General features: G+C 35.2%; 6 protein-coding genes across 9 annotated transcripts in view; 5 read left to right on the top strand and 1 right to left on the bottom strand.

The window, feature by feature from the left end:
- Window positions 1-17,366, top strand: part of LOC144445557 (jouberin-like) — a 46,847-nt gene extending 29,481 nt beyond the window's left edge. Inside the window, exons 20-29 of the mRNA XM_078135157.1 lie at window positions 137-277; window positions 886-1,079; window positions 1,839-1,889; window positions 4,199-4,339; window positions 11,224-11,308; window positions 11,770-11,843; window positions 12,439-12,673; window positions 12,872-13,026; window positions 13,538-13,626; window positions 14,483-17,366. Coding sequence (XP_077991283.1) covers window positions 137-277; window positions 886-1,079; window positions 1,839-1,889; window positions 4,199-4,339; window positions 11,224-11,308; window positions 11,770-11,843; window positions 12,439-12,673; window positions 12,872-13,026; window positions 13,538-13,626; window positions 14,483-14,717 — 1,400 coding nt within the window. The 3' untranslated portion in view covers window positions 14,718-17,366. The remainder of the gene's footprint in view (window positions 1-136; window positions 278-885; window positions 1,080-1,838; window positions 1,890-4,198; window positions 4,340-11,223; window positions 11,309-11,769; window positions 11,844-12,438; window positions 12,674-12,871; window positions 13,027-13,537; window positions 13,627-14,482) is intronic.
- A 2,078-nt stretch (window positions 17,367-19,444) lies between these two features.
- On the bottom strand, window positions 19,445-24,944 carry LOC144445192 (proteasome subunit beta type-2-like). 2 transcript variants are annotated; one of them, XM_078134738.1, is made up of 7 exons: window positions 24,888-24,944; window positions 24,069-24,280; window positions 23,172-23,294; window positions 22,475-22,545; window positions 21,729-21,891; window positions 21,006-21,055; window positions 19,445-20,162 (listed from the first exon to the last, which is right to left on the bottom strand). In XM_078134738.1, the coding sequence occupies exons 2-7, from the start codon at window positions 24,157-24,159 to the stop codon at window positions 20,049-20,051; spliced, it is 612 nt and encodes a 203-aa protein (XP_077990864.1). In that variant the 5' UTR covers window positions 24,160-24,280; window positions 24,888-24,944; the 3' UTR covers window positions 19,445-20,048. The 2 variants fall into 2 exon arrangements, with proteins under 2 accessions (XP_077990864.1, XP_077990863.1); XM_078134737.1 differs by lacking the exon at window positions 24,888-24,944 and having other exon boundaries at window positions 24,069-24,328.
- LOC144445191 (syntenin-1-like) lies at window positions 24,350-31,381 on the top strand. Of its 3 annotated transcripts, none has more exons than XM_078134734.1 (8): window positions 24,350-24,529; window positions 26,035-26,128; window positions 26,550-26,759; window positions 27,230-27,394; window positions 28,604-28,779; window positions 29,621-29,792; window positions 30,432-30,523; window positions 30,894-31,381. In XM_078134734.1, the coding sequence occupies exons 2-8, from the start codon at window positions 26,078-26,080 to the stop codon at window positions 30,946-30,948; spliced, it is 921 nt and encodes a 306-aa protein (XP_077990860.1). In that variant the 5' UTR covers window positions 24,350-24,529; window positions 26,035-26,077; the 3' UTR covers window positions 30,949-31,381. The 3 variants fall into 3 exon arrangements, with proteins under 3 accessions (XP_077990860.1, XP_077990861.1, XP_077990862.1); XM_078134735.1 differs by lacking the exon at window positions 24,350-24,529 and adding an exon at window positions 25,265-25,487; XM_078134736.1 differs by lacking the exons at window positions 24,350-24,529; window positions 26,035-26,128 and adding an exon at window positions 26,186-26,195.
- A 9,577-nt stretch (window positions 31,382-40,958) lies between these two features.
- Window positions 40,959-42,916, top strand: LOC144445782 (galactosylceramide sulfotransferase-like). Its single transcript, XM_078135421.1, has 2 exons — window positions 40,959-41,095; window positions 41,864-42,916. The coding sequence occupies exons 1-2, from the start codon at window positions 40,959-40,961 to the stop codon at window positions 42,900-42,902; spliced, it is 1,176 nt and encodes a 391-aa protein (XP_077991547.1). The 3' UTR covers window positions 42,903-42,916.
- Window positions 42,917-45,090: 2,174 nt separating this feature from the next.
- On the top strand, window positions 45,091-49,637 carry LOC144445781 (galactosylceramide sulfotransferase-like). Its single transcript, XM_078135420.1, has 3 exons — window positions 45,091-45,102; window positions 46,242-46,303; window positions 48,195-49,637. The coding sequence occupies exons 1-3, from the start codon at window positions 45,091-45,093 to the stop codon at window positions 49,207-49,209; spliced, it is 1,089 nt and encodes a 362-aa protein (XP_077991546.1). The 3' UTR covers window positions 49,210-49,637.
- A 3,280-nt stretch (window positions 49,638-52,917) lies between these two features.
- Window positions 52,918-57,113, top strand: LOC144445780 (galactosylceramide sulfotransferase-like). Its single transcript, XM_078135419.1, has 2 exons — window positions 52,918-52,949; window positions 56,078-57,113. The coding sequence occupies exons 1-2, from the start codon at window positions 52,918-52,920 to the stop codon at window positions 57,111-57,113; spliced, it is 1,068 nt and encodes a 355-aa protein (XP_077991545.1).
- Window positions 57,114-72,089: the final 14,976 nt, after the last annotated feature.

Raw genomic sequence — 72,089 nt, 5'->3', positions numbered from 1 at the left:
TTTTGATTGGTAGCCAACCAGGTTTCTGTGTCCTCAGACCTGGTTGCAGACATGCTATATCCAATGAGAAGTGTTGTTTCTATGATCACATATATATTTAGTGACCTATACTACTAAGTGATGTTTTGATTGGTAGGTGATCAGCTGGCTGTGTATTCAGACCTGGGGTACAGACATGCCGTGTCAGATGTTGAATATCATCCATACGACCATTTGATTGCATTCTGTTCATTTGGTGAAAATCACCTAGTACATATCTATACCTATGATGCCAAGGGTAAGATACAGTTACATTAAATCGTAATGTTTTGTTTTAACTCCATAATGCTCAAGTGGCAGTTTGGCCTACTCTTGGTCTATTTTCACAAGCACATGCAGCGTTCTCTGTAGCTATACTTTCATGAGTGTAGTGAGTTACAAGGATAGTGCAGCTGAAAACACTGTAAGCATGAATGCAAATACTAGGAGTACCCACACTGGTGTTCACATGTCATCATGTGATATGTTGTGTTATCATTACGTAATATGCTTATCCAAAACATCAAAAGTCCATAAAAATCATATGTTCATTGCTTTCATGCAATTTTCAAGTCATGTACAAGGTACAACTGTTCTCATTTGCATATCATTTGCATACAGGTGTACAATAATGTTTTCTAGTAGTGTACTGCAGTGCAAATACCAGTGTTACTAGTATGCACACACACCAATGCAAGTCCTCACTTGTACATAATGTAATCATGCAAGTCCTCACTTGTATATAATGCAATCATGCAAGTCCTCACTTGTATATAATGTAATCATGCAAGTCCTCACTTGTATATAATGCAATCACACAAGTCCTCGCTTGTACATAATGTAATCATTTTCTCTGTACATCATCAGTTGCCCAGCTTGATCTCGGCATTATGCAGGTACAAGAAGTGACAAAGGAAGATGAGGTAGAATCCACTTTAAAAAGTACAAGGAGATCTGATTTACAGTCAGTGTTAGCAACCAAAGAATTAGCAACAGAAACATTACAAGCACAGCAAACAAGAAGGTTGGACTCAGTGTCTAAGAAATTAGCATCTGTCAGTGTAAGTACAGTCATGATAATATTTTGTTGTATAATTCATTATTATAAAATTATGCAATGAGAACTAGCAATTTTATGAATTAGTATAGTGGTGATAAATAATTTAGTGAAATATGAAGGTAACTTTTTTTGTTTTTTTTGCATTACCCCCACATTGTACACATAGTACAGTCTGGTTTTGGTTTGAAGGAAAACTTTCACAATCAACACTATGGTTGAAATACAAGTAGATCTATTGTGTGCTATATTAACTTAGATAAGAAAATTTCAATGCCAAATTTTATTACTACCCTTAAAAACCACTGTTTTTCTGAAACATCCACGACTTAGCCACCATTTAAATTAAGACTACAGACATACCTATTTGAGAGAGCCTATTTATGACAATATCTATTGTAAAGCACCAGTGAGCGTCACTTGATGGATACTAGGTACTATCTAAATCACTTTATTCATTTATTCATTTATTTTAGCCAGACAACTGTTTTTTTCACACTCTAATGTTTGATTTTAATCCTCATCTGACCTGTGTCTTTAGGCTAAGATAGAAGAAGTTTGTTGTTGTGAAATGTCATGTAACATGCTGACAATGTCCTGATAAAGTAAATTTAAAAAATCACATTATGTATGGCAAAATACATTGCTAAATGCCACAATTTATACTTCCTAATGTCTCAACATAGCATAATTGTTATGCATGTGTGCAGTGGTAACAAATGCCTTCATTTCAGATGTTTTGTGCATTGCTTTTAATTTACAGGCATTTAGTGGAATCCTTTCAGACGTGAGGGCCAGAAAACAAACAGAGGTTGCTTACTATTTGTTATTTGATATTAAAGTCATAGTTGTCATCGATAAGCTGTAAACTGCATGGACTCTGCTATATGCCATCATATAATCTAACTAACTCATTACTAATGTACAGTCAAAATGATGTTGGCTGCAATAGTGTTTCACCCATGGGACATGATGTATATGACACAAAGATAGCCACATACATGTATCATATCCAACCTAACAATGCAATACACACACCACACACAGCAGGATCCTTTGCCCAATCACATTAAAAAATGATGAAATGATCAGTTTTCTTTAACAGTGCAGTAGAAACAGGTTTCTGTTGAAAAAATTATACATGGACTTAATGATTTGAATGGCTAAAATTGTTTACTTTCCAACTGATAATCAACATGGAAATTTCTCTGCCTCTATTTCCTTACTGTATGTGGCACCTCTCTAATTAATTCTTTTTGCATTTGAAGTTATCTGTGTGTGCAAAAACATCACGTCACATTGAGTGAAACACCACAGCACCATCATTTATACTACTGTAATGTAAGCTGTCATTTGTAGTGATTGATTTCATGCCATGTTCATTTCAATCTAAAGAATATAGAACAGTTAGTCGTCTCTCATATTCATAACAAACACAACTAATCAAGATCATGTTAGGGGGTCTAACACTTCAGTTGCCTAGCATAATCTTGACTCTAACTCCCTAGCTTGAAAACAAAATGTATATAAATGTATACCAGTCCACTGTTCTACATTCTTGCCATGTCATCTCATTTTACTGACCAATTATTTCTTAATACAACCAGTAACAGACCAACACCCAAGTAAAGTGATTTCAGTAAAATGACTCAAAGTCTACTGTGTGCCACACTTGTTGATAGTTTCCATATTGTGTGTACAATAACAGTATCAAAAGTCTTGTATTTGGCCATAGACCCTATATTTGTACATGTACATATGTAGGGTCCGTGACCATGGCCCTTCCAATGTCATCTACTTGCACACAATGTTGCCAGCTGACAAAAAAACAACTGATTATGATTATTGATAACAGGACAACTGTGATTATATTTAGTTCTCAATGAGATCCAGTCTATTACAATGTTTATCTTAGTTCATTTTGCTTGCCTTCCAATGGTAACATTGTTTACATATTGAACAGATTCTTACTATTCTTGGTTATTAAATTTACCCCGGCACTTTGCCATATCTTGGTGTGAGATACAACCATGAATGAATCTATGTCAGTAGACAATATCAGCCAATCACAAAGGCAAATATTTCATAATTGATGGATTATGTATCTAAGTGGGTTTAGTTATTATTACATGAAATATTAGATTTCAATACAGAACTGTTGTCAAAGTCCTAGACATGTATTGACAGGATAGCCAAGATCAACCCAGTCAAAGTTCTAAATTCTAAACAGTTATAGTACACAGTTGAATTGCATTACTTGGCTGTTACCAGTTGTATATAAACATCTTGTAAAATATAAATATAACACAACATCTACATAACAATATTAACCATTTGTTGATTTCTCAATCATTTTATCTTATTCTTGACAGACTCAACTTTTTGTTTAATAATGATTTGTTTGAATACTTGTGTGACTATGTGTGTATGTTTATTTGAATTCAAATCAAGTACAATGCACTTTCTTCTTCACATTTATAATATATTTCTTGAACCATATTAATCAATTTTATTCCATATTTCTTTGACTGGTTTATCCATTGTGTATACAACTATGTATCCAAACACTTATTTCCAAAATTATTCATCAAATATTTCACTCTTCGTTTGTTTTATTTTACAAAAGCAGGAGGTTTAGCATGGAATTTCACAATAGACACTGTGTTTTTTACATAAATTCTGACACATTTTAACCCTCAACTAACCATAAGAAAGAGTCCACAAACACAGCAGTTATCCTGTAAGAAAGAAATGGGGAAATGATAAAACACTTAACTTGTGATCATTTTGACTTGTACTTCAAATACTGTCAGACCAATGATGTAAATGTGTGCTATCAATGTCCTAACAGGGAATGACTAGGGTACGGTATAACTACCATATTTTCAGTTTGAATACGTACCACTTGATTTGCACATGGTATGAAAAAATGGGGAAATAATGACAATTCTGACCATTTTCACTTATATTTCAAGTACTGTCAAACTAGTGATGTATGATATCATATAATATAGATTGACTAGGGTATAAATACCATATTTTTGGTTTGAATGCATACTACTTGATTTGCACATGGTATGATAGAATGTATTGTAATTTGATATCTAATTATCCTACCCTCAGACTGGAAGACATCCTGGTCAACTGGGTGAAAGTTACCTTCAGCCTGGCTCAATGATGGGATCATACATGGCACCAGGGGGTACCACTCTTAACAGTACTTGGGGGTCTACTTTTGATAGGACTTGGCAAACACAATCTGTGGTAAGTCTCTTGAACTGTTCACCTAGTAATGTATATATCCAAGTAATATAAATAGCCTTGTGCATGATTTAATGTATTTAATAAGAATGGCATTATTTCTGAATTTTCTGTTTTAGAATCGCTAAATAATGCAATGAATGTGTTTAACGTTTTAGTAAAATTTCACAATTTGTAGGAGTTGCAAGCCCAACATGTTCATTGAAAAACCACTGACTGTTTTTTTTGTCACTGTATGAATGAAATTTGTGGTACACAACAAAAGTTGATTTTGAACAAGATATAAACAAGTTTTATTGAAATTGAAAAAAAAAATATAACCATTGAAATTTCCTCATGTAAATTATTAGTTTATATACATTAATATTAGCATTAAATTTGTACATAAATTGAATGCATTTTAGTTGTATATGACAAAATATTGATATATGACAAAACCCGTTCTCTGTCACCTCCAAAACTTATGCATTTACATGGCATTGTGTATTTCCAACATTCAATCAAAAAGTAGGCTTGGTGTTGAAATCCTGAGTTTATTAAAGAATTCAAATTGTTCACATTTCTAATTTTAATTGCCTAAATAATATTCATACTTGCATGTATATTTTTCTGTACCAAGAGTGCCCCTACATATGGGGAAGTACTTCCAAAATATCTTGTTTAATTTCACATCCAAGAAATCAGATTTTAAGTACTTAGATGGATAGTCCTGTGTATGTTGTGAGTTCACTTCCACAAAGTTAGAGGGCTTCTAATGTGTAAAGCAGGTTCATGAATAAGCAGACTATCATGTGCATGAAAATAAAGACATGGTGTTATCTTGCTGGTGCAAAGTGTTTAAACTTTTTTATAAATCATTTCTGAAAATTTTCTCTATGTGCTGATATTTCTAAATAAATGTTCCATCTTATAATGACTTGTATAGGCTGTATAATTATAAATAAGTTAAGTTACTGAAATAAACTAAAATTGCAGAACTAATCTAGCATTTGCTTTCATGTTGATGGTAGAGTAGTGGATGTTCGAACTTACTTTGATGATGATGACTAGTCTGAGGCTTATCACTCAATGAATAAGCTTTTGAAAAAGTCCACAGACTTAGTTATTCTGCTTAACAATGCCATTTGCCAGAACTAGAACAAACCAGCTGTTTCTGATAGCCAAGTCTGTGGGCTATTGTACTTCTGATGGATTGTATCTCTCCATACACACAAACATAAACTGACAAGCTATATTGCCAAAGAATTGTTCAAACGTCCACCACTCAAACTGCAGATCAGATGAAAGCAAATACTAGATATGTTGTGCATTGGTTGTAGTTGAGACTTTCCTATGGCTTTTATTTCATATGACCCTATTAAAGCTTTATCGTAGAAAAGTGCATCTTTAATGTTCTCCACAGTTTGATTTTCAACCAACTGTAAGTCTAAAACAAGTTTAGTATCAAAAAACTTCAAAATATTTCACCAAGATATGGAAATATAGACAGTAGTAAATAAGGGAAACCTGGTATAACTTGTATAAATTGTCATATCTTGTACTGTAATATTGATGGAGAACACCTGGAACATTCAGACAGATTTTATCTACTTACCACCATTACTGTAGTGTTTGACTCAGATAAAAGAAGACTTTTACTAAACTAAAAGTTTTAGTTTTACATTGTTCAAGAAAACTCCAACTCATCCTCAGTTAAAACCAAGATAAGAAATCAGTTATCACCATGCAGACTTTTTAAAGGAAGGTCAAAATGATAATAAAATTATTTGTTATATTTTTGAATTCAAAATAGCAATGGAATACTGTGTTAAATCTATGGAGAAAGATTGTCAATTTCCTAGCTTGAAAAGAAGAAGGGTGAACCCCACATTTCTTTCATATTTTTTTCCCCCAAAATAACCAGAAACAAGCTTACATAATGGCAGAGTTTAAGAGAAATTTGTCAATGAGTAACTTTGATTTTCAGGAAATTGGTCCCTGAGTTGCATTATACCACTTTACAAAATGTTTTAACTGTATAATACTGTGGAGAACACATAGATGCTTTGACTTTATGTGATACTGTGGAAACACTTATCTTAAATATCTTTAACTTGCTAATAGCATAAATTAATCAAATAAATTGCTTGGTGCATTGCTGGTAGTATAAGAACTGTAATGATAAAATTGCTTGGTGCGTTGCTGGTAGTATAAGAACTGTAATGATCAAAATAATATAAACTAATTATAAAAGTCCAACCGGCAAGAAAACCCTGGCTTGTTCATACTAATTATTTCTCACTACTCACAGCAGAGTCCAGAAAAACGTCATCGACCAGAGTCCAAGTTGAAGGTATATTATAAAACACAAGTCATCAAATAAATGCATGTTAATACTAAGCCTGCTGTACTACTACTTAATATTCATACAGCTTTATAGCACATTCCATTGTCTGTGGTGAATTCAGCATTGTCATGTCAAAACTACACATACACTCAATTCTGGAGTTATGCCATGGAAGTGTATCAATAACAGTAAAATGGAATTGTGGTAAAAAAAATGTGTATAGCTCCGTTTACCATAATTGCAAAGGGAAATTGTAGCAAACTTGTTGTGTGTATTAACTAATGCAATAAGGTGAATTGCAATCAGTCAAAAGTTTATACATTGCAGAAAGATAGAGAGTAAAAGTTAAATGAATTTAAAAACCATGCAAAATTTATCATTCCACAACTAAAAATCTGTGTAAAGTATAAGTAAGGTCTGTGAAAATATGTCAAAATATTGACATCAAGGCATTTTAAAGACACATACATGTGTGTATATATACAAAAGTATATTTGTTAGTCTTTAAACATCCTATAAAACCAACCAACATTTGAATTTTGAATTAGATATATTTGTGTAAACGAAGACCTTGGGTAAAAGTGTTAATTGGTGATATTCCATGTATTGTCATTCACACACATACACAGATAGTGCAAATGCAGGAATATATACATACACACACACACACACACATATGCACACACATGTACAGATATATATCACCATGTACTACTAAATACCCATTTTCTCACCCCACCCCACCCCAGCCACATCCCACACACACAGTGACACCAAGGCTTGAAGATGCAAGTATATATTACCATGCATTATACTTGAATTTCCATCCCTTATCCCAACCCCACTCCCAACACATATGCACACCTTGCACACTCCCATCACACACATACATACATACACATACATACATACATACATACATACATACATACATACATACATACATACATACACACACATACATACATACATACATACACACATGCATACATACATACATACATACATACATACATACATACATACATACATACATACATACATACACACACCACACACAGACACATACACACAACCCTCCCCACCCCCCACCTCACCCCCACCCCCCACCCCCCCCCCCCCCCCCCCCCCCCCCACACACACACACACTCTTTGCAAATGCTATCCTTATATAAATTTCTTAAATGAGTCACCTATACATGTATCAGGAATGTGTTTTATTCACCTGACCCACTTTGCAAATTGCTGCAAATGTTGTCACATAATACATGTACCTTGCATGTGTTTTATTCACATGACCCACTATCACTATGTTAATACATGATGTGTATGAACTGCATGCTAATAGCTTAGAGGTGAAAGACTGTAATTTATATAAATACTGCTGAGATGTTGCACAGTTACATATGAGTCATTATATGTGTGATAAATATGCAGTGTCGCCATCAAATATAGCCTGTCTACTCATACCTTGAATGACTTCAAAACTTATCCATTGTTTTATCATCAAGGTCTGTGTTGCCATTTTAAAAAATCATGTTATTTGTTGCGGGAAAGTGATTTGTCAAAACAAAACATTGATGTGGGGATGTGCAATTCTTTCAAGTGAGGTCATTTTGTAAATATACGACATGTACCACATAATAAAAGTACACGCATTGTGATGATTTTATTTTAATACTTAAATTTACCATTTTGGGTATTTTAAGAGCAGCCCTTAGAGGCATTTCCAGTTTAATATGATTTTTGAAATATTATTACAGATGTTGATAGAACAATGTAGTGGAGTCACTCATAATGCTGGGAGACAGGTTATAACAAGTATAACAATGATAAGCAATATTTATGATTTGGTCAAGAAATTATTAAGTCTAGTAATGAAAATTTCTACTCACAGAGTCAAAATATTTCTTGGAAGTGAATCCCAAATCTTTGCTGACATCTCGTCATCATCATCAGAGGTGTCCTACAATGGGCAATTTGTTTGTAGTACACCGCTGACAATGCTGATGAGATGTTGGTGAAAATTCGGGATTTGCTCCAAGAAATTTTTTAACACTGAGTAGAAATTTCATTACTAAGCATGAACCCAGAGTCCTTGAACATTAATTCTCAAACTATTAAATGTTTGAATTCTGCTTTAAGTTTGCAAGACTCCATTAATTAACAACCTGAATGCAGTACAAATGTAATGCTTTATTCATATAATTATTTCTTTGCTTGTTTAAAATGTTTAAAATATAATTTGTAGCAAGTCTCTGTATTGACTCTGCATTTGCAATAGTTTTCATTTGCTGCTAATGCTTGTGCCATTTCTAAATTTTTGTTTTCTTTTTTTCCCGTTTGTCAATTTTGATAATGCATTGTAATGTTAAATGCTTGTAATGATATGGCATGTAAATGAATGGCTGTAACTATATAATGGACTTGGCTATATGGTATTTGGATGCTGACTCCCACTGGAATTCTAGCATTTCATTCAGAACGTCAGAACACCAAGAAAAGTTGGAGAGGTATACAACCTGTTTTTGTCGTGTGAAATCACTCACATGATCATTGACTAATCATTGACTAATCATGCTACTCACTCCTGTCTGCTTGTGCAGTGGTTTGAACCACTCTCGGAATGTATAAGGGTTATTCTAATAAATTAGGGTGTAAGGGGTGGAAAGTTTAACTGACTGAACACCACTAAACAGTTAACAGAAAAAGAGAATTTGTTAATTTTGTGAATTAAAAACTTTGCTTGCAGGACATTTCGTGTTTCTCCTTCCTCTTTGCATACACCTTATATTTGAAGTTGCACAGTATGTTTCAGCATAGACCCTGTTCACTGCAGAATCTATGTTTTCATCCTTTGGATACCTTGTTGTGACACTTCTTTGAAAAAAATTACAACAGGATGGGGTAACAGGTTAGAGTGGCCGGCTTGGAATCTGCAGGTTGCAGGTTCAAGCTCCATCACTGTCTATTTTTTTCCTGATAGACATTGCAATGTGAATGCTTTAATCCTATGCGTTTATAAAAGGCTGCAATAGATTGTATGCTCCCCAGGGAGTTGAGGAAGTACAAAGGGCCGTTGTGCCGCTATAGATCTGAGCCAGGGGTAATAATCGTAAAGTGCTTTGAGCACAGAGTGGAAATGTGTTATATAAAAACTGACATTATTATGTGGAGTATGACAGAAATGAAACTAAGGTCTGGTCTCAGATTTAGAATAAAAGTGGATGTATTATGATTGAAATCTGATCATGACTGTTCTCTGTTGTTCAGTTTTAATATAGAAGTGCCACACAAATTCATGTTGGTTTTGATGTACACAAATAACACCTTTCATGTGCCAAAGCAAACACCCTGTGTGCACCAAAGACAATTCGTCTGTATGCTTTGTTCAAATGAAAATACTTTATGCATTTTAATGTTCCAAATGAAATACATTCGTCCTATGTTTTAACAATCACAAATAAAAATATGTACCTTGTTTCTGTTGAGACTATGACTACCACCCAAATTGATGTTGTTTGATGTAAACAAATAACACCCATCATATGCCAAAGCAAACACCCTGTGTGCACCAAAGACAATTTGTTCTGTGTGCTTCATTCAAATGACATTGTCTTCATCATGTGTAGTAATGTTCATATTAAAGTATATTCACATAGTTTCACATTCAAATGAAAATGTGTTCTTCGTGTGTTATAACATCACAACTGATTTTTGTGTGAAATGTCACTGAATTTGTATTATGACACCATATTAATGTACAATTACTGCTGCACTTGTATGCAATGGATATATTTGTAGAATAAGTACAAATTCTGTGTCTGTTAGATCTGATATTTTCAAATTATAGAGCATGATTCATCAATACTAGGCAAATTACAGGTATTGTCATATGTATTATAACAATGGCAAATTACAGTTATTGTCATTTGTATTATAATAATGGCAAATTACAGGCTTGTTATATGTATTATAATAATGGCAAATTTACAGGTATTGTCATTTGTATTATAATAATGGCAAATTACAGGCTTGTTATATGTATTATAACAATGGCAAATTAAAGTTATTGTCATATGTATTATAATAATGGAAAATTTACAGGTATTGTCATTTGTATTATGACAATGGAAAATTTACAGGTATTGTTATTTGTATTATAACAATGGAAAATTTACAGGTATTGTCATTTGTATTATGACAATGGAAAATCAACTTGTTAACAATCAAATACAGACACAAACTATGAATTGTATTGTAACATATTGCTATAAGCTGTCAACAGACGTTGATGTGTAGATTGCACTCACAGTAGAGTGACATCTCTTACAGCAAATTTCTCTCACATGGCCACACGTTGAACCACATTGAAGTGTTTACACTGTCTTAATTACAGGGTGATAACAAAGGTATTACAATCACTCACTTGTATAATCTACTACATGCAACAACTGTAGTTTTAGTTTGTGTTTGTCTCTGTCGTAATATGCTGATAGCATGTTTTCCATAGTAATACAAATTAACAAGATTGTCTCTTTCTTTCTTTGTTATTATTCAGCTTCCGGGTCCAGCTCCATCCATGTTATCACCCCATGCATCTGTTGGACCTGGTGCCTCACAATATGCACAACAATACCATGCAGGTATGTACCATCAGCTACTCTAAACCTTCTTTCCCTTCTAGAAAATTTTTCACCCAGTAACTGATTATCAGAGACTAAACTTTGCAGTGTTAAGTGTTGCATAGTGTGAAATGTGATATCACAAAACATGTTAATTTACTGGTTGATCTGAGAAGTCTCCGGGTAGATGAAAATCTGATGTGGTGAATACGGCTTAATTTCTTTATTTACCTCTTTTTCCTTCGTATGTTGTCATTTGTTTTTGATTTTGTTGTTGTGTGAGTGCTAGCCTCCTTCCACTATCACTCACTGAACAACAAAATCAAAAACAAATGATAACATACATACATACATCATCCGATTATTTTCAGTTAATGACCTCTGACTTGACCTACAACTATTAGTTAGCATTGTGACAATATCATACATAAAGCTACTTGTATCACCTGTAATGTATTTGCATATTGTAATATTCCCTGCAGCAAGTGGTCGTTCAGGAACACCAGGTGGTTACCCAGGTGGATGGAGAAAAGGACCAAATATTGCTATGAATACAGTAAGTATTATATTCACAGAAATATGTAAAAATCTACTGATGCCCTCACATATATGTATGTGTGTATGTCAAGGCGTGCAAAAGTAACAAGTCAAACAATCTTGATCAATAAGTATAATCTGATGTTTCGAATTAATATTCTTTTACAAAAAATAAAGGCAAGATATAAGTAGGTAGAAACTCTGACTTTATATCTGTGTACTGATATCGTGTGTATGCCTGTGTATGTATTTACGTACTACATACATACATACATACATACATACATACACACACACGCATACATACATACATACATACATACATACATACATACATACATACATACATACATACATACATACATACATACATACATACATACATACATACATACATACATACATACATACATACATACATACATACATACATACATACATACATACATACATACATACATACATACATACATAGACATGTACATACACACACACACACACATACATCTATACAGATACATATCTCAGTGATGTCATACATCAAGACTTTGAAAGAATGATGTTGTTCGGTTGTTTCATCTACATGTTAATCATTGTCATTTGTCTCTGTATAGACACCTGGTGGCAAGGCACAGTTTACATTCAATGCACCTATGCAGCCTCTCAAAGATATCCGATATAGAAGAGTTGTTGCTATGTATGATTACCAGGCACAGAGATCAGATGAACTCACCTTTAACAGAGGAGATCTTATTACTGTCTTGTACCAAGATAGTGAGAATTGGTGGATGGGAGAAACACTCAATGGTCAACAGGGATACTTTCCATCAAATTATGTCACTCCAGAAGGTATGTTGATGAAAGCAAATGAAATCACAGTGTAAGGGGGGGTGGGGGGGGGGGGGTTGAAATAGTGGGATACTTCTATTTTCAGGATGACAAATTTATAATTTTAATCCTTTGATACTTGTACAGATTGTGATTTTTTATATCAGGACATCGTCATCATCATAATTTTAATTTATCTTTGTGTATATTTTCTTCCAGATTACAATGATGACAGTAGAAATGATAACTTTCAGGATGAGATAGAACAAGTGATAGAGAAACCATCAATGTATGCCCCTCCCTCTGAAAGTGATGACCTAATAGATGATAAACCTAAACCAAAGAAAAGAACCAAAGCTAAAACAAAATCTCAGGTAAAAAAATAACTCTTGATAAGTCATGCAAAAATACACACCCCAAGACATAACTACTGGTCTGTATATATATACCATGATAATAACCAGACAATATGTACTATTTTACCATAGAATAGTCGAACTGTTTATACACACAATTTTTTGAGTCTGAGTTTCACTTCCCTCTTCTCCCCATCATTCACATAAAACAAAGCAGCTATTCTGACCACTACATCAGTGTGTAGGTTTACATGTTAAATCTTGTTCAATATATTCCTTGTAATGTGATTGGACAAAGGATCCTGCTGTGTATATTGTGTCTCTGTTATTGTTAGTCTACAGTTGAAATGTATCTATCTTTGTGTGAAATACATCACGTCCCATGAGTGAAACACCAAGCCAACATCATTTTAGCTGTAATGTCCCATGAGTGAAACACCAAGCCAACATCATTCTCACTGTATTCTGACTGATACATCAGTGTATAGGTTTTACATGGTAAATCTTGTTACTGTATTCTTCCTATTAGATGTCAGCTGTAGTCACAAAGAGTGGAGAATTCAAAGTTTTGTCTGGGGCTGATGAGACAGTGACTGAATCAGAGATACCAACAGCACCGTAAGTAGAACTCTAATTCTGTTTTTACAGTCTCTACCTCCTTTTATATTTATGATTACTTAGTTCAAGAAAACACCAACCAATTCTCAAATTAAAAAAAAAAAGATAAAAAAAGACACTTTCTATTTAAAAAAAAAAAATACAATAAATAGCAAAGCGTTTCTGGCCAAGACGTTTCGCTCAGGCTTTGCTGAGCTGCCTTAGTAGGCCCAATCCATCTCATGCTAATTATTGCCTACGTCCAGTCACTTTATCAATCATGTATATGATAATATGATAATGAAACTGCTTAGTGTATTAAAAAAATATAGATTTATTTTGCATCAAAGGAAGGAAGACTTAAAAGGATGACATCACCAGTAGATACTGTGTAGGAAAAGACTGATTACATTGAATTTAGTAGATGACACACTACACAATTTTTGACAATTATGTCTATGTTTCATCTCCATCTTCATCCCATTATTCCTAGTATAAAACAAACCAATGGATCTATTCATGAGAAGGAATATTTACTGGAAAAACTATGGATTTCAACTTTGTAGACCATATACAACAAGTAACACTGAAGTAAAGCAATTTCTCTATGTGCTACACTTGTATATAGCATTCATATCAAGTGTAACAGTGTACTCTTTCACTTGGTTTATTTACAAGCCTAGCATGTGGCCTTTCTAATGTGGTCAATTAGCAAATGAAACAGTATACTTTCACACTTGATATGGATGCTATAAACGATTGTGATACATTGAAAACGCTTTGCTTTCAAATTGGTGTTATGGGTTGTATTGTTGAAAAGTTAATTACTACCGTGGAGATGTTCTGACTAAAATGTGATAAATTTATTGTCAAACAGGGCAAGAAGGAAGAAAAAGAAACAACTTTCCAAGGCAGCAACGGCAGCAGCAGCTGGAGACATCACCACTGATGCTGATACACCAAGAAGACCAAGAACAAAACCTAAAAAACACGGATCAAGGGAAAGTTTACTAGAAGATGAAGATGATGGTGGCACCCAGATAACAACTGATACAGAAAAGAAAGGGGGAAAGAGAAAGACCAAAACAAAACATGTTGAAAGAACAGTATAGAAGATTAGAATATGAACAACTCTAATAATGGTTAAGATGTCTTGCCAAGAGGACACTTCCTCAAGTTTGCTTACCTTGTATATACTGTAAAACTTCAGGGTTTAAATGATACTTTCAACACATTACATACATTGACCAGTACTTACAGACTTTGTAAGATATAAAGAGATTGTACAGAGGCTGTACAAGTGTTGATATTCAAATACAGTATCACTGTTGTCAGGAGTGCATGTACAATAATACTAAGTCCCATACTGAACAGTTGGTTTCATTGTAACACTACAGGCTTGGTGTTAATATATCAACCTAACCTGTAGAAAGGATTGTACCCCGCATCATATAATCGGAGACAAGATTTCTTTCGACTCGCTCCACTCAGTCCACTGGCGTTGCTGTACTGTCAGTAGTTTACATTGACTTGGTCAAAGTAGCTTTATAGCTATGGAATCAGAAAATGTCACTGTAAATGTAATTCACTAATTTCTGTGATGTACTCTCAGTGATTAACACAATGCTGTAACTATCTATTGCTACAAACACTTACTTTATTAGGTTTTGTGACAGTGAGTATTCAGTCTTGTGAGAGTACATCATGGAAGTGAATTACATGGTTACGATTTTTTATAGAAATGTGCACAAAAATTAAAGAGAGATTTATTTGATAACCACAGGACTGTATTCTTGTAACATGCTGACATTCACCAATTCAGTCATTTTGGACGTATACAAGTATGTTGACTACTCCTGACAGTCGTGGTACTTTGAGTAGAGATGGCTGCACTCCAGACAGCCGTGGTACTTTTTAGTAGAGATGGCTGAATGTACAGATATAATAATGAAAAATATGAAAAAATATGTACCTATTAATGTACATTAAAATACTTGTTAAGTAAGTTTGCACAAAATTAATGCAAAAATCAAACAAAAATTTGACCATTCAATTTCATGACCAATCAACATTAACTCATGTATGTACATATATTTGTTACTAATGTAAATGTAGACTAAGTTAGTAGCATTGTGTTTATTGTTACAGTAGTAAAACACAGATAACCATTAGCAAAAAGGAAGTAAATATAAACTCTGAAATGCAGGTGTTATAATTACCCAATCAGTGATTTCACATGCTCCAATTGCCTTATCTTAATAATGGGTGCTAAATTTAAAATTTCAAAAATCGGAAAAAATTAAGATTGTAGTACCTGGCGAATTTTGTATATTTTTGTAAAATTTTGTGTATATCATTAATATTACATTGCACATCTTTACATTACTTAACCCTAAATAAACATGATTAAATCGTGGGATAAATGTGTTCATTTCTGGGGAAGTATTAGACAAGCTTTTTTTTAAATATAATTTCACGAGTTGATTCTTAAGTTATGAAGTCTTTTTTCTGTAATATATTCAACTCTGACCTCTGACCTTAGTCCAGAATACTGTAGATGTAGGTGTTGTGGTTTATGAAGCATGACAAGCTTAAACGGAGTGTTTGCTCTGGAGACGTCCTCGAGATGTGTATGATATCTGCAGACGACAACGATTTTGTCATATTCTTTGTAATGTGCTACGGTAATAAGAAAAATATTGACATACAAAAAATGTATCTTATTCTTGAGATTTAGCATATTATGACAGGACAAGAAGCTTGATAATGATATGACATGCTCCATACTTCTTATATTTGACAATAAGGAATATATTGCCCTTTTACAAACATTTTAGACTGTTCATGGAGCACATGAATTTGTACCACATTCCTTATTTGGACTGTATGACAGGGTGGATATAGAAAATGTATTGTATTCCATTGCATGTCACATACATACCGCATTCCATATTACGACTGTGAGACAGGGTGAACTCGAAAAATATTTGCCTTCCATAAATGCATACCATTCCATTGCACAACATACACACATCTTGACATCACATTCCATATTTGGAGTGTAGGACAGACTGAATAAGAAAAATATTGCCCCTCTATGTATTCTGTTGGTTTGCACTACACAGACATGTGACTATTCCATATTAGGACTGAGACTGGGTGCATATAGCAAATATTGCCGCTCTGTGAATACATTCTATTGCAAAGCACTACACAGACCATATTACATATTAGGACAGTGAGACAGGGTGGATATGGCAAATATTGTCCCTCTGTGAATACATTCTATTGCACTCCATGTACACTGACCTTTGACTCTACCATATTCCATATAAGGACAGTGGGACAGGGTGGATATGGCAAATATTGTCCCTCTGTGAATACATTCTATTGCACTACATGTACACTGACCTTTGACTCTACCATATTCCATATAAGGACAGTGGGACAGGGCTGATATAGAAAGTGTTGCCCCTCTCTCTCTCCCAGTGCATTCTATCGCAGTAGACAAACAGATAACTGTACAATGTATAATATTGTATATTATTCCTAAAACTCTAAATTTTAATGTGTATATTTGTACAGGTGTTGTGATCTATAGTAAGTAGCCTGTATAGATTTGGTTTGATTTAATGTAAAATAGTTTGTAATATGCTAATATATTCTGTTGTTTACTTTCTATTTAAATTATGTTTGATAATTTATTAAATATACATACTTAGAATTATATAACTTAATGTTGTCAGCTTTATATACTATTTACAAATTTTTATTTTGATTCTGTAAACCAGTTTTTCTGTTTTGTTTTGCTGCTAAAATACATGTTTAAATTCGCACACACAAATTTGAAACTTTTATGAATTAAAAATCCAAAATAAATACCCAATCCTCTTTCATATGGCCACTTTAATTGTTGTGATACAGTACAACTACTAAACTTTTGTTCTGAAAACCAAATTGAAACTTGTTACCTGAAATTTGTAATATTTAGTCCAGACTTCTGTAATATTTTATTTCTCAACATTCCAGTTTATATGTCTTACTTTCCAAACTTCGTAAAGTTTCTGTTTTAGTTTCTTTATTTCTATCTTTTTTTTTATGTTTTACAAGAATAAAAGCATAATCATTATTGGTATTTGCATGATTATTGTAGATTTGGGTTTCATAATCAATAACTAAACGTTGCATGTTAAAAAGTAGAAGAAAACTAGATATTTCTTGTGTTCCATGTATTTATATTATGATGATGATGATGATGATATGACGACGACGACGGCGATGATGATGATGATGGACAACTCTTAGAGAATAACTACAAATGGACTACTTAGGCGTTAAATGTATAACATAGACCATCTTCCAACCGCAAGGGGTGGGCTTCGATATACATTCTAGGGAGTGGTGGAACAGTCTATACCATTCATTGACAAGTCAAGGTGAACAGACTACTTAGCAGGCACTAAATGTATAACACAGACTACTTAGCAGGCACTAAATGTATAACATAGACCATCTTCCAACTGCAAGGGGTGGGCTTCAATATACATTCTAGGGAGCGATGGAACCATTCATTGACAAGTCAAGATGAACAGAGACTACTTAGCAGGCACTAAATGTATAACATAGACCATCTTCCAACCGCAAGGGGTGGGCTTCAATATACATTCTAGGGAGCGATGGAACAGTCTATACCATTCATTGACAAGTCAAGATGAACAGAGACTACTTAGCAGGCACTAAATGTATAACATAGACTATTTAGCAAGTACTAGAAATATACTAATTACTGAACTTAATGCAAAAAAATCTTTTATTTTTATATTGAGAAAAAAATAGTTAAATGCTGTAAATATTTCACTGAATAAACATAAAGATAAGAAACACAAACATTTGTTCAGAATTCTCATTTCAATGTCTGATGTTAATCAGGAAACTTGCACACACTGTCATATTACCACTTGTGGGTGCACATTACAGGGTAATTAATCACCAGTATGTATGTCATAATACCACTAGTATGTGCACACTACAGTGCAGGTAATCACCAGGAGGTATGTCATAACACAACTAGTGTGTGTGCACTATAAAGCTAATAATCACCAGTATGTATGTCATTATACCACTAGTGTGTGCACACTAAAGTGCAAGTAATCACCAGTACATCATAATATCACTAGTGTGTGCACACTAAAGTGCAAGTAATCACCAATATGGGGGTTGAAATCTGGTGAACCAAGTGTTTCCAAAGCCTTGAGAACTGGACAAATGCCTGAATTGAGTGTCTTATGCATTTGGAAAATATGAAAGGTCATAGTTGCCGGAATTCTGCATGTTGGAACGAATGAGGCTCGTACTTAGTCAGGACTGTGTATTTCTCTTGCATCTGTGCCACAAGTACTAGAGGGTTATTAGCTCTACTGTTAAACCAATTGACTGTATCTTCATCAATTTTCCATCCCACTGACGCTTCGGTATAGTTGACATAATGAAGTACACTTGACAACAGTGTTTAAAGCCGTTATTGACACAGTGTGAAGAAAGGTACTGATGTATAGGCCTAAATTTAGCCTATTTATGCTATGAGAAGTGCGCCACCTATCAGCATAGGAAGGGAAATGCCATTGTTAGAAACAACGGATGACACAGATGAATACTTTGGGATTTGCTTCCAAGAAACATTTTGATTGTGAGTAGAAATTTTCAAATAACAATAAACCCAGAGTTCATGAACATTCATTCTTACACAGAAAAAAATGTGCATTGTTAATGAAGAGAAGACATACAATATACAAGTTTTGTTGAAAGTGATGTTTTATTTATTTAAATCTATTTAGTTACTACTACACATTTTCATCACTTTAAGGTTCTGAAGTCATACATACAAAATATTTTCAACAAAAAAGAGACCATAACAATTAATATGAAATAATTAAGATGGTTTAAATGATGCATTACAAGGATGTGGTCCAACTCCAGACAGTATTTTTATCAGACACTGTTTCCATCAAGTATAATATTGAATAATGATAGATAGTTTTGTCAAACATGGCTGTCTCTGATATCAAAATCTACTTTGAAGTGGTTGAAATGTGCTTTAACGTAAGGATTTTGACATAACTTCAGAAGCAATAATGGAGCTACACCATTTAGGAGATGTTGAAATCTCACAGAATAACAAGGAATGGGCCTTGTCATCTTAAAAACAAGTAAACACAATGAGACACCAAATTCTGCATTGAGTCAGTCACAGTAGCTAACCAGGTCAACAGTTTGAGGGCGCACTAACAACTGTCAAAGTAAAGAGTTCATGGGATGAAATAAGAAACATCATAGTTAGAATCCCTTGATTATTTAAGATGTGTAATATGTAAAGGTTTACAACATGGTTTGTTTGTAACTTGAAAGATATCCCTAGTGTTATACTGTTACTAATGGTAAACACATCATGCCATCTGTTGGTCTGTTTGTGCTGGTACACTGGGCATATCATGAATACCTTCTTTGTCAACTATCCTGACTGTGAATGATGGTAGTCGGATAATAAACCTGGTCTGAATCTGAAAATGAAAAAAAAAGAAAAGAAATACATGATATAGTGATGAACGGCAAATAGCAAATATATTATACAATGTATATATAGTGATGAACTGAAAGTATGCTTCATTCAGTAAAGGGAATACTGTGAGTACCTTTTTGAACACACAACAAAGTTATGTCAAAAATGAATAAACACAGCTTGTGCCCCATTTAAGAATTAAGAAAGTGATATACACAATACAGTGAGTGATACATTGAAAGTGAAAACTGAAATACACAATAAAGTGAGGGGTACATTGAAAAGTATCCTTCCATAAGTAGAATACTGTCAAAACTGAAATACACTGTGACAGTACAGTGAGTGATACATTGAAAGTGAAAACAGATATACACAATAAAGTGAGGGATACATTGAAAAGTATGCTTTAGTAAGTAGAATACTGTCAAAACTGTAATACACTGTGACAGTACAGTGAGTGATACATTGAAAGTGAAAACAGATATACACAATAAAGTGAGGGATACATTGAAAAGTATGCTTTAGTAAGTAGAATACTGTCAAAACTGTAATACACTGTGACAGTACAGTGAGTGATACATTGAAAGTGAAAACAGATATACACAATAAAGTGAGGGATACATTGAAAAGTATGCTTTAGTAAGTAGAATACTGCGAGTACCTTTTGAATACAAAGGAAACATTATGTCAAAAAAATGCAGTTTACAAGAATCAGTCAAAACATTAGTGATTTTAGTTATTTGTAGGGACTATAATGTTATCTAAAACTGTGGCACTTTAAGCAATGGTTTGTGTAATGTAATGACATATGATTGGTTTTAGTGATTACACACAATATACATACCTCAGCAATGCATTTTTCTAATAGCTGTACTGCCTCTTCTCTTGTCAAATCTGAAAATAAAACCATTGTTCAAAAATACTCAGTACAAGTATGACTTAGTTTGTTATAAATCATTCCAGGATATTTATGTATGTTTTCTTACATTCCTATCTCAATCTTCATCTGTGTATTGGACACTCTTCAACAGAAACAATTAGACTCAAGATTAGCTGTTCATTGGTGTATACCACATGTATCATGTACATATCACTAATTCTTTTATTTCTACTAAAACTTTAAATACTCGTTAGCAGATCTCCATGTTAATTTGTCACATCTATGCAAAAACAGCACCATTAATTAAGAACAACGCACTCCCAAGATACATAACTTCCACCATGACATCACTACCTCCTCCCCCACCCCCACACAACCCCCATCCCATCCCTACTTTCAAATATGACTCCAAGATACTTAACTGAAAAGCAATCACACTGGTAATATACACAACTATGGGGTTATGTTTACATACAATGTACAGTTGCCTTCTATATGCTTTCTCTGAAATCCAGTGATTGACAAATTCAAACCGAGATATACTGAGAATAAACACACACAGGGTAGGACAGACATTGGTATATCATTACCTCCCACTTTAGATGGGAACTAAAAAATATACGCACACAGTGTAGGACAGACATTCGTATACCATTATGATGGGAATTAAAAAATGCCAATTCTTACCTTTCTTGTAGTACCTATCCATAACACTGAGTGTGAAGAAAGACCCATAACCATGTGCTCCATAAGGTATTTTATTTAGGGATGCTAGGTAGTCCATGTAGTAGAGTGATGGCCCACTCTTTTCATCATAACCTGCTTGTAGCATATTGACCATATATGGCGTCTGTAAATATAAGATATGTCATTAGCATATTGACCATATATGGCGTCTGTAAATATAAGATATGTCATTAGCATATTGACCATATATGGCGTCTGTAAATATAAGATATGTCATTAGCATATTGACCATATATGGTGTCTGTAAATAAATAAATGACAGCTGTGTCTTTAGTTCTGACAGCATTGCATTGTCACTAAGGTTTGAAAACCTTGGTAACAAAGAGAAGTCATTTTGTAAAATATTTTGCACTGATAGTGATACAACACCTTGTATGGTAAATGTAGGTTTAGTGTGTGAATGCAGAAATCTTGTAAACCATGAACAGATTTCTGAACCTTGCACCATAAGGTTGACGGATAACGCTAGTAAAAGTTTGTGTGTGTGTGTGTGTGTGTGTGTGTGTGTGTGTGTGTGTGTGTGTGTGTGTGTGTGTGTGTGTGTGTGTGTTTGTGTGCTTGCGTGCGTGCGTGTGTGCATGCATGCATGTATTTTGTCGGGTTATGGATCTCTGTCCACTTTCATCTGCATTAAAAACTTGATAAATAGTAGATTCAGTAATTAAATCATGTAACATTCTACTTACCCTACTTCTTAGGTAGTATGCTAGATTAGATCTTGTAAAGTTGGCTGCTGCATGGGGTGACAATTCATAACCTGTGTGATGACATATGAATATTACATTTTAAATTTTTCTTGATATCTTTTAAATTACGTTTTTGAGCATAAAATAATTTTCACTATCAATTTATGTGGTTATGTGTGATTTAAATGATGTTTCCATGCCACTACATGGGGCGTATGATAAAACTTTTATGGCCCATATATGGGTATTGTGGACCTCGGTAGTACAGATTATGGACCCTCCTAAAGTCAGGCCCTTCCACTGTACAACCTTGGTCTGCACAACCCATATCAAGGCCATAAAGATTATCAACACAAAAGTGTGCTGGCTAACAAATGTGATGGATTATTACTAGTGTGCCCTCTAAGCAAATTTTGCGTACTGCTGGCACTGATGCACACAATTTCTAGTGTCGCATTAAAATTTGTTTTCTCCTATCTCTTACTATGTGGTGACTAGTGTGCCCTCTAAGCCAATTTGATGCACCACTGACATACACAATTTCTAAATTTGGTGTTCACCTATCTCTTACTATGTGGTGACTCACAAGAAATGCCGGTTTTTCTCATTTTGACCCACAATAACAAAATTTTGCTATTGTTAGAGGGCACACTGATTATTGCCTTATTCCTTATCTCACTATACATCAAACACTTACCATTTCTCATTTTATAAAGTTGAATATTTTTCTGAATATATTCTGCAAACTGTACGGTATCTCCAGCATCACCAACACAACACAACAGAAGATTATCACTTAATTTGAACATTTTGTCCGAGTCTGAAAAATAATAAAATATATTAACAAATTCACATTGTGAATCATCATTCACATCTATTGCATTTCGGCTTTCAGATGAACAGTTTAATGAGCAACTGTTGTTAATTGTTGGAAAGAATGTGGAATTGACTGTTAAAAAACACTGCGATAAGGTACGATATAGTGCAAAGTAAGATATCACTGAGGTATACTATTACCGAGGTACCACTTTGACAATCTTACTGCTTCTGTTCACTGATTTGACAATCATTTGTAGTAGGGCATATGTTAGTCCTGCTTACTGACAGAGTATGCGATTAAATATAAAATGTAAACACACACACACACACACACACGTATATTATTAAACAATATCTTGAAAACGTTTTGAATACATCAAAGCTATGTTCAATGTCACTAATCGTATGGTGGTATTTATAAAATACAACGCTGTCACTTTTTTATGAATTTGGAATGACGACAACCCTGTGATTGGAACTTGGCATCTACATCACTTTTAAAAACAAACCACTTCATTTCACCACCTTCTGCTTCTGTGCGAGTAGTCGGAGTACTCACGTTTATTTTATTCGTTTGTGATAATGAGCTTAGCCAGGTTGGGTTAGCATACACATTTTATGATATAAACAATGCATTTACAGAGTTGAACATAGCTATACTACACGTGTGTACTAAAATTGCAAGTCACAAAACACCATGCCAGTAACGATATCGTGAATGCGAATCCAAGATGCAGAATTTTTTATCGATTTGCTTGAAAATAGATTCACTTACCTGTCTTGTAAACAAGTACACTGCGTGCAGACACAGTGTCTGCAGCAACTAGGACAAAATCTGGCCCTTGGATACCTATCAAACACTCCATGGTTTTAGCAGTTCTGCAGAAACTAAAGTTAGTTATCAACTTCCGCTAAAGTCTGTGTGTCTTTCCGGTAACGGATAATCACGCGAGATGTCACAGGTTTTTCATATATCTGTTTTTGAAACTAAAGTTTTCCTTGGTTGTTTCACATAAATATAATTTCATATCACACAAAAGATATATTCTGGTATTGAATTTAAATTTTGACGGAAATACACAGCTTTCTTCTATTTTTAATTCGACGACGTCATACATCTTGTGACCATATATGACGTATGGGATACCCTTAAAAAGCTAAAACCCTAGCGCCATACTGAACTCACAGCCGCAGCAATATTCACACTGTCCCGAAGTTTCGGAGTATTTTAATACGGTAAGTTTGGGAATTACAGTACTGCATATTCATTATTGTGTCATGAATTTGTTTAGCCACTTTGAAAACGTGTTCAATAAGTCAGACCGGTTGAGGCGGCCCGAAATAATTGAATAAACAACACACTGTCATGTCATGTCAAAAAGGTCATCCATCGCGAAGAAAACATATCAAGTTATTATGTCAAATTGTGTGAACTGGTGTCTTTCTTCAGTTGGATTTTGTAAACTGAAAGTGAGTTAAGAGACCGAAGTGTGGTTTTAATTAGTATAATATGTAAGCATTATTTTGTAAATGGCTCTTGGTCTTGTCTCCTGTCGTGAGGAAGTAATTTCTAGGAAATGTAAATTCCTTTTACTTTGAAGTCGACTAGTCAGGCATAGCGCGTCTGGTCTTTCCTCTGGCTGGATTTCGTCCATCGGTATGGGACTGTAGATGGTAGAAGGAGCTGCATTGTATATGAAACTAATTGAAACATAGTCTGTGATCATAACGTGCACGGTCACCATATTGAAATGTTAATAATGAACGCCTAACTTCAATATTTAGGAAGTGACTATTGGACATATCAACCCCTTGACCTCTCAATAACCTTTCCGAGTCACATGATTTGTTTGAATAGGCAGTTCATGATGATGAGTCACTGTGTAGATTTCATAGGGCAGTACCTATCTCATGCCTATGACTGTATACTGTGTATGAATAAGCTGATCAACACTCGTTTACCTTCAAAAACCCTCAATTGAAAATGATACATATGCTACAATGTGTTAAACGTTAGTTTTCTCACTAATACATCCATGGTTTTACATAGACCTGCAATTCTTGGAATCAAGTAAATAATTCGTGTGCTTGATGGAAGTTAGCCCATGTGATTGTCTTGTTTTTGCCATCAAGGGTTTGTTTAAAAATTGATGTACCTGTTTGATATACAAGTCAGTCGCCAAAGAAAAAAATGGTAGGTTTGTTTGAATAGGTTTCCCACAATCATCTGTTGTGGCCCAACTTATTCAAGTCCATCATGACATATGCCTTTCTGCAACTACACAAAATTGTGTCAGCAAGTGAACAAGGCTAGAATGTCTTTATATTGAAAGCGCGCAGTAATGCTTTTGTAATGTTATATTTTGTAATGTTTCAGTTATGGTCGTTACGGCTGTGGACTTTGAAGTGAATGAATCAGGTCGCAATTTATAGTTATCATGTTTAGTCTAACAGGCAGGGGGATCCTTGTCATATACACAGTGAAGCACCAAGCCAGGCCGTAATCACTCTTTGTGTCATGTGTATTTGATAGTTATGTGATATTGATTCAAGCACTTTATAGCAACTTTCATTTATTTATTGAGAATTGTACCATTTACTTTGTAAGTCTTGAACTATTTTAACTATCAGTGTAATTGATGGCAAGATCATTTTTTAATTGTTAACTTTCACAATTTCTGGTTTTGTTCAATTGACACAAATGCAGCATAATAATAGTCAGGTTTGTGTTTCTTTTACAGAATATTTATATTTTGTGTGTAATCACTTAAAAGGAAAATCAAGATGTCTCTCTACCCATCGTTAGAAGATATGAAAGTTGACCAGATGGCAAAGGTAAGTTGTAAAAACAGGAACAAATTAATAGAATGGTTTATCATACCAACCTGACCAGATGGCAAAGGTAAGTTGTAAAAATAGGAACAAGGTGATAGAATGGTTTATCATAGCAACCTGTGTCCACATTCAAAATATGCTTGGTTTACTATCTTCAAATGTGAAAATTCCCACAATTCAGAATGTCTTTATTCGAAATTAAGCATTTTTGGACTTGTTGTTGTTTGTTTTTGATTGGTTGACAGCAATAGTCAATCTCTCCAAACTATAGTTAGCAAATAATTCAGCTGAGATTTGGTGTCTCGGGTGAGCATAATCCAAGACATGCACATTGGACAGCCTCTGTATTTTAAACACACGCATATACTATATTTCAAAAACATAAAATCTATAATTGTTTAAATTGTTGTTGTTTCCATAGGCTCAACACCAACATCAACATGTTGCCCAAGCAGCGATTGCAGGAGGCCAGCATCCACCAGCTGCAGCACCAGCCTATGCCCCTGTAGCCCAACCACAACAACCAGCTATGCAGTCTTCACTGTATCCCTCTCTAGAAGAATACATGGGCTTGAACTTGACACCTGAATTTGTGGCCCAGAATATGCCAGTTGTTGCTCAGAATCCACAGGTATATAATAAACAACCATTTTATAGTTCACAAATTCTGAATAGCGTTGTTAGATTTTTAATTTTGAATGTGTTAGACAAGATATGGTTAAGTTAGTATATAGTTATACACAGAACCCACATGTGCTGTGCAGTGTCAGGCCTGTGGGACTCATTCATGGATACTTGGTGAACTGACATGGAAAGCCTTGGTAATTTCACATTGACGTAATGGCAAGCATTCAAGAGAGCCCAGCCACATAGTCCCAAACTTAAATAGAAATCTGTAGAATTGTGTGTGTGTGTGTGTGTGTGTGTAAACAAAATGCTGAGAGCAATTCCCAGCACAAAAACAGACTTAGACAAATATTATGTATGACATAAATTTTACTTTTTAGAAATATTATTTAAGCATATCCTCATATTTACGAGAAGAATTATGTAATACATGAAATCTAAATGTTATGTTATTTGATATTTTTACCATTTCAGTCACATGCTGTAGCAGTACGTCAGAGTGCTGGTATGGTAGCACCCATAACAGGAAGTAGTAATCTTGGCCTAATGAGAGCTGAGGTCAAAGGAGGAGTACGAGAAATCATCAGTTGTAAAGATGGTGAAGGTAAACTTGGACTCAGAGTCAGGGCAATTAGCAAGGTTAGTGTTTAGTTTTGGTGGTTTTATTAGAATGCACACATGACATAGTATAATGCAATTCAGGTCATGACCTTTCACCAAAACTGACGGAAGTGTCTTCTGACAACACAGAGTCTTTCTTCACTCATGGTCTAAGTAGGTGATGTCACTAGTAGCTTGCTGAACGAACACACCTGTAAAGGAACTGCCTGTAAAAGAAGTACAGTGTCTTCAAGTGGTGTGTGGTCCCAGGCCATGCCTCCAGTTATCCAATGCAAACTATGTTGCTGATTACTATGCATTTATGCAGTATTGCAGTGGTGTTGTAATCCCTGTTTTTCCCAACTTGTAGTTATTTGTGGACAAACAATACCCCCTGGTAGAAAGAGAATTTAATGACACTGAGTTGGGGTTCATACAGAATTGACTTTTCATCTTATATTGTACAATAGGTTGAGTAGATAGAAGGAGGACTCGGGATATGTAAACTTGAAATTGACATAGTTAGATATTATTCACCAATATTTTTCTTTGTTCAGCAAAGGAAAACGAGTGACCTAAGGGGCCTTGTCTTCACAAGTCACCAGACAAGATGTGACAAACCATTATGTTCACCAGCTGTTTTCTGTTCACATATACTTAAACAATAATGTACGCCCTCCCAGCCCATAATGGACTCAAGCAAACGTTGAACGACATAATGGGCGAGGCGACAGCCGAGCCCATTATGGAGTGCAAAGTTTGCTTGAGTCCATTATGGACTGGGAGGGCATACATTATTGTTATTATTTTATAGTTTTGCCAATTCCAGTGAATTTGTAGACCGAGAAATGCAAAACAACGTATAATATACACAGCGCTGAACATCGTCTGCCATGTTCGGCCCGGAAGCTGAATACTAATCATAGCGACACACGTACGTACACGTACACACACATATACACTTCAATGAACTGCTGTGAACACAAATTTGTTTCATGAATGCGTTGTATTTTTACACAGTGGAAATGACAATCATAAGTAACAACATACATTTCGAAAAGATACCTAGTCGTATGAAGAAACAGAACAAATAAGCTTGTATTGTTATGCTCGTTCCAGGGCCGCGATGCCCAATAACGGAGTACATTATCTGTAATAATGTACGGCGATGACGTCACAAAATTCACTGGAATTGGTAATGCTATAATATAATAGTAATTAAAGTACTGTAATCCTATTGTTTTGCAGGGAGTATTTATTCAATTTGTTCATAAGAATTCACCAGCAGCTTTGGCTGGGTTGAGGTTTGGTGATCAGATTCTACAAATCAATGGAGAGAATGTTGCTGGTTGGGATACAGACAAAACTATGAAATATCTGAAAAAATGTAACCCTCAAAGAATTGTGTTTGCTGTCAGAGACAGGTATGTTACATAGCTTTTCAAATTTCTTCCACCTGTTATCTTGCAAGACAGGTACATAGCTTTCAATTTTTACTCAGCATGTGAACCGATAGTTGAAGATGTTTGTATAGAAATACACAACTTTTTATAAAAGTGTCCATATTTTTGACATTTGATTATGTTGCCGGGGTTTTGAATTCACACTCAGAATGCAAGGTGTGTACTCACAGGGGTCAAAGGTTACATGACTTGTGACAAGTCATTGATTATTAGTCATCAAGTAGAGTGAGTGATAAAATTTATAATTTATAGTATTTTGGGCCTAAATTACTGTTATCGGGTGACACAGTGTCACAGGGGGACATATTCTTTTGTGATTTTCTAAAAACCTCTAGGAGTTGTCGGTGGCTGATTGAATTGAGCACTCAGTTCGGACCACTGTACGTTTCAGATAAATTTTCAAGTTGTGTTTGGAACAAAAGTTCAAATTGAATACTATGGTTACCAACACAGATGAATATCCATTTGAAGACCACAATACATTCATTTAGAGATAAAACAGATTAGTGAAGCAAGACAGGCTAAAAAAATGTCCTCTTATTTTTCCTTACTAGCTATTTGTATTTAATTCAGTTTATATTTTTGAGTATTTCCACTAAAGTAAGAAAGCTTATAAAGTTAGATAGTAAGATATTATAATACATACATGTAAAGATAGGCAAGTTAAAACAATGAATGAGATGAACATTTCTACTTGAAGTCAAACAATTTTCTGGAAGTGAATTCTAAATTTTCAAATGTCATCACGGTCGTCAGGGTGTACTACAATGGGAGGTTAATAAGAGTGTTGTTTTTCTTACAGGCCATTTGAGCGTACAATTACTCTTCAGAAAGACAGCACTGGTCATATTGGCTTTGTATACAAGAATGGTGAAATTACTAAGATTGCTAAAGACACTTCAGCAGCTAGGAATGGTCTTCTTATTGATCACATGTTGCTGGAAGTTAATGGTCAAAATGTTGTCGGATTGAAGGTATGGCTCTCATTAGATGCTATAGGTTTTTTATCTCTATAATAGAATAAAAAATAGGAATTGTATATTTTTCATGGGCCAGTGAAAAAAATTGGGTTACTAGTCTGGGACTAGTGGTAAAAAAATGGAAAATTTCAGGCCCTGCATTGACCATTTCAGTCAGCTGTGCCAATCATACTTGAGATGAAACAGGAGTATGTTATCATATTTTATCAATTTTCAGAGAATTGACAGTTATTATATGTCAGTCACTCTAAGTTTTCTTTCCACTCTGCCTTAAGTTAATAATTCCGTATTTTCAGACTTGGCAGTTACTCTATGTCAGTCACTGTAAGTTTTCTCTCCACTCTGCCTTAAGTTAATAATTCCGTATTTTCAGACTTTGCAGTTACTATATGTCAGTCACTTTAAGTCTTCTTTCTGTTCTGCCCTTAAAACTTACCTCTTTCAATCTTAACTCTCCCTCACTTACACACTTCTCTCTACATCCTTCCATGTTTTCAAATTGTTTCTCTGTATCCTTTCATTTTGTAAGTAGTTCTGTGTCTACACCTGGAGCTCTTCACAGAACTGGTGCATTTAATTTGAATACACTTTATTATTATTATTATTGAATTACGTCTGTATTTTTTTTTATAGGATTCAGAGATAGCTGATATCATAGCAGCAGTTGGACAAACAGTGACCCTTACTATTATTCCTAAGTTTATCTATGAACACATCATGAAGAGGTAAGTTTAAGACTTGACGTTTTCAAATAACATTACTGAATATGTTGTTATTGAATAATCAGAAAATAGAGATGGTACCAGTTTAGAAAAAGTTTATTTATGCTGTTATCTTAGTAGTGAGTGTGTTTATTTTATATATGTAGGTAAAGATTTAAAAAAACAAAAACATAGTTTGATAGCAAATCTTGTTAAAATGTAAACTTTAAAATGAAAGTTTATGAATTCACACATATTTTGAAGTTCATCTGTATTCAGTCATTTTCAATGTTTCAAAAAGTCTACACTCTCTAGGAATTAATAAATTAATTTATGTCAATATTTGTGAAAACAATCAGGCTTTAAATGAAATATTTCTTTTAATTTATTACAGCATTGGTGGATCTCTTGTAAAGAAGAATATGGATCATTCAATTCCTGATGTCTAATCTAAATGTCAGAAATCTGACAAGTTTACACACACACACACACACACATACACGTACGTACGTACGTACGTACGTACGTACGTACAGTTACTCCTGGTGTATAAATGTCAGAAATCTGGAAAGTTTACCAACCCTCACACAGAGTTATTCCTGACCAAACTGTCAAGGACTTGACATATCTTTAGATTCTGCAACCAGGGTTATAACTACAAAACCACAGACGATATCAACCCTTCTTTTTCATTTACAGTCTTCTTCTGACGTACAAGTTTACCCATTGGACAATCTTATTTTCATACACATAAAAATGATTAGGAATTTATCTCACAGTGACTGAAAGATAAATATTTACATCAGTAGGTACTTGTGCACTTCAGTGTAATAGAACTTGGGATGTATTTGTGTAAAAATAAATACTGAATTTTGAATATTATTATAATATTTGTGTCCGTCAAGATAAAAAAGGAGAAAAAAGACTGAAGAATGCTTGATCACCTCAATATATTTGTTGTGTACACTCCCTCACTGACTCTTTTAATCGGAACAGTTGAGCTACAGGGATCACTTGATTAGACTTTCTTGTTAGTCTGTCTGGCATGGCTATTTTAGCTGTAGTGAACCACTTGATTAGTCAGGCAGACTTTCTTGTTAGTCTGTCTGACATGGCTATTGTAGCTGTTGTGACTACTTGATTAACCAGGCAAACTTTCTTGTTAGTCTGTCTGACATGGCTATTGTAGCTGTAGTGACTACTTGATTAACCAGGCAATCTTTCTTGTTAGTCTGTCTGACATGGCTATTGTAGCTGTAGTGAACCACTTGATTAGTCAGCCAGGCTTTCTTGTTAGTCTGTCTGACATGGCTACAGTGGCTGTAGTGAATCACTTGATTAACCAGCCAGGCTTTCTTGTTAGTCTGTCTGACATGGCTATAGTGGCTGTAGTGAACCACTTGATTAGCCAGCCAGGCTTTCTTGTTCGTCTGTCTGACATATGGCTATTGTAGCTGTAGTGAAATACCAGCCATGCAGGCTTAATTCTTGTTAGTGTGTCTGGTTCAAATATTTTCACATTTGCATTGTATATACAAAAAGAAAAGAGAAAGAGATACAGAAGACAAGTCACGTAAGGGTGAAAGTTGTTAGAGTACATGACATGTTGATAAAATGATTGTTTGTGACTATCTGATGCAATATCACATAGAAAGTGAGTGAAGTGTTATGCATGTGTGTCAAAATAAGGGAACCAAGCTAACACAGTTTACTTCTCTCAAAATATAACCACATATAGGATTCTGCTCCTACATTAATTAGTAAAAGTTGAATGTTTTGGTAATAAACAAGAACTAAATATGAAAATTTTGATTTGTAATTGAATAGCTTTTATGATTTTTATTTCATTTTAGACCTATTTTAATATTTTGTTTATATATTTTTTGTTTTGCACCATTTAAATACTTATCAAATTAAAAATATCAGTTGATAGCCTAGCTTTTTCATTTATCGTCATTTTAAGTTGCCTATATTTTTCATCGTCAGGTTAAGATATTCAATGAAAACATCTGTTGAATAGCATTAATATGTAAATTAAACTACTAATATGTAAATTAAACTACAATGTATCTAACTATATATATATATATATATATATATATATATATATATATATATATATATATATATATATATATATATATATATATATATATATATATATATATATATATATATTACAGTGGCTAAATTATGCTGATTCTCGTGAGCTGAAACAGAATGTTAATCCCTAAGAGCATCAGTGTGGAGTTATTACAAGGTTGCCACTGATTGGACAGCATACATATACTTTATCACTCTTTATCAATACAGCCAACAGAGGTGCTTGCTTCCTTTGTTTTTTATGTGATTGTATCTGATTGTAGATACTGAGAATTAACATATCTACACCTTAGCTGCTAAAATACCTGCAATGCAGTAATCTTCAACTATTATAGCATTTACTGCAATGCTACATTTGTTTGTAAATGTATTTGAGAACTGAACATTACTCTCGCAAGAATACGTTGTGCATGCTCACCAGATCATTTGTAATCAGTTTTTGAATAATTGTATATCCAATTCCTTTATATGTACACAGTGTGTCAGATTATATCACAAATTAGTCACCCCCCAAAAAAAAACATTGGCTTCAAGGATAAGTTCTAATCATCTTGATAAAGTTGTGAAATTTGAGCTAGTGCATACAGATAAGTATTATTACTGATATAGAGTAGAATACAAAACAGTTTCAAAAATCAATCTAGTTGCAGTATTAAAACACTGAACGCTACATTTAGGACAAGTAAAATTGGTTTTAAAGTTCAAAATAGTCAACAACTGCCAGCGTTTTTTTTCTGTCTGTTATTATAGCTTTGCATGGTAATCAGAATTTGGACAGTTTTGACACCCACCCAGTATATATTATGTTATGCTAGTACATGTATCGTAGTATGTACACATTAAATGCTCACTAGTTTGGATTTTGAAAGTGACACAAACTGAGTTTATACTAGTAAGCATTTTACTAAAATAGTTTTATAAAACCTTGCGTAAACTATTCTAGTATACTGCTAATGTCAATACATACCTTCTATGACTTTACAATTGTCGTAAACTATTCTAGTATAATATTACATGTAATGTCAAGACATCCCTTCTATAACATCACTTTGCTCTTCTGACATTGTTAAAACAGTTGATGTCATAGTAGGGATTCTTGAACATTTTGTATACGTATAAAACAAATCACTGTTTATGAGTTCAGTCAATTGCAAGTGATGGTTTAGTATGCTTCAGTAAGTAAAATACTACAAGTGACTTTTAAATATGTATTAAAAATTACGTCAAAATATGTATAAACTCAGCTTGTGCCTTTTTAATTACATTACTTTCCCGTTTTCAATAATTCACATCTTCAAAGTCTAACAACACTTAGAATGTCACAATGTCAAAATGTGGATATATACACCCATTAGTATTTTGGCAAATTACAAGTGCCAAATTAAAACTATCCATAGTTAAATTATATAACCGTTATATCATGTTTATATTGTGTCTTTATCATTAATGTATCATGTACTACTATATCCAGACTTTAATAGTTTTATTATTAAAATATGGTGAAAATAAATAAATGACATCTTTTTGGTCAAGTTGTCTGTATCAGTGTGAGTGGTTATAATTGTGATAGTGCAGCAAAAGTAGCAATTGATGTTACAGGGATGATACTGTCTGTGTATACATGCACACATACATACATACATACATACATACATACATACATACATACATACATACATACATACATACACACACATACACACATACATACACACACATACATACATACATACATACATACATACACACACACACACACACACACACACATACATACATACATACATACATACATACATACATATATACATATAGTTAGGTGTTAACCTACTATATGTAGTGCCTTGATATCCTTGATAAAGAGTTTTGATTCAGAACTTCGGTTTGCATTTATTGATTCGGACTGTATCACTCGTTCCTTATGCATTTTTTCTACATAAAGACATACATACATATGTAAGCATTAAAATAAGTAATAATGCCTTTGTAAAGTGTTTGTCAATGGTTATTTGTTGAAATCACACAATTTGAATTATATATTAAGTACAACAATATAAATTTGTATCATTAATTTAACTAGTAACACATTTTATAATTCATTTCAAAATGAAGCATCATTATAATACCTTAGTTAAGGAATAAATGAGAATAACTATTACCATGGTTTCCAATCAGAGAACAACAAACACCTTCTAGAAAATGTACACATTTATGGTGCAAACTTTATTTATTTATTGTTAATTAAGAAACAATAGCTTGGACAGGGTTCGTACGGTCCTGGAAAACCCTGGAAAACCCTGGAATTTCAAACCCTCCCTGGAAAACCCTGGAAAACCCTGGAAAATGTGCCCTACCCCTGGAAAACCCTGGAAAATGATCATGACCAATCGATCAATTAATATTGACGATCGTCATGTCTGTGCTCGAGCCACCCGTACCCATTCATATGATTCTGAATCTCGTAAATGTAAAATGTCGAAAATATTTTCAAAGTCTTTCGCCACGGTGGTGAATCAAAATTCACCCACAGACCGTGCCTATGCGTAGTTGAATGGGCACCGCAGTGTTTGTTTCGATCTTGCATATTGCTACTCCATCTCCCAGTCGCCATTTCAGGGACATGATATTGTGACAGTCCCGGCCCCGGCCAGGGGTAACAGTGGGTCTGTTAACAAGATTATCGTAACATTGTAGCGAGTATCAAAGCATCATCAACCACGACTAGAAATTGTTACATGTTCGGCGCACGAGTCCGACATACTACTACTAGAAACTCAGGCATGGCAATACTACGGCCTAGGGAAGTACAGTTGAATTTCCGGGTTGTGGAAGTACGGTTTTGACTTTTATGTCGTCGATAAATGGGTATTTGTGTTACATGTTCTAAAAGAATAAACTACTGTTTTATGTTTTCGGTACAGTAACATTCGTCGGTGGTCAAGTTGAGTTGAGAAATCGCGATGTTCCGCAACTCGTGGTATCAGGACATAAACATCGAGACGCAAGCGATGAATGTATTCAGTTATTCATAGCTCGAAATTTCGTAACGTAAAAGACGTTTTCATTCAAAATTTTGAAGAAAAAAATTATGTCTGAATTAGACTGACGAATGCTGCGACTCAATCTTACACGATCAGTGTACCAGCTTGACGAAACGGCTACTTAGGGGAGAACCATTTGATTTCGGGGGGGGGGGGGTATGGAGGAAGTAGGTACGGGAGCAATTTTTTTTCCAGTCAGAGTGACAGCAATTTTTTCTTTCTACTGTCAGTCCTACATCAATTTTTTTTTCAAATGGAGTAGCAGTGCAAATTTTTTCTTAATCAGTCATCACTTTAGTGTCAACACCCCTGGAAAATGGCCAAAATCAATATGAATACCCCTGGAAAACTGACGAAAAACCCCTGGAAAGTCCTGGAATTTTGTTTTGCTTTAAGTGTACGAACCCTGCTTGGAAATATGTTATCTTTCAACTCTTGCTTTTGTGCCCCCAGACCTTCATTTCCACCATCTGATAATGTACTAAAGAGCACCCCTAGTGGCCATACATTACAATGTTATCTTTGCAATGGTTAGATATGGAGTCAGGGTTCAGAAAAATCAAATAAAAATTACAGGATTTTCCTGGAGTTTTACATCCTTTGAACAGGAGTATTCAGATCATTTTTAAGGATAGGAGTGTTAACTGGTAAAATACACTTTATTTTTTAGGCACCTGATTTTTAATACACATTTCTCGTTCTTTAATCCACATTTTTTACTGTAACATCAATCATTCAGTTGATCAGTTTTTTGAAATTCTGGGAGATTCCTACCCTGTAAACTGAGGTCGGCCGTGATGGGGCGCCCTCACACATCTCTCCTGGGAGAGAGGAGACTAATGAGGGCGGAACATCATGGCATATCTTACAGTCTAGAATTAGAAGTTTACATGAGTTATTTGACATTCTGGGAGATTCCAGTTTCAAGGAGCGTGAACAAAATATAGTAAACTGGACTTTCTCAAAAGTTGCTTTTCTTTAATGATATGATAAAAGTTCAACTGTACATTTTAACAGTGCTATGAAAGATAGCATTATTTAGTCTACTGATTGTAAATTTCAGTACATCAGAGTTTTGTTGATCTTGCCATACCTCCACATTCAATTCATCATGTAATTTGGCTTCAGCTAAGTATAAGGTTGACACTTCTTTCACTTTGTACTTGGCAAAGTCATCTCTATAATTCTTCAAAGCTCCAGACTCTACAGCCAGGTGTGCACAATCAGAACAAAATTTCAAATACGATGCATATGACATGTGATGTTGAAGATCAAGATCACTTGGCAACAACTTTCTTGTCAATGAAAAGGCATTTTCTGGTTTGTCATCATGACCCTGTACAATAGGGGGAGGTATTCCTCGCACAAATGGGGAAAACTTTTCCACAAACCATGAAGGATGAGGTACAGGTTTCCTGGTTTCCCGATCTACATAAACTATTTTGCAATTTAATCGATTTAGTAACTCGTCAGTCTCAAGGCAACGCAGCTCTTCACAAACACCAATCGACGTCTTCCCAATGGAACTTGCAAAGAGATGCAGGACAACGGGCGTCATGAGATTATCGTTAATCAGGTCGTAAAATTTGGCTGTGATTTCACCATGTGAGCACATCAGGAATCGAAAGCGCTTGGCATCGTCATCTAGAGCCTTAAATCCAGAGTAACGACCATCAATTGTAGATAGATACCTCCGCACATCATGATTTAATTTATGTAGATTCCATAGAGTTGGTTTATCTGACAAAATAATTATAACAAGTCATAATTTTCTCATCTAATGAAAAGAAAACATGAAAATATTATAAATAAATGTAATATATATAAATATTTATCAATGTTTGTAACACCAAGTTATGTGTACTAGATGAAAATAACTCCTAAGTGTTCATTAAAACCTTCAATTAAAACAACCCTACTTGTTTATGTCCAGCTATTACATATGCATATGATCTGCTGTTTCCTATGTGACACTGTATGTCCATGGTAAGGAACACAGAAAGAGGCCAAATTTTAACTCCAGCTGTTTTTCTTGCCAATCGTGTAAATGGCGTAAAATCATGAAATGATACCTAATAATTACTAAAATGTTGGCACCATAGTAACAATACAAATGACTTGTGGCATATTCAATAACAATGATATAATAGCCATATTTGCCAGAAATTGCAGAAATTAAAAATAATTAACAAACAACGCAGATATAAATTTCAATCATACACAAAGGATGCGATTGATATGCTGGTTTAGTGACCTTTGACCCCTACTACAAGATGGATTGTAGTCGGGTTAGAAAAGGAGCCAGGGCTCTGAATGCACTATACATCAATTATAAAGAGACAACCACACGTACTATACCAGTCGAATTGACTCCAAATATCAAAGGGAAGGCCGTTCTTATATACAACTCTTGCCTCTGCACCTTCTTCACCGATATGTGTATCCATTGATATAGTTCGGCAAAGTGGAACAGTTGATAGGCGTTGACACTGCCTGATTGCTGGAATCGATTGTGTAGTTTGTAAAATGTGTACAACTGACAACATTGTTAACATGTCGTGTGTTAGTCTGTAATGTACGCCGTGACGTACAGGGCGCCCTCACACTTCGGCCGGTGAGGGCGGAACTCACGACGTATCCTTCCAGTCCAGTCGTGTGTTGTACACACGTACACGTGGGTCATACATGTAGTTCACGTCGTCATCGTGAATGACCCAAGATGATCCAGCTTGAAAAAGACCCCTTAGGACTTTGATACTAAATTGACCAATGTTAGTACCATTGGCTCAGTAAATCTCCAGTTTGTTTTCTTGAATTCAGGTACTAGGTCCATTCTTATCCATTTCCCACAATAAAATTATAGCATCTAGTCGTAGCTACTTTACTTTTTGAAAGGGGTAGGTTGTTTTACCTAGGATAGGAGGGGAGAGGTTGAGTTGACCCTAGGTTTTCAGTACACGTCCCCACCCCACCGACGCGCGCGCGAACATGCACAAACCACAGTGTAAATTATTCATGGTATAATTAAAATGCTGTTTTCAGATTTTTATCAATGAATTTAACTGACTCGGTTTTGGCAAATCCACCATGTTTAGTTGATACTACCATATATCACCAAAGAACTAATAAATACATACATACATACATACATACATACATACATACATACATACATACATACATACATACATGCATACATGCATGCATGCATGCATGCATGCACGCACGCACGCACGCACGCACGCACACACACACACACACACACATACATACATACATACATACATACATACATACATACATACATACATACATACATACATACATACATACATACATACATACATACTCGGGGAGTATCTATCTGCTAAGACAATGCTCTATACCGCAGTGGCAGAGCGCAATAGTTTTGGTAGTTCTGGAACTCTTTCTTGGTTGTAACTCGGAGTTTCACGCATAGTGCGATCATCAGACAATCAGACAATATATATATGAATATATATATGAAGTTTGTTTTGTTTAGTTGACTAGAAACGACTATAACACCACCTCTATCTCATCCTAACGGGTGGATAGCTCGCCTGATTGAACTCGTTGCAGCGGGTACATTCAGACTGACAATATGATATTTCTGGATTCTTAACATCAAAACGTATGTAGATATCCACACAACAAAAGCCGAAGTCATACAGATGTTGTTTATCCATTGGTTTATTCAAATCCCTCTATAGTTTAGTCAATCTGTACTGAGTCTAACATTTCCAATCCCATGTCATATGTGACATGACAATTTTCCTAGATTTAGCTTCAAACGTATATAGTCTATAGATATCCAACATACAAAAGTTGTTTATCCATTGGTTTATCGAAAATCCCTCTATAGTTTAGTCAATTTGTACTGAGTCTAACTTTTCCAATCCCATGCCATATGTGACATGACCAAACATTCAGACTGGCAAGATGATATTTTTAGATTTAGCATTAAACGTATATAGATATCTACACAACAAAAGGCAAAGTCAAACAGCTGTTGTTTATCAATTGGTTATTAATCTAAAATCCCTCTATAGTTTAGTCAATCTGTACTGTGTCTAACGTTACCGATCCCTTGTCATATGGGACAGAGACAATATAGTAATACAGTTATCACGCACTAGCCAGGCATCTTTTGATTTCAGAAACGTAATTCCAACAACGATATCAATTCCAGGTAAAGTAATGATATCTTTCTCATTCATTTTTAAAGCATATATTTTTTAAGTCACGTATTCCTCAAAGTTCTATGAATTCTGTGAACTCCACAGTTTGCCCACAGCTTCAATATCAAAGTTAATACATAGCATGTTTCCTATCTACACTGTCAGTATATTTTTATCAAATTCTTTTAAATGATAATTGTTGTAAAATGAGTCCATGAGAAATGAGAAAGGGGAAAGTCTAGATAATTCTAATACGATTTCATGCCATGTCGAAATTTCATCCCAATACATGTATTTTGATTGGAAAAAATATACTTAATCAGTAAAAGGCTAAAAATTGTAGTATTGGATATTCATGTTTGATATTTATCATCTTTACATTAAAAACTATTGTTTGTTTTATCCTTTTGATGTACTTTACGTCAGACAGCGGTAGGATGAACGATAATAGCCTATCCCATAATATGAATGTGGTGAATTCTAAAGAAGGGTGTTTAAACGCCAGGCACGTACACGTCGGTAAGTTAATGATTTAAATGAATCACTATATTTGCTGTGATAACCATCACTACCACGTGACCAGCAGTATTTCTTCCAAATATAGCACTAACTTACTGACGGCTGGCAGGACCACAACAACAGCTATAAAATCCATACTACCACCAATATGACGTTTCTATTCTCCCTACCACCACCACCACAACCACCATTGCTACCACCACTATCATCATCAACATCATCATCATCATCATCATCATCATCATCATCATCATCACCATCATCATCATCATCATCATCATCATCATCATCATCATCATCATCATCATCATCATCATCGACAACAACAACAACAACAACAACAACAACAACAACAACAACAACAACAACAACAATTCGTTTGTGGTAAACGTTATCGTTCATGATCAAGACTGAAATGTCCTTTCGTGTGACATGCAATACTGATTGACTAAGTTTGTTAAAAGTCGATACCAGTAAAAATCGTAATCCGAGAGATAGTAAAATAATGACGCCAACAAAATAAGCAGCAACGCAATGAAGCTAGAACATATAGTACCAAAATATGTTTAATAATGACTTTTCAAAACTAAATACAGAATGCCGGGTTTTTTTATAACAGGAATATGCAGATGTGCAAGACTATTGGTGAAAGTGTTCATGTTTGCATTGGTATTTGTATTCTTGGTTAAAGTTAACAATCTTTATTCATCAGTTAGCAGCCCACCATCACCAATGTAAGCATTGTTTTAATATCAATTCTTCCTTTTGGGGGTCACATATTAGATCACCTAAGTAAGTAACTTTTTACAAGCATAGACTGCTTTTTGGGATCATATGTTAGATCGCGTGAGTATGTACCCTTTTACAAATATGAATTCTGTCTTAAGTGAATCACTTGCTCGTCCCCTAAGAGACAATAGCACAATGTCGCTCAAACTCACAATAAACGACTGTCGTTCGTTTAGGACTTTTAAATTGCTAAAGTAAGTACACTCTCTAAGAAGATAAATTTGGATATTACTAATCAATAATTTCTTTTCTTCAGTCAAGGAAAATAGAGTAATCTAAGAGGCATTGTCACTACGAGTCGATAATCGAGTAGTGACAAGGAATATAAAAAATATTGGGAAATACTATAAATTTAGCATGATTTTTGAAAAATCGGTGAAATGATAGCGATTTTGATATATAGAGAATGTTTAACTCATATTTCCAGCTCTTCAGAATCAATGAAGGATGCAGACGCAATGTGTTGTAATGTAGAATGACAGGGTATAAAACATAGTCATTGTTCGAACGCGTTCAACTTGGTTTGTATGTAATATAGTAATTTCATCTCAATATGATAACTACCAGATTGATCTGACGTTTACTCGACCCCTTTAGTCCCTACACCACAGTTAGGTCCTAAATAACTTTTTTTTCAAACGTTTAAAATCTCCCCAAAATATAGAGAAAGATTGAAATAACATCGTTTGCATAATCTTATTCTCTCTCCATAGGTTTAAGGTTGGAAATAACGTAAAAGTCGACGAGAGTTCTAGTAAAGTACACCAGTTTACATTGTTCCCAGCTCCTGATACATTTGATGCTGTTAGCACTCACCAGGGTGTATATTCCTTTGAATCGACCTGTCAATCTCAGAACAATATAGTGTTCATTAAAACAGCCAAAACAGGAGGAAGTACGATGTCAACCATTATCTACAGGTATGGTTTAAAACATGACCTTGTAGCAGCTGTTGACCCAGAACATCAAGCCCTCATTGAAGAAGACGAATCCGGTAAACACTACATCATAGAAACATACAATTGCAGTGATTTCCCAGGGTACAACATAATGGCCAGTCATATATTCTACAACAGACCTGCTATGGAAGAAATAGTTGAAAATGCCAAATACGTCACAATTATCAGATCACCATACACCCGATTGAAGTCCGCGTTCTACTTCAGTGGGAAGGACAAACTCTTTCCTAAAGCATCGAACCCATTCCAAGAATATCTACAACAGCAATATGACAAATTTAATAGTCCTGGAGTTAAAATTGTTCATGACTTCAAGGCATATATTCCAAGATTCCGATTGTCCTTGAGTATTGATCCAGCCAATATGATGCCAGAATTAGAACGATTGGATAGCGAACTTGACTTGGTTATGTTAACAGAATATTACGACGAATCATTAATATTACTGAAGAAATTGATGTGTTGGGAATTTGAAGATATAGTATATGCTGTATCAATGAAGGCTCATACCATCTATCAACCTCCGATTACTCCCAAAATGGCAGACATGATTACAGCGATGTCTTTGCGAGATATTCAATTTTACAACTATTTCAATGAAACCTTTTGGAAGAAAGTTAACAATTATGATGGTGATTTTTCAGCCGATCTTGAGACATTTCGGAATCTCAAGGAAGATATACATACTAGATGTAGCTATGGAAACGAATCAGATTATTGCAAACTTCTAAATATAGATGCTAACCGAATGAGTATAAGATCGTCAAAGAATAGCAGAAAATGGAACTGCTAGTTGACATTACATGGTTCAAATGTATATGTATTTAATTTAGTATTCTTACTGTAATAAACGTACATTCATAGCATTCTTAGAATATGCCTATAGTAAAGGCTTGCATCGGACTAGAATGGTAAATATTGATCAAAAGTTGTGCGTAGCTCTTATATTATATACACGCCTTATTCTGGCGCGAGTAGATGTCTATATTACCTCAAGACCTGGTATCATAATTACTACATAGCAACTCGAGGGGTATATATGTCGTCTACTAGTGCCCACACAATGCTGCAATAAATATTTTATAACATAGCACATTCTCAAGCACATATTGTTTTGCATAGACATAGCAAATCCCCAATAACACTGATGTCCCTGTATGCAAATTGAGGTCACTATGGATCAGTAACCCATAGCATGTGATACAGTCTAAGCCAATCACTGAAGACTATAACATGAAAATGTGTTATAATACTTGATTTAACACGCACAATAAGATGTAATTTACGTGATCAAAGAGTGTTTGGTGTTTGCACTGTTTCCTCTAACATGTTAATATTTGGATTATATCTGCATAGTGGTAGTTGCACTTTGATTGGGACTGGACTGCCAATCTTTCGTCTGTTAACTTAATCCAAGCGATTGGTCAAATTTATCGTTGGCCATGGGGTAAACGAACTGCTTCAGTAGATTACTATTATGGTATTTGTTGTGAGATAACATTTTGGTAGGTAAACAGCCCTTACTGAGTAGCATATTAACTTTACACGTGTTCATGTTTAAGTAAGTTTGTTTTTTTGGATTTGGCGAGCAATCGCATTCAGGATGTGACTATGACCACGGTAAGTTTCGCTAACAGTAGAAGCTAGCTGAACACATCCTATACGACATCCACTGTTAATATACCGAGTTTTTTCTCTACTGTGTCCACATAAAGTAACTCGACAAATTTCACTTTTTTAATCTATTTGATCAAATTATCATATGTTACGATCACTAAGTAAGTATGCATGCATGCATGCATAGTGTGAAACTGGAACATACAATTTTACTTGGTGATAGTCCTGAGACTGTCATGACAAAATAGAATTAAAATTGAGCCAGGAAAGCTTTATTCTTTTGGAATATTGGACATAATGTGAGCGATTTTCTTTACATCGACTGACCTCATTGTATAGTTGTATATTAGTTACTGATGACCCTGAGTTGCGATGACCCTGAGTTGTGTATTAGTTAGCGATGACCGTGAGTTGTGTATTAGTTAGCGATGACCCTGAGTTGCAATGACCCTGAGTTGTATATTAGTTAGCGATGACCGTGAGTTGTGTATTAGTTAGCGATGACCCTGAGTTGTGTATTAGTTAGCGATGACCCTGAGTTGTGTATTAGTTACTGATGACCCTGAGTTGCGATGACCCTGAGTTGTATATTAGTTAGCGATGACCCTGAGTTGTGTATTAGTTACTGATGACCCTGAGTTGCGATGACCCTGAGTTGTATATTAGTTAGCGATGACCCTGAGTTGTGTATTAGTTAGCGATGACCCTGAGTTGTGTATTAGTTAGCAATGACCCTGAGTTGCGATGACCCTGAGTTGTGTATTAGCTAGCGATGACCCAGAGTTGTGTATTAGTTAGCGATGACCCTGAGTTGTGTATTAGTTAGCGATGACCCTGAGTTGCGATGACCCTGAGTTGTGTAATTACAATAACAATCATACAACCTGAAACAAAACATTGTCTGGCTCAATGTATATCTAACTTACTAATATGCTACTGTACATTTTATTGTCTGGCTCAACAAAAATCCCACTTACATTAATTTGCTACATTTTATGCATCTTGCTCCAAAGGAATCTCAGTTGGTAAGACCTTTTTTGAGCGACACATTAAAATTTAGCAGTGTTAATGAAATTATTGTCCAGCCAGACTCTAAAATATAGCAGTGTTAGTAAGATTATTGTCACAGACAGACTCTAAAATGTAGCAGTGTAAGTGAGATTATTGTCACAGACAGACTCTAAAATGTAGCAGTGTTAGTGAGATTATTGTCACAGACAGACAATACAATGTGGCAGTGTTAGTAAGATTATTGTCACAGACAGACTCTAAAATTTAGCAGTGTTAGGTAAGATTATTGTCACAGACAGACTCTAAAATGTAGCAGTGTTAGGTAAGTATATCATCCAGCCAGACAATACAATATGGCAGTGTTAGTAAGATTATTGTCCGGCCAGACAGCGTTTTGTTTCAGCTTTGGTGATTTTAATTTTATGAATATCAAACAAAGATTTCACAATTTGTACCACGTGACTCTATCAGTTACCACTCCCGTTCAGAGAGAAAACCGATTACTGTCGAATGACGTCAGTCTAATGAGTCTTATGATTGCTTTAGGTTTAATTCTTTAACATGCATGTTTACTGGTGAATTCTTTCATGCTTTTTTTCAAATTTTATTCCGATCAGAACATTAGTATAAAAAGTGTATCTGCTACCTAATCTTATTATACTTTCAATGATGACATGATGACGTGTGCCACTACTTTGTCGGGAACCACTTCAGACATGGTTTAATACGTAATATCTCGTTACATGAGGCAATACTGTGTACACAACCACTTCACACATGTCATTACACAACCCACTTGTAGCATATTAGAGCCTAATATAAGACAAAGTACCACTTGTGGAAGTATAATCACACATCAAATAATATTGACAAATGAATGATTTATTACAGCAAATATTTTATTTGGGAGGTGACTTGTCAATTCAAATTCTACTTCAGTCAGGATAAAGCAATACTAAACGTTCACATATGTTCAGATGCCATATTGGTCATATATAACAATATAATATTAATATAATAATTTAATTTCTTAAAAAGCGCACTGCTCTGCGTTTAAAAGATTCAAGTGTAGTATCCAAGCGAATATTAAATGGAATCTGATTCCACAGATCGTGATTGAAAATGCACGAAAACCATAATTTTTTGTAGTACTAGTTGTATCGTGCCTCTTTAAATTCAATTTATCAGCAGAACGAAGTGTAAATTTCAACCAGCGTCCGCATGTATTCTGAACATTCACCAAGAAGAGTTTTTTGAATGTGAAAAGGGCAATTTTGAATTTGACTCTCTGCTCAACAGGTAGCCAATGAAGATCGACTTCCATTACATATCTGATAATTAAAAAGCTTCTCTTTTTTGAAAGTGGATTTTAGAACCAAATATTGTTGTTATTGTCCTGATACATCTAAATACACAAAATAGGCCCTACACATACCTCATACTTCATATAATTTGAAAGATATGTCCATGAGTGTCTGAAATGATTATGTTTTATGACATTTAGGTCAAACATAATAATGCAATCAGTACTGCCATGTCTTATGGTAGGAGAAATGACCACTTGAAGTAAGTCTCTGTTATTTGTATTGGGGGCGGCAATAAAAAGAGTGGACTTAAACTAAAATTTGAGAGCCATTCAGTTATTGACATGTGATATGAACATTAAGTTACTATTTATTATGTGCATAAATGTCATGTGATCTCCAAAACCATAACATACATTGTAAGGGGTATACAAATAACTCCGGAACTATTGTACGAACGAGAATTTTATGGTTGACATGCTGTAAAAACAACAAAAGTAACGTGTACATGTCCCATCTATCTCGTCATCAACTGTGCTACAGATTTTAAAGCAATAATGCACACGTAAAGACCAGTATAAAATGACTGCCTGAATGTCATCAAAGTCAAGGTCAAACAGGTTTAAAAGATAGCTCCACAATCATAGCCACTTATATTACACACACTGCAGTTTAAGTACGATTTGTACATGAATTAGGGCGTGCCACTTGGATATATTTACTGGTGTGTTATGGTAGGGTTACCATATAGAGTCTACAGCCGATAGAAAAAACACTAACAGACAAAAGGATGTATAATGGACAGACCCCAGTATAGTTTCACTCTATCGCTCTTCAGGTCTTCACCAGGTTTGGGAGGCGGGGGTGGGGGGAGACGACGAAATATATACTCATCCATCATTGCTCGGCGAGTCCAAATATGTACATTAGAATTTGTTACTTTGTCATTCGTTACAGCTGTTACAAGGACTGTTACCACATATCACAAGATATAGTCAAATACTTTGAAATTATACCAGTGGGTATCGATTCGGTAAATACAACGAGAAGTCATCACATTATATACATATTTAATATATCTCTAAGTTGTATGATGACTGGAATTTATGGATATTCTAAGTTGTTTCGTAAAATGTTCCTTTTTGTAGTCGTATTTGTATTCCTATTCACGATCTACTTTCTCAACTTACTCAATTACCACCATTCGCTCAAGTAAGTACCGTATTATTTTACTTGTTTTTCTCCAGAGTTATTCATCTTTCTAGTGAGTCACCTTGGGCATATCTATGCTCAAACATTCCAGGGTTTTTACATGTCATAACCAAGCATTTATTTCTACAATGTAGGCTCAGGTGTTTACAACCGTACTCACCTAAATAAAATGATTTCAATGTGTGTCCTACTCGTTGTTAGCGTTCATATAATCAATAACATGTTTCAAAAGAATTAATCAGTTTCAGGCCTAAAGCAATGAATACGTGTTTATCACATCATGTTTATCACATCATGTTGCCACAGTTCGAATGTGTCAACCCAGCAATAGAAATTGTGACTGGCTCTTTATCAAGCTCTACCTTCTAGAAAATGGGAAATATCTTTTGGGGCATGTCATCGGTTGTATTGGCTCAAGCCTTTAGCTAACGTTTCGACTACATTTGTTAACAATGTCGAGAAATATGCATGCTCGCTTATAATAATGATAACACTTTCACTTCAGACTCTTTTTAATAAAACTTTATCCCCGTTCCTATAAACTCTCATCATAAATAAATAAATAAATAAATAAATAAATAAATAAATAAATAAATAAATAAATAAATAAATAAATAAATAAATAAATAAATAAATAAATAAATAAATAAATAGACAGATCGAATAAGCCTTCTTTTTCGAAGCATTTGTGTGTGTGTGTGTGTGTGTGTGTGTGTGTGTGTGTGTTACTTTCAGCCAATTTAAAATCTTTAAATTAATTTTTTTGTTTGCCTTCCCTTTTTGATGTCATTTCAACATAAATTTTTATTGTTATAATCCAACATATCTGACCTTAGCATTCACTGTCTGTTCATGTTTTATTCAAAGTTTTCTAAGTGTCAAAGTTTAAAATCTATAGTTCTACTTTCCTTTGTGTACATAATTCTTCCTTATCTACACAGGCTGAAAAATGACGATATTGAGCAAAGCAACCACAGTAACGTAAGCGATTTGACCTTTGCTAGTATAGACACGATACCGGTTGACGCTATCATCGACAAGTCCAATGAATCTACGTGTATACCTCAGAATAAAGTCGTGTTCATTAAAACAGCCAAAACAGGTGGAAGTACGATGTCAACCATTATCTACAGGTATGGTTTAAAACATGACCTTGTAGCAGCTGTTGACCCAGGACGCGATTCATTAATATCCGAAGACGAATCCGGTAAACACTACATCATAGAAACATACAATTGCAGTGATTTCCCAGGGTACAACATAATGGCCAGTCATATATTCTACAACAGACCTGCTATGGAAGAAATAGTTGAAAATGCCAAATATGTCACAATTATTAGATCACCACATGCACGACTAAAGTCCTCTTTCTACTTCAGCGGGAAGGACAAACTCTTTCCTAACACCTCGAACCCATTGCAAGAATATCTACAACAGCGTTATGACAGTTTTAAGGAGGGTAAAGCTCGTGATTTGAAGGCATATGTTCCAAGATTTCGACTACCCTTGAGTATTGATCCAGCCAATATGATGCCAGAATTAGAACGATTGGATAGCGAACTTGACTTGGTTATGTTAACAGAATATTATGACGAATCATTAATATTACTGAAGAAATTGATGTGTTGGGAATTTGAAGATATAGTATATGCTGTATCAATGAAGGCTCATACCATCTATCAACCTCCGATTACTCCCAAAATGGCAGACATGATTACAGAGTTGTCTTTGCGAGATATTCAATTTTACAACTATTTCAATGAAACCTTTTGGAAGAAAGTTAACAATTATGATGGTGATTTTTCAGCCGATCTTGAGACATTTCGGACTCTCAAGGAAGATATAAGTAGTAGATGTAGTTATGGCAACGAATCAGATTATTGCGAGCTTCTGCATATAGATGCAAACAGAATGAGTGCAAAATCACTACGAAATAACTATAAATGGATCTGCTAGTCAGCATTACAGTTTTAATGTCGACATTACTGCTAGTCAGCATTGCATGGTACGTCTAACATTTGGAGCATGTACAGTCATAATTATAATATGGAGATAAAGGATTGAGGTGTTGGTACTGTTTCCAATTTGATATTAGCGTGAGTATAACTTTGTTAGTAGTCAGGGTTCGAAATTTACTCTCCGACTCTGTTTTCGTAAGTGGTGGACCCCAGTGTGGGCGACCCTAAAACGAATGACAATCTAAATGACATCAAACGAATGACAGGCATTTACAATACGTAAACAGAAGAATGGCAACATTTTCTACATTCAGTTAGTTGCCATTCCAATTATAATGTAGAGTAGAGGTTGTCATTCCAATTACAAATAGAGTAGAGTGTTATGAGTGTTACGTGGTCATATTTAATGCCGTGGGGACACACCAAGGTCAATAAGACATTTATAGCGTTTGGCTATAGCCCTGGATCTATTGTACCGGGGATTGCAGGATCCTATTGTTCATGAGTTCCAGGAGGTACTTTACCGGGGGGGGGGGGGGTTCTAGGAAGTAGTGTACTAACTAGGGGGTTCCAGGAGGTGCTGTACCGGGGTGGGGTTCTAGGAAGTAGTGTTCTAGGGGGTTCCAGGATCTATTATACGAAAGGGCATAATCATCTATCATTTCTCAATGAGTCCAAATATTTATTAACATTGTTTATTGATATTTGTCATTTTGTCATTTGTTACATCTGTTACTAAGCATGTTACCATATGTTACTAGATGTAGTCAAGTACTTTGAAATTATACCAGTGGGTATGGCTTGGCAAATACATGGAGAAGGCATAATCTTATACGTACATACATACATACATATTTATATATATGTATGATGACTGGGGTGTATGGACATTCTCAGTCCTATTTTGTAGTCGTATTTGTATTCCTGTCACCGTCTACTTTCTTACAACACTTTTCACAACATGGAGTATTGGGAATGTGTTATTAAGCTAAAAATATCTTCCTATGTACATGTATCATATTATGATATTGGGGGAGGGGGTATGAAATTTATAGGATTATGGACTGGAGTACGTACTTCCCGGTGGAATATATCCACTTGAAAGCGAAGCTAAACGCTAAACAAAAGACAATGTGAGATTTATGGTCGTTCTACGTCATGACAACGTGTGCCTATACGTCAGTCATTCTGTGGTGCTCGAAATATGAGTCAAAACGTTCAAAGTTGTCAATACCCTTACCAATATTTCGTATATTATGGTCAGGAAGGCATAACATATCATTCCCAAACGTTTTCTTCATTCAGTTGGAAAATATAACGACAAAGTTCAACAACAGATAAGGAGTAAAAGTTAGACGTTAGGGAGCCTTCAGTATTTACAAGGGGGAGGGCCGGAGAAATCGGGGGTGAGTCACATTTTACTAACCTGTTCTTGGGGGAGGGTCACATTTTACAATCCGTAGTTTTGTGACAAAATTGAAGATTCAATTACTGTCAATTTATTTTGTGTGTTTTGAGATGTAAAAGTGAGATGAGCACTCAACATTTATTTATACAAGCCAAAATAGAAAAATAAAAATACATAAATTGTAAGAAAATTGTTTAATAAAACGATGCATTTTGTTGAGTGTACCATTTCACCTGATCACTCACACTGTCCGTGAATGTTGTTGTTAAAATATGATGGTGATGGTAGCAGTGATGATGATGATGATGATGATGATGATGATGATGATGATGATGATGATGATGATTTAGTTTTGAATGTCATAGAGAACACGGACAGTGATACATGTTCTCTATGACATTCAAAACTCTATAAAGTGACAAACAGTAAAAGACTGGCTAGTGACCTTTCTCTTATAATCATACACCATCTAGTTAGTATCTAAAATGTGCTGTCCATGTTGTGCATACTCTGCCTGATCTGGTCACTTGTAAAAGTTCCCTGATATCATTGTCATCATCATCACCTTCACCTTCAGTATTGCCATTATCAGTGTCACAGTCTAATCTGACTCACTGGTACTATTTGAGTCAATATCATTTAATTGTATGTATACATATAATGTGAATATTGATTAACATTCAGTATATGCAATTGTCATGGGATGGGGCGGGTCATGTTTTACAAAATGGGACAAAGGGGAGGGTCACATTTTACAAATGGAGAATGGGGAGGTCATGTTTTTCTTAACAGACCATGTGTGATTTCCTCCGGCCCTCCCCCTGTAAATACTGAAGGCTCCCTTAGGTGCACATTCCCCAAAAAACCAAATGTAAAACATTACAGAACACCTTACTTGATTTGCTATGCTGTATGGTTACAATTTGTGTTAAAGACAGCTATTTAGGTATACAAATATTTGCATATTAATTAGCAAAACACGCACTTGTCTCAGTCTAACACTACTGTAATTCGTCTGTCGTCAAAGTTGTGTCTAAATGGATATGGAATGGTTTCGTCAGTCAAAAGATTTTGTCAAGTGATCAGCTAGTCGATCGTACTATTAGACAGAGTTCATTGGTCGCTATGCCATAGTACATGTTAACTTTCATTAAAAAGGGCACCAGTATGGTTATAGTTGAAGTTGACACACTAAATAAAATAAATACAATCTTTTCTAATCTCTATAGAATGGTTATAGTCGTCAATTAGATTTCTCCAGCTGACACTTGTTTTGTATTTGTACAACTTTTAACTAATTTTTAAGGCGTTCGTGATCCATTGAATAGTTACCTGTCACACTGGACACTTATTTTAATGATTAATACATGTAGTGTGAAATTTTTATCAATATTACAAACACTTATTCGAATCTCTATGAAATATACAAGGGTTTCGTTAATCCAACATTGGCGATAAAATGCTATATTCGTTGGCCATCTTTAGTCGCCATGGTTACTGCCATACTTGCTAATTGCAGTAATAAGCTATCACAGTCTATGTAGTCTGGGATTACTTGTTCTGTGACGAAACAGAAGACAAAAAACATATCACATTTTTCAGAAGAGATCAAACAATTCAGAATGGTGTAAGATATTCACTCCTTGAAGTTGTGTGGAAAGATGGATTGAGTAAATAACCCAAAACCTAGGTCTCAAAAATAAATGGTGGTTAGAGTCCAAGAAAATATACTCAATAGTTTAATAAAGTTGACCTGAAAATAATTGGAAAAATGAAATAAAAAGTTAGGATTTAACTGTCCCAGCGTTATCTCGTATTATCTCGTAGAGTCTCACTCAAGGCGAGAAAAATGAAATTTATTTAGGGAGAACGGATAACCTTTCATTTCTTAAAATCTTCAATTTGCACTAACTTTCATAACAGCTAGCTAATCTAAATCCCCAACAAATAACAGTAAAAAAACAAAAACACAAAAGAAAAGAAAACAAGCAAACAAACAAACAAACAAACAAACAAACAAACATGATAATACCACACAGCACTGTATTGAATTTCACCAACTGCATGGCGATGTTGACCACGGTAATTCCAATTCCATTAATGATAATGGTTTTTATATAGCGTTTTTCCACTATGTGCTCAAAGAACTTTAAAAGTATTACCCCTGGCACGATCTACGAGTATGAATAATGAAGTAATACAACGTTGTAATACAAAACAAACAAAATTACAGGACAGATCTAGGACAGTGGTGTATCGTCAAGAACTTCGTGAATGAATGATAATTGTTGAGTTACTATGACGACGACTTATGGTTTTAGAGAAGTGTGGTAAAATTACTATCAGATAGCCCTCAACACAATGCATGTAAAATGGAGAATATGTGCGTTGCTTATGGATCCAAGAATGAATAGGACAGTACAATATAGTTACTTTGGAATGGTAAGTTAGAAATGAATGTGACGTGTCAATCCTTCTACTACGGACCATGATTACACGTAATGGTTAAATCATTCAGCATTGATGTCTGTCTCCAAACAATGCACATATTCTGTAAATATAAAAGGGGATCAAATATCAAAAGTAATATGATAAACGGATTTCATTTGTTAAGCTATTTGAATATCATATTAAATCTTCATAGACTGATATGGTACGTATTTGTGACACAAAAGACAGATGCCATCCTAAGTGAAGCGGCGCACCCACTACTATGGTACAGGACTATTCTACACCGACATCGTATAGTGGAGAAGTGGAAGGTGTTCCAATGTGTCATACGCAACGTTTTAAAATATTCTTTTATCTCAAGAGCTGTAAGATACTTTCATTGGACGGTTTGACAAACCAAGAGTCTATCCCTTGATTAGACACATTTAGTTCATTTACTTTAAGTGTTTTATTCTCGTCAAAGTCTGTGTGTGCATGTATGTATGTATGTATGTATGTATGCATGTATGTATGTATGTATGTATGTATGTATGTATGTATGTATGTATGTATGTATGTATGTATGTATGTATGTATGTATGTATGTATGTATGTATGTATGTATGTATGTATGTATGTATGTATGTATGTATGTATATGTATGTATGTATGTATGTAGAAAGAAATGCATAAGGAACTAATAAACCAGTCCGTATATATAGCTGTTAAATCCGACGTTTCGAATAAATATTCTTTTTCAAAGGAAAAATTGGCGAGACAGAGAAATGCCAGGTGACAACCCGAACATTTCTAAATATAATGGAACAAAACCGCGCGTGATATAAATAAACGGTTGTACGTGGGATAAGTTCTAAAATTCGCACGCACCTAATAGAACCCAATAGAATACGCCTGAAATTTAAAAAATACCCAATAATCATGATAATTAGATTGGGAAAGACGAGAATAATCTATTAATTCCAAGGGGTTCCAGCGTTCCAAGACGGAAAATGATTTCTTCTTCCTTCAACCTCAAAGCTTTCTCATCACCAGAAACCTTACAAATTCCTGAAATGGACATATCTGATACATTATGATCGTTTGTAATAAAATGCATAGATACGGGATAGTTACGATTCCTTTGTCTGGTCAAACGGAGATGTTCCACGAAACGATCACCAAGACGACGTACAGTTGAACCTATATATAGAAAACCACATTTTTGACATGTAATGCAATACACTACATTAGTACTAATACAAGTAAATCTACTTGTAACAGGCACTCTGTTCTTAGGGCCAAAAACATGATTAGTATTAATAATGAAACGACATGTACCACATCGAGTACGATCGCACGGAAAAGAACCAGCATTAACTTCCAATTCACGTTGTTCTGTACGTACCACCATATCTCTAAGACTGGTATCACGACGCCAAGCTGTTAATGGTACTGCAGGAAAAAATGAATTGGTAACCCTATTAGAACGTAAGATATTAAAATGCTTGTATATAATGTCTTTAACTCTAGTTGAAAAGGGATGGTATGTAAGAGCTAGTATGGGACGATCGTTGTTACTCCTCTGATCATTATGTATGTATGTATGTATGTATGTATGTATGTATGTATGTATGTATATATGTATGTATGTATGTATGTATGTATGTATGTATGTATGAGAGCTGAATAATTACAGTCTGTAAATCATTGAGTGATCAAGGTCCGTAGTAGATGGATCAAAACGTCACATTCATTTCCAATTTACCGTTCCAAAGTAACTATATTGTACTGTCCTATTGATTCTTGGGAACCATGAACAATATATTCTCCAACTTTAATTCACTTTGGTACGTACAAAATCTACCGTACGAGCCTACGTTCTTTAGATAAAACGTTTCATTTGCATTGACATCGCTGTCACATAAAAAATAATACACCCACGTTACAACAACAAAACTGCATGATAATCAGTACGGTGGTCTAAAAATCTGCAGGTCTCATTTTATTAAGAGAAACACGTTTATAACCATCAATCACTACTCCACGTGTCTTGAAAGCAAACAGGCTTTAAAATGACTAAATGACTGTCACAGCTGTTACTAAACAGGTTACCATGTAGTGCATCACTTAGAGGGTATGTTTGAACAGATGTTCGATCGAAGGAAACAAAAAACATTTCACATTAATGAACGTACAGTTACACATAAGGACGGTGTCAGTGATGTGTGGATATTCCAGGTTAATGCTTAAGTTGGTCCTCTGTGCAGCAGCATTTGTATGTCTGTTCGAGCTGTATTTTCTTAATTCATTTAACCACCCATGGCCAAAGTAAGTACATTTTTTTCTATTCCCCTCTCTCCCCAAAATGTATCATATATATTGTTCTACCTAGTTATAGTGCTTTTCCCCACAGCGAGTCAAAGAACTATCAAGATAAGTGGGCCTGATCACAAGGTTTCATGTTGAGATATACACATATATAAAGAAAACACACAAACATCACTTACACCGTCTGGGCTCTGTATTTAGTTAATGATATAAACAGTAACAACATGCATACTACTTTAACAGATTCTACCAACCTTCACTGGTTGCTGACCATGGATTTTGTTTGAACTTCAACAGATTATACCTTGTGTAATAGTATATATGCTGTTACTGTTTATATCATTATCTAAATACAGAGCCCACACGACGGTGTAAGTCATTTTTGTGTGTTTTCTTTATGGTGTATATTTCAACATGAAACCTTGTGATCAGGCTCAGGATCAGGCTTAGAGATTAGAGGCGTGAACTAATCGAAACTTAGATTTGTATTATAAGCTACAAACGTTTGCGTTTTTCAGTGTTCCACTTTGTTTTACTTAGAAATCTTGAATGGACTTCTGAACTGTTGATTTCTATGCATACGTTCTTCTTACTAGCGCCATGAAAGCTTACATATTTGGGATATACATTTTTGATATAGAGGTACCAGTTAAACCTAAAACTCTTATTTAGTGTTCACCATTGCAATTTCTCTACACAGGGTTAAAACTAGCCTCGGTAAGGTACATGGTGTACAAGGAAACGAGAGTAAGGTAGATACATTTACCTTTACTGCCGGTCCAGATACATTCGACAATGTTACCACGAGGATTGCCTATTACAGTGAATCGACTTGTCAATCTCTGAAAAACATAGTGTTCATTAAAACAGCCAAAACAGGTGGAAGTACGATGTCAACCATTATCTACAGATATGGTTTAAAACATGACCTGACAGTAGCAACGGATCCCAATCAAGATTCTCTTATTCATGAAGATGAGACTAGACAACATTACATCATACAAACATACAATTGCAGTGATTTCCCAGGGTACAACATAATGGCCAGTCATATATTCTACAACAGACCTGCTATGGAAGAAATAGTTCAAAATGCCAAATATGTCACAATTATTAGATCACCACTCACCCGACTGAAGTCATCTTTCTACTTCAGCGGGAAGGACACACCCTTTCATAATGCCTCCAATCCATTTGGGGAATATGTGAAGCAGCAATATGACAAATTTATGACAGCTCAAATTGTCCATGACTTCAGGGCATATATTCCCAGATTCAGACTGCCTGTCACTAATGATCCTGCCAAGTTGATGCCAGAATTAGAACGACTGGATAGCGAACTTGACTTGGTTATGATAACAGAATATTACGACGAATCATTAATATTACTGAAGAAATTGATGTGTTGGGAATTTGAAGATATAGTATATGCTGTATCAATGAAGGCTCATACCATCTATCAACCTCCGATTACTCCACAAATGGCAGACATGATTACAGAGATGTCTTTGCGAGATATTCAATTTTACAACTATTTCAATGAAACCTTTTGGAAGAAAGTTAACAATTATGATGGTGATTTTTCATCTGATCTTGAGACATTTCGGAATCTCAAGGAAGATATAGGTAGTAAGTGTTACTATGGCAACGAATCAGATTACTGTAATCTTTTACATTTCGATGCACACAGAATCGGTGCCAGGTTAACACGGAATAACAGCAAATGGAACTGCTAGTTTCATATTTGTCATATTTACAAAGGCTTTAAATTTTGACAGTGTCATCACATCAAACTTCGATTCCTACCTCTACTTCCAAGTGTGGATTACTAATGATGATTTATGCTTACAACATTTAGGTATAATTAGCTCGCACCTATTTCAAGACAGATTTTAAAAAAAAATTCAACTGCAGAAATTTAAAATGGATATGATTGTAAATAATAATCTGTGTTTGTGTCTGTTAACTAGATAACAACACTAACATATAGTATATACTACTGAATAGAACATTGCTCTGGAAATTGGCGCTATAGAAATTTGATTGATCACTACGTATCACACCATGTTATGGCTGTGCAACCTGTGTGGCAACACCACAGGGGGCTCAGACTTATTTAGTTATTTTTACGAAAACAATCAAACAAATAAAAAACACGTTGTAATTCTTCCTGCATAGAAACATTATTGAACAGATATTGATTTGTAATTTATCTGCCGTTCGTGTTTGTAAGTACATGATGACGCTGTTGTTAATGTTTTGTCGTTTGTTTGTAAGTCAGTTTATTTTTATGTTTGCTTATTTAGTTTTTTTCGTAAATATAACTGAGCCTGTGGGCAGCACTAGTAATGGTGAAGACTGTTGATTCCTTTGACACCTTGACTATTCCAATAGATTTGGAGCAGATATACAAATGTGCATGTAGTCGCGGTTACCCAGACTCTCACCACTGGGCGCTCTGCCTACAAGACCTCCCTTAGTCTTGGTTACCCAGACTCTCACCACTGGGGGCTCTACTATGAGACAACCCAGACGAGAGTGGTCTCGTAGTAGAGCCCCAGCGGTGGGAGTCTGGGTAACCGAGACTAGAGCAGATAATGTTATTTGTCAGATTGTTCCAGTCACTTACAGTGAGAGGATAAACAATGGCAGACATAACCCCCAGCCGGTCTGTTATATGGCAAAGTTATTGTACAAGTTTAAATTTTACCTTGAAGATGAAGATTGGGTCAACCATCTGCCAGAATAGCAACCATACCTCTCACAATGTTGATGCACACATTTGAATGGCGTCTTTCGGGATGAAACTTAAAAATATAACAAACAATTTACTATTTGACCTTCAAGATGAAGGTCAAGATCAAAGCTTCAGTGTCAAGCTGAAAGCTTACCTCTATAAATATAGGAGCAGACACTAGAATGGTGAATGGTGTCTCCAGATGAAAAAACCTTCATAGGACACTGAGTACAATGTTAGTTGACCTGACCTGACCTTGAGAATGGTATGTTATCAAGGTATAAAAACAAAGCTGTGGGTAGACACTTGAGTGGAGTCTCTGTGTAGTCAACTTCCTGGGTTATGATGGAAAGACAAATTTTGGCTATTTGGCCTTGAAAATGTTAAGGTCAAAGGTTAAGGTCTCATAAAAAGCTAACCGTACCATTAATTATGTGGGAGTAGACACTTGAATCGCTGCATGTATCAAACATTTGGAGATATGCCCCACATGGTATGTTACCTTTATGCCAAGTTTGGTTGAAATCGGTCAATGCATGTCAGAGGAATGAGTGCATCAACATATGGGTGCATGGATAGATGGACACATGTACAGATAGACAGACAGAACCCAGTGTAATAGCCTCCTCCAGGTGTCACCCACTGGAGCTAAAAAGAGTACTCTTGTGTTAACATGTACAGAATAGACAATGTGTATGAATGAAATGTCTGGTTAATTTGTTAGTATGTTTGAAGTATTGTTCAGTGGGAGGTCAAAATTTGCACTGAATGCTTCACTGATAATTCTAGTACATATCTTATGTAAAACTTAACCAAACAATATGCACACATACACACAAACAGACACACATTTAGCTGATGTATTTAATACCACCCTAAAACAAGTGTAATGAGCAACCAAGAACTAATGACTACCTTTTTGTAACTAGGAATTTGAGGTGTCTTCGATTGTCTTTATAGTATGCCGATATGTTAGTGTACATTGTACTTTAGTTTTATTGATGCTGTTATTCTTCAATTCATTATAAATGATAAATGGTTGATTACTTTGATAAGTTGTATTTCTAATAGGTTTCTAAGTTAGAATTCATTAATATACACAAACATCATCACATGCACACACACACACACACACACACACACACACACACACACACACACACACACACCTTACATTGTTTCATAATATGAAGTAAATGTTTAATGAAATAACAAGACACAGGTCACTATACTTAATATGTTAATGACAAAACAGAAGAAGTCAACCCAACCATCCTGAGACCTTTCAATTACATATCTTCATATCTTTAATCAATGTGTATGTATGTTACACCCAATCTGTGAAATTGCCCAATTCATGAAATGGGTAGGTAACTTTGCACAGTTCATGAAATAGTCAATCGTGTTGCCCAGGTTATGAAGTGGGTATGGTAAGATATGCCCAGTACATGAAATGAGCATCTTTTATAGGACACACACAAAAAAGAATATCAATCAAGCAACTTTATTATCATGTATTTACAAACTCATTACTTCACAATTCTTATTTTATAATAATTCAGTGTAGCTTGTGTTTTTAATGGAGTCCGATAATCAAAACCCCAGTTCAAAACTCTTCCCCAAAAAATTAATTTCGCTTCTTTAAGATTATAATCTATACTCTCATTTGCATAAGGTTGACTATTTTATGAACTGGGCAACGTTACATGCACATTTCATGAATTGGGCAATTTCACAGATTGGGTGTAACATGTACACTCCTGCACTATAGACTGGTAAACTTTACTGAGCTCATATATGACATCTTTTCTCGTAAGTCTTTCTATTTGTAGCAATTCATCTCAACTTGAACTTGAATTATACAAGAAACGATGTAAAATATTCATTTGAATTATACTATTTTTATCACTACCTTCTTTACCATTCCTTTTCTTTGTGTAAATATCTTTGAAACAAAGTGAGAAATTAGCTTTTCAAAAGCAATTCACTGCTGTACAGAGAAGTTTTATATGATGGCGGGTCATTCTTTCAACCCAGCCGAACTTTGCCACGTGAAAACACACACTAGTAAGATGAATTTAGATTTGATTCAGGGCATGTACTCTGTAAACCCTTACTAGATAAGTTTTATTCAAGCATTTACTATGCATCTTATTATGGAAAGAGTGTTCAGTTCCAGTACTTGGCTATTGTGTTCAGTTCCAGTTCTTGTCGATTCCGTGTTCAATTCCAGTACTTGTCAATTCCGTGTTCAATTCCAGTACTTGTCAATTCCGTGTTCAATTCCAGTACTTGTCAATTCCGCGTTCAATTCCAGTACTTGTCAATTCCGTGTTCAATTCCAGTACTTATTAATTCAGTGTTCAATTTCAATACTTGTCAATTCCGTGTTCAATTCCAGTACTTGTCAATTCCGTATTCAATTCCAGTACTTGTCAATTCCGTGTTCAATTTCAATACATGTCAATTCCATGTTCAATTCAAGTACTTGTCAATTCCTGTACTGGTCAATTCCGTGTTCAATTCCTGTACTTGTCAATTCCATGTTAAATTCCAGTACTTGTCAATTCCGTGTTCAATTCCAGTACTTGTCAATTCCATGTTCAATTTCGATACTAATCAATTCCAGTACTTGTCAATTCTGTGTTCAATTCCAGTACTTGTCAATTCCGTGTTCAATTCCAGTACTTGTCAATTCTGTGTTCAATTCCAGTACTTGTCAATTCCATGTTGAATTTCAATAGTTGTCAATTCCATGATCAATTCCAGTACTGGTCATGTCTGTTGAAACTAGTCATGATAAAACTAATCCTGTCTGAAACATTAACATCACAGATTTCACAACACGGTACAGTAATAACATAGTGTTCTTACCAGTCAGGTCTTTGCATGCAACTCTCTCATACATTACATATGATGGTGGCAGGGGGTTATGAATTGGGCAATTGGACATGCCCTCTAGGGTATCACGTGCGATATGACATCTGACAAGGAGCACATACAACTCAGTCATTTCATCACTTAAAGGCATGGCATGGATTGATACTTGATACACTGTTTTATAATACTCATTACCAAATGGACTGTTTTCTGCCATGGATAGTGCCCGACTTGCTAACTGAGGCAAGACATGGCCAAAGTCTGCGGCACTGTCAAATGAATTGTTCTGTGAAAAAAAAGGAAAAACAATTATTTCTGTCTTGAAGTGAAATTCAACTTATTATCATAAGTAGTGTCAAAATTAGTCTGTAAAATATACCATGATGGGGCACCCTTGGGCCTAATAAAACAAATTGTGTGGTTCCGATTACACTAAATTTTACAACAGGTGTGTTAGGTAGATTTTTTTTTTCATGTGTGAGTGTCTAGTTCAGGTTTTCCATTCTTTTCTTACTATCAGATGTACAGCCATTACAGATTGGAAGAACAGTTTTATATTGTCTTTTTAAGTTGATGTCAGTTTCCGCATCCACTCTTTCTTGTGAGACTTCCCAATTTTTGCGATTTTATTTTTTTCTTGAAAAAGTTTTTAAAAAAAGTTTAGGGTCGGCAATGAAAATCTAGATGGGGTCGGGTAACCGAAACCAAACAATTATTTTTTAGGCCTTACACATCATTCAACCCCTATCACAGTCCAATGTTTGATGTGCAGTTCTTACTGTAATTCATATTTGTCCTGTACTAGCTATTACTAGAGTATTATTTTTTGATCAAATAAACAACAGTAAATTTACTAAAAATTGTTAAAATACCAATAATTGGACAGTGTACATGTACATGATGACGTTAGGGGCACTGATTTTTGAATGTAGACAAAAATCAATTTGATTGTATATATCTTATCATACTGTGTGTAATGCTACACAAATATGTTTACCAACAGTTGAATCAATACTGTTTACAGTGTATGATATCACAGATAATTCACTATACATAATTCAACAGTTTCAAAAAATGTATGTTCCACTTATAGCTCCAGCAGCTGTCATATACAATTTTGAAAATTAGAATACTTACTTCAATGAAAGTAACAACTTGTAACAGACCAGTGAGACACTTCAATATTACTTACTTCAATGAAAGTAACAACTTGTAACAGACCAGTGAGACACTTCAATATTACTTACTTCAATGAAAGTAACAACTTGTAACAGACCAGTGAGACACTTCAATATTACTTACTTCACTGAAAGTAACAACTTGTAATAAACCATGTTCACCAAAACCAGATACTTCAATATTACTCATTACAGTGACTAAGTGTCCACAAACTTTAAAGTGATGATTAGTAGATTCTCGAACTCTGCAACAGAAATTGAGAAAATTATACACATTTAACACAAAATACTATCATAGATCCAAAGAGATTTATCAGCTTGGTTTCATAATATAAAAAAGGATTATTTTATCACAAGCAAGAAGAAGTACATCAAGTCTAGATAAAGTAGTAGGACAAGGTATTTCCCACTTGTGATAAAATAACATTCTTTTATAAAACAGCATCAATTTGACATATATAGCATTAGGTAAATTGTAATACTACGCAATTTGAAAACAGTATCTAACACTCAGATTATCATCACCCATTATTGCCTTGAGTGTGTATTGAGATAACTACAATGAAACATTTTATGGATTAAAACTGTGAAATTAGAGTGGTTTATTTTGTACTTTATTGATACTTACTTGACTTGTATACCACAGTCTGTTTCTACTGCAGCACAGTTGATAAGTTCCACCATTAAATCATCTAGATTACATACACCAAGGTCATTAACTGCATACTTCTTACAAACTTCAATCCAAGTAACTATGCTACGTCTGTAAAAGTGCATTATAGGTGACTCGGCTTGATCTTTGAAATCCTATACAAATAGAGTAACCATGGCAACAGAATTTGAGTATTTGTATTTGTTTACAGAGTATTAATATGAGAATAATTTACTTTATTGATTCAAATAAATTTTAAAATTTAAAAAAGAAAGCTCCACTGTCTATGCAGCTCCAGCAATCAAGGCATTATGAGCACAATATCGACCTAATTGAAAAGCAGTCAACATAAAAGGAACTCTGTGATTGGTCAATTTGCTGCTGAATAAGGACAGGTTGTAACTGGTTGAGGGCGATCTAACATATCTCAATGAGATTCCTTCAAGACATTGATGGTGACATTATAGATTTTGTAGTCAAATGCCTTGATTATTTACGATGCATAGACAGTGGACATTTGTCACCTGGTTACTATGTTTTAACACATAATATACTTACATTTCTAGCACCAATTAGAAGAGTTTTCATATCATCTTCTTCCACATCATATTTTTGAGTGAAAAGATTTAAGAATTGAAGAAAGCCATCTCTTTCTACCTTCAGTTGTACTGTGAAGTCACAAACAAACAAACAAACAAACAGTAATATTAAACCACAATATTGACCTCCGTGGTTTTCGATAAGTGTATTATATGAGTGTAGCCATCAGGATCATTTTTTCTTCAGAACCAAATATTTCGACAGCTCAACCAGACCACTTACTAGACTCAAGTCATATGGGAATTTTGACTGAATAGTCTCTCCACTTGCCTAACATTTCCATGCCATTTTTGTTTTACTTTAATTAATGAGCTTTGACCAGAAAGTTGGCATAAATTCTTGTTTTAAATTTACCTCATGTGAGATGATGTCAATCACTTCATCATTAGAACAAATGACAAGATTGGAGCAGGTTTTTTTTTAAATGTATGAATTGTGTTAAATACAAAAAAAATCTGAAATGATAAAACTACATTTATTACATTCCAAATGATAACATTGGTAATTATAAAGAATGGTTTGCAGGGGATCGAATTTTTTACAATTTCTGAAAGAAATACTTTCCAGTTTGTACAGCACGTACCAAATGTCAGATGTGCAACTACCCCTCACCCCCCCCCCCCACACACACACACACCTACCCCCAACAACACACATGAACATACCAAGTGTAGATTAAGACATTCTTACTTCGTATAAGATTTCAGGGGTGTTGTCAAACATAATATTCCTTATAACTTACTGGGTATAATGTCTGATATAACGTGTGGCAGTTTTTGTTGTGCACACGCTGCTGCAGTAATCAAACCAGGCGATTCTGCAAGTTTTTGAGCCAAACTAGATCCCTCCGATGTGTTGTGACCTAGAATTTGTCTAAGCTTTCCTTCATCGGAAGACAGCCATTCACTGATGACGTCATGATGACGTGGTCTATGACCAGAATTTTGAGTAACGATGGGAAGACATTCGAAACGTAGTCTTTCGATGTGGTTGTGTGTCCAACTAGGGGCCGATGGAAATAACATGCATAGATGCCTTTCACCACACGTATCTGGTTCCATACACATTCCCTTTTCATACTGCGAACATTGTCGTATTTGATCGCCGTCCTTTTCGCCTGTCTCCTCCGCTCTAAGTGAATATGCTCCGTCGGCATGTTCTATCGTATCGCCGTCACCAGATAGAGAATCGTCGCCAGCAGCGGTGGACATTTTTTAAGTTTTCCGCCACGAACAGCTGATGCGGAAGTACAAACTTTAGTACTTTTATCGCAGAGGCTCATGGGTAGTTTGTGAAAAATACCTCTTTTGTTTTGAATTCCAAACAAATACAAACATAGATTGACTTCCAGTTGTGTACAGGTACTTTAACAGTATATGAAATTTTATAAAAATGACTGGCTTTGTAGTCTTCTTCAGATATTTCTTTGTCCCATAATATTCAAATATTTTAATGCGTCATTCATTTTCAAATTTTGTGTGAAGTAAAATGTGGTCAACTTCTTTTTTATTTTTCCAGTTACTAGACATTATAGTATTTTCCCAAGGGTTATACGCGATCTCACCACAGGGTCAAAACCTTTTATAGTAATATAATTATCAGGGATACCACATGAATCATAAAGATCAAAACATCTAAGAACAATAGACTTTTACTAAACCCAAGGTATCTATTTACGAATTTTCAGACTGCATGATTTCAAAAATGACCTCACTGACTGATGAAAATGACTGCAGTATTTGAAAAATGAACTTGAGCGAAGTTTAGTAGTTTCTACCTTGTCTGTAAGCGGCCATTGTTTTTCTGGGGGAAATCTGACATAGTATTCGGATGTAAAAATCAAGTTTGGACCCCCTACAATGTTGAGATTGATTTTGCCGACTGAAGCTCTTCTAAAATCGTACGGTTTTGATTTTTTTAATTTTTATCCCAAAATCGAGAAATTACAATCTCACTTTAGATTTTGATCCGTGTCATACCCATAACTCAAGAATCTTGCCGAGATTTCCGAAAAATGTGGACATAAATAAATATCTCGTTCATTTAGGTATATATTATAAGTTGTAACATGATATGTTTAGTGCACAAAAACGGTTTGTTTACATATAACTGGCAAAATCAGGAATTGCTCAGTGAGCTAAGACGGGACGCGGATTAATTAACGCAGTGCTTATTGATGTTCATAAAACTCCACTATACGAAAAGTCATATTTGACAAAGTTACCCCGGCGATCTCTCACGTGGGGGTTGTAGAAAATCAAAAGTGGTACTACCCCTGGACAGAGCTGGTGGGTAGGTGGTCACACTGAGGTAGGGTTGAAAGGTTGGGTAAAGGTAAAGGTGGGTAAATTGGACTTTTCGTGTAGTGCTCGAAAAAGTGGGGACACGTGCACGTGTAGGGAAAACAATCTGGGAGCGTTGGGACGTAGTTTACTGTCCTTATGTCGACACAGGATAAACTTATAATATTGAGTTCAGGCATAAACAGAAAAATGGAAAAAGAAAGAATTATACTTCTCAACGTAGATGACGCTGTCATTAACGACTGAACCTTTCTCTTCGAAACTGTGCTCCGAAAGATGGACAGATATACTGTATACTGTATACAAAGTTGTTTATACGTCCCTGTTCGAAACTAACTTGTCTGTGCAGTAAAAGAAAAGTAAAAGAGTTGTCCGTCCAAACGTAGGACTTTCTCATTATTCCTAAACTCTTCCCGTACAAATACATGGTTTGAAAAATGCCCCCCCCCCCCCAAGTTGCGAAGAAGAGTCTTTCGCTCTTTCTAAGTTATGATTGTTCTTCAAAACACCATCAGTAGACACACTTGTTAACTCTGTTATAGTAGTAAGCGTGGTTTCTTTTAATAAATACACAGAGCCAGGATGAAATGATACCGACGATATACCTCCCAAGGTCATACCGCCCTCTTTGTGTCTCATCCCTGAAATGATTTACTGCCGTAAAGAGGTGAATTTCCGGGGCGATGTAGAGACAGTATTACAAGTTCTTGTCAATAGAAAAGCATCTTGTAATTCGAAGGTCATAAGACAGTGTGAGTCTGAGTAGTTAAATCGTCGTTCATACTTGTACGAACAAGTTGAAAATGGCCAAGGTTACTCCTGGAAATATTTATTGATAACGGGTGACTTCAAATATACTAGTCAGAAATTGACGTATCTATACAAATACTACGGTGATCGTGGCAATTTCGATTAATCCTTAGGAGCATCCTCACTCACTCACTCACTCACTCACTCGCTCGCTCGCTCGCGCACGCACGCACACACACACGCACACACACACACACACACACACACACACACACACGGACGCACGCACTCACTCACTCACGCACGCACGCACGCACTCACTCACTCACTCACTCACTCACTCACTCACTCACTCACTCACTCACTCACGTAATCTTTATGTACTACTGTACGAATGTCCACCACACAGTGACATCTCTATTCAGACATTCACTTAATAGCATGCCTAGACAATTTCTGTTACGTTGTAATTTGAGAAACAAGGACACTGTTGTATTGGTAACAGTAGAATGCAAGGTATTTGTTGTGACTGGACTGTCAGCGCTGTTGTATAGACTTCAAGGTAAATTATTACGTAATAGGCCTGAGGACGTTGTGTTTCCCCATTCACTCAGTTGTCTTTGTTTTGGTAGCTATAGACGATAGACATTTCAAGGAGAGAAAACGCCCCACAAAAGTACAGACCAGACAATGGATTCTGTTTCGTACACGATCAAATACAATCACAGAGTAATGGTGTCCCCTTGTTTAAAATCAGCATGACTTGACTGTTTTACAGACAACTGTACATTTAGCTCGTTCGGGAAATTTGACCCCTTGACCCACTTTACTGAAAGTTTGATGGTTCAAATCTATTCAACAAATTGTGAACAAAACGCTATAAGTTGTTTTAACTCACTGTCATAAACATTCCCAGAGTTTTCAGTGTTAGCAGAATATTTAACCCAAGAAATCCATATGTGACATTTGAAAGTATTGAATTTCATAATTATTTCATAATTAATAGAATGGTCACTTGCTCGATATTTCGCGTCACACATTATGTTAGTAGTGCGATTTTCCTTTGAGCCCAACATCGAAACATTGCTATTTCTTCAATTCAATGTGTCACAGCCCCGGGGGTGCTCTTACTTGTCGAAAGCACAGTCGATACTAGCTCTGAAAATATTCGGGGGAGGGCGAAGACGTGTCGAACCTCGCAGAGTATATTTCCAGAGCTACACAATGAAGATGTAATCTGTACCCTATCGAAATAGTCTCGTTTGAAGGATCATATATATCTCACTGTTATATCCACATGTACAGGCACTCGAATCAATCTGTATGATTTGTGGAAAAATGTATAGTGAATAAGTCACTATACATTAAAAAAAAATCATACATTGATTCGAGTGCCTGTGGTTATATCAATTAATTTCTACAACATTGACACACTATCGTGGTTTAAGCTGATTTTATTTCAATCGGTTTGATAAAACCATAGACCCGACGGAGGGTCTATGCTGACACACACTAGCATATTTGATGTAAACTTGGGTCTATGCCTAAATTTGACGGTATATATCTATATAGCGATAGTTGACGCCAATCAAATTAAAGGGAAAACCCCTCCTCACCTGATCATAACTGACTGTATTTCGCACATTTCCATATGATACTCGTCCATCGTGACATGTTATTACGTCAAGTCTTGATGCTCCCAAATCAATATGAACTGTATATTTTTAATTTTGACAAAAACAAAAGATAAAAAAGTAAGCATTAATCAAGTTCACATACGGTGGTAATGTAATCTCTCTCGGGTGAGTTTTGATTTAAATTTATCAATACTAATGTATTTTTGTTAGCTATTTTTCGCTGAAGTAACCCCAAAAATACACAGCGATAATAGTTGTACTCGAACAACAATGTAATTGCTAAATATATCAAGTAATGGCACGTTTTGAGAAGCAACAATATTTAGAGATTTGACTTTTTTTTCCAGAATTTAAAATAAGACTGGTTCATACTACATGTATTCGAATTCTGTGTCGTCATAGGATTCCAATCTGGATATCAAATACAGTCCTGGAACAGAGCTATAGGACAGGTCGATCCTGAGCACAAGACAAATCATCCTATCTAACTCGAATGGCTCTCTGAGGTGATAACATACATGAGAGCCTGCGGGATTGAGTCATGGGCCTTTAAGTGGGCCTCGTATTGCCGATAGGAGTTAAGCCCCCTGTCTTGTTCTGGTTGGACCATCGGCATGAAATGGACCGTGAGAAACTGTAGCATTAATCTATGCATTTGAAATTTTCAATGTGTTTAACGTACCAAACCCAGTACGTAGTAATCATTGCCGGACAAACAAGATGTTTTTAATTTCTGTACGCTTGTACCATTTCACAATAGCTTGCGTAAGATTCATAGCCTTCAACCGTTTACGGTACAGTGGAACTGAGTTACACACATATTCAAATAGTGTGTATATTCAAATTTGAGATAATACTATTGTCTGTTGGAGACGGGAACCCTTTCTACTGAAATCAGTAATCAAGGATACACCTTAGTCTGGTGTATTGAATTGAGAATGTACATTGTTGTTATTTTAAAGTTCTGGTGTGCACGAAGTGAGTTTATTAAAGTAGCCATATTGATGAAGATTGTGTATTTATTTTGGATTTTTAATTTATAAAACAATTTCATCATGGCTTCCTACTTGTAAAATCAATGTGAAACAAAATAGACCAACTCTGTGTTAACTCAATACATTGCAAAATGCTAAAAAAAATGTGTTTAAAAGTTTGTTCTTTTATGTACAATAGCAAACATTTTACACATTTATTAATCTTTTGCGATTTATTGACTTACAAACAAGTACTTGGCATATGTTGGATCACATTGATTTTTCAAGTAGCAAGCCATGACAACATTGTTTTATAAATAAAAAATCCAAATAAATACCAAATCCCTGATCCATAGACCAAAATTAATCGTCTGGCTCGGTTGTTGTGATAGGCTTCCGATCCTCGATCATTATTTTAATTTCATTTTCACTTCTTTTTTAATTTGGAAAAGGTACGTGATTGTTAGCTAACTTATGCACCTATAACAATCAGGTTTCAAAATGATACCTAAACAACGACATAAGTCATTAAAAAATATTATCAAAACCAAGACTTGAAGCTTTCGATCATTAATGGAACGTTTTCTGTCAACTGACTAGTTCATAATCATCGCTGCAACCACAGACCTTCCACCAACTAATGAACACTTGGCATTCAAAAGTTATCCTTTCTCTCTCAGGATCTTGTCAAATACAGTTCTAAACTTCTGTACAACATCTCGACTGGTACTTAATATATCCTGATTAGAGTGTGAACATTATTATAGAGGCCAATTATCCACACGCGTACGTACTCAAAATCCCAAATCATTGAAATCCGTTCTCACCATTTGTATACGTTTTGCAGCAGTCTCCTTTCATCAAAGTTTAGCTTGTTTTTCACCATTCTTTACTTTGTAAAGACGAGTTTGTGATGCCGTACCCGTGTAACAGTTCGTGACCTTTGAACCCACTGTGACAAATTAGTGACGACAACAGTTGGTTGTAATGTTGTTTGCGAAGGACTTTCATTTGTACAAAATGGTGAACAATTAAGTTATGTCCTCGGGGCACATGTCCCGATGAAGACGTTTACGAGTTCAGTCCTAATTTATTGCGGACATAGCATTTCCGCCGCCCGGTAACTCTTAGATAGAGCGGAAAAACACAAACAACAAGTTGCTCATCGGTACCATTCATCTAACAAAGGAAACGTTTTCTCCTCGTTGCTCACTTATCTTATTTTTGTCTATTCGACATTTGAAGGTAACATTTCTTCTCTATTTCAGAGTACAAGAACAGAAACTTTATAATCCACACTCCTGACTCGTTAATTGATAATTCTTTCTATAGTTTGAATGTGTATTTAAGGGAATAGTTAGTTTGAATATCCACACAGTGACAACAACTATCGACAGACACCTCACAACGCAATACTAGTATTCTTTATTTCCTCTAGTAGTTTATGTTTGTATAAAGTCCCCGATCGACGTACTGCTTTTATTTACCGTATGTGAACGGATGAAGAACAAGAAAGGTGGTGGTGGTGGTGGTGGTGGTGGTGGCGGTGGTGATGATGATGATGAGGATGAGGATGAGGATGATGAGGATGATGAGGATGGTGATGGTGATGACGCATCGTCGTAAACCACGGCCTCGTATACGGCACCGTCCGAGACATACCGCCAAGAGGTTATTTCGCAGTGTCACGGAATAATTAACAGCGCTGGTTTAAGAGAATATGATGATGATGATGATGATGATGATGATGATGATGGTGGTGGTGGTGGTGGTGGTGATAATGATGGTGGTGATAATGATGGTGGTGATAATGATGATGATGATGGTGGTGGTGGTGGTGGTGGTGGTGGTGGTGGTGGTGGTGATGATGATGATGCTACCGTTGTATTTATTTTTTTAGTTGTAACATGGTGATGATGATGATGATGATGATGATGATGATGATGATGATGATGATGATGATAATGATGATGATGATTTGATGATGATGATGATGATGATGATGATGATATCGTCATCAATAATGCATGCACACACGTATACATATAAGAGACATACAGACAGACAGAGGGTAACACTGTGTACATTAACACTTCCCTTTGATATGTATTGAATACATGGACGAAATATATGATTACCTTAACTTTACTCAAGTTGAACGTGATTATATATTTCCCCTATAAAGGCATTGGTAGTTGACATTGAGAGGTTTTTTAAATTTGTTTTCGCAATATTGTAACTGAAAATGTCTCTCTTACTTTGTCAAAGATTATATGAGATTTAGAATGTGAGAATATGAGAACTTTGAACAAAAAATTGTGTCGCTGTGAATTGTTTGTACGTATTTAACTGTTAAAAGTAGGGCAGACAAAATAACATGTGTACGGTGATGTCGGTGACGTTGTTGTGACGTCGAACTGACGTTTCACCTATATTTATAGGTCTGTTTCCTTTTTACTCGATGTGCCATTGTAATTTAGGACATACTTTCAAAGTCAAAGAAATCAATGACGTCACAACCAACAAACTGTTGTGAGATGAACGTTTGGAGTATCAGGCCCGAATTGCGTCATGGTGATTTCTAAAGACTTTATGTATCTCCTCTCAACCGATGAGTATTTGTCCAAGCTTTACCAGTGTATCTTACAGTTACATGTTTTTCTACTGTTTCGCCCGCGGAGCTGTTGCCATCGCTGAACCAACAAGAGTTAGTAGCGTGGCTTAAACCATTCTAAATCTGGGTATCAAGGGGTAGAACATGTAGGCATGAATTACTAAGAGATTTGGCGAGTGGAAATTTTAGTTAGTAATGTACCCGCTCTAACCGGGCATTTTTTAAAGAATATATAACGTGAATCTGTTATCTCTGTCAGATCTGTCCGGTCTTATGTGTTTGCAATTGGAAGTCGTTGTTATCACGTATATTATATATAAGTATGAATGATTATCATGTATGTGAATAAAAAACAAAACTTGTCAAGGAAAGGGAAACACATGAATG

This window comes from Glandiceps talaboti, chromosome 14, assembly GCF_964340395.1.
Source record: "Glandiceps talaboti chromosome 14, keGlaTala1.1, whole genome shotgun sequence".
Lineage (NCBI taxonomy): Eukaryota > Metazoa > Hemichordata > Enteropneusta > Spengelidae > Glandiceps > Glandiceps talaboti.
Note: the sequence above shows the minus strand (reverse complement) of the source record. Positions and strands in the feature narration are given on the sequence as shown.

Bases quoted from the DNA above. Each gene is read 5' to 3' on its own strand.
- LOC144445192 (XM_078134738.1), bottom strand. From the start codon at position 24,159: ATGGAGTGTTTGATAGGTATCCAAGGGCCAGATTTTGTCCTAGTTGCT. The intron at 22,546-23,171 runs GTAAGTGTTTGA...GTCATCACACAG, and splicing joins ACTTTATAAAATGAGAAATG to GTTATGAATTGTCACCCCAT. The intron at 21,056-21,728 runs GTAAGAATTGGC...TTTTATTTTCAG, and splicing joins GGATAGGTACTACAAGAAAG to ATTTGACAAGAGAAGAGGCA.
- LOC144445191 (XM_078134734.1), top strand. From the start codon at position 26,078: ATGTCTCTCTACCCATCGTTAGAAGATATGAAAGTTGACCAGATGGCA. The intron at 29,793-30,431 runs GTATGGCTCTCA...TTTTTTTTATAG, and splicing joins AAAATGTTGTCGGATTGAAG to GATTCAGAGATAGCTGATAT. The intron at 30,524-30,893 runs GTAAGTTTAAGA...AATTTATTACAG, and splicing joins TATGAACACATCATGAAGAG to CATTGGTGGATCTCTTGTAA.
- LOC144445782 (XM_078135421.1), top strand. From the start codon at position 40,959: ATGCCGGGTTTTTTTATAACAGGAATATGCAGATGTGCAAGACTATTG. The intron at 41,096-41,863 runs GTAAGCATTGTT...CTCTCTCCATAG, and splicing joins AGCAGCCCACCATCACCAAT to GTTTAAGGTTGGAAATAACG.
- LOC144445781 (XM_078135420.1), top strand. The intron at 46,304-48,194 runs GTAAGTCTCTGT...TTATCTACACAG, and splicing joins AGGAGAAATGACCACTTGAA to GCTGAAAAATGACGATATTG.
- LOC144445780 (XM_078135419.1), top strand. From the start codon at position 52,918: ATGACGACGACTTATGGTTTTAGAGAAGTGTG. The intron at 52,950-56,077 runs GTAAAATTACTA...TTCTCTACACAG, and splicing joins TATGGTTTTAGAGAAGTGTG to GGTTAAAACTAGCCTCGGTA.